Raw genomic sequence first — 53699 nt, forward strand, 5'->3', positions numbered from 1 at the left:
CGAGCTCTCGTTCTCTGCAGCCTCTCTCTTTGGCATGTTCAAGCTCCGCTTTTCCAAAAATACTCCAGGATGTTACATCAAAGGACATATTAAACCAGGGTTAAAGCCTAAACTGCTGGGTTTTTTCCAGCTTACAAGAAATTTGTTTAGTTGAAATCAGACTCCTGGAGACACATTCTTACGAGTCTGCAATGGAAATAAGAACATAAGAACGGCCAGACTGGGTCAGACCAAAGGCCCGTCCAGCCCACTGTCCTGTCTGCCCACAGTGGCCAAAGCCAGGTGCCCCAGAGGGAGGGAACACAACAGATAATCCTCACGTGATCCCTCCCCTGTTATCCATTTCCAGACAAACAGAGGCCAGGGACACCATTCCTACCCATCCTGGCTAACAGCCATTGATGGACCTAACCTCCATGAATCTATCTAGCTCTTTCTTGAACCCTGTTAAAATCCTGGTCTTCACAACATCCTCAGGCAAGGAGTTCCACAGGTTTACTGTGCTTTTTTAAGAAACTGATTTAACTTTACTACTGCTATACTTCTCCCGCCCCCCCACTATATCAGAGGCAGTAGCACAGGGGTGGGGGGACAGGTAGTTTTGCAGGAACCACCTCCCCCTCATGTGTAAATATGTACCCACTAAAAATTTCAGCAGGTCCACATTAAGCAAAATAAACGTATTTTAACAACCCTGTCTGTAACCAGTAATGGTCTTTCTGATTTCTTTAGGCTTTCAGCTCTGGCAAAGAAGCTGTATTGCTCTGCCTGGTCTTGGGAAATAGCTGCTTCCCAATTAAAACCCCAGCCATTGCTCTTCACTCCCTTGAGTTACATACCCCAGATATATCATCTCTCCCTTTGTTCCATTTCCTGTTGCTTTCTCCTGAACAGTTTCCTTTGATTTCCCTGTACCGGGGTGGATGAGATACGGCCTGCAGGCTGCATGCAGCCCACCAAGCCACTGGATCTGGTCCTTGAGCTTCCCTGCTGAGACCCTCAGGCATAGGGCTGCCAGTCGCTTCAGAGTGTCCCCATAGCATTTTAAGCAGCTGGCTGCTCCTTCTGGCTCTCTGCTCCAGGCCTCGGGGGTGAGGGGGCAGATAAGCATCTCCCGGCCACAGCCTGCCCCGGCACTCCAGCCTTTCCTTCCCCAGCTCCATGTCTCAGGCCACCACCCCCTCCTGCCCCAGGCCCACCATCCAAACCCTCTGCACCCTCTTCCCCCAGGTCACATCTCCAGACCTCAAATATGAGCTGAGAGATTTTGCTCCTATTGGCTGGTTTTTGCAAAGCCTCCCTCCAACCTCAGATATGGTGATCAGTTAGCCCCTGAGTGTGTTGGCAAGACCCTCCTGGGAACAAGTTCTCTGTAGTAACTCAGACCCCTTCCCATCTACTGTCCCATCGGCAGATGGCCCGTCTGCCAAGCTCATCATAACGTCCCCCTCAAACTTCTCAAGCTCAGCTAGAAGATCTCTGCTGCTACTTTCCACCAAATGATACGCCACCACAGGGCAGGAAAATGTAAAATACTAAATATCCCATGTTACATTGGAGGCAAACTGAGAACTAACCCTTCGTGATCAAAGTAAAAGAAGGATCCACATTTGCATATCCAAGTACTCCTTTCAGTACCAGGTCTCCAAAAATCCCATGAAAATAATAAATCACCTGTAATATAGGTCATTACAATGTACTGGTTTAATGAAGACCTTGGTGCAACACACTGGCTACGTCTAGACTGTCATGATTTTCCAGAAATGCTTTTAATGGAAAAGTTTTCCGTTAAAAGCATTTTTGGAAAAGCGCGTCCAGATTGGCACGGACACTTTTCCACAAAAGCACTTTTTGCGGAAAAGCGTCCGTGGCCAATCTAGACGCGCTTTTGCGCAAAAAAGCCCAATCGCCATTTTCGCGATCGGGGCTTTTTTGCACAAAACACATCGCAGCTGTCTACACTGGCCCTTTTGTGCAAAAGTTTTGCCCGAACGGGAGCAGCATAGTATTTCTGCAAAAAGCACTGATTTCTTACAGTAGGAAGTCAGTGCTTTTGCGGAAATTCAAGCGGCCAGTGTAGACAGCTGGCAAGTTTTCACATCTCCCAAAGCAAGCAGTGAGAATATACAAGGGAAAAGATCCATCTGATAAAGGAAAGCGACTTTCTGGACCTGGACTATATACACTGTAAACAGAGTTAGTGGTCCAAGAAAGATTAAGATTTCCAAAGAATTCTGTTCTGTCTTCCTTCATCCGAAGAAGTGGGCTGTGCCCATAAAAGCTCATGATACCATCTATATTTTTAGTTAGTCTCTAGGGTATGTCTCCACTGCACGCCAATTTCAGGATACCTGAGGTATCTCAAAATAGATACCCCACGCTCTACACAAGCCGCCCATTATTTCAAAATATTTTTTGAAATAATGGGCACGCTATTTCACCGTGCCGGTAAACCTCGTTGCACGAGGGATAAGGGACGGCTCGAAATAGCACGTTATTTCAAAATTTGTCGCTGTGTAAATGCGCCAAATTTCAAAATAAGCTATTTCGAAATAGTTTCGAAATAAGATACACAATAGCGCAAATTGCGTATGTTATTTCGAGTTTCGGGTGTTGTGCTAAATTGCTGCAAGACTATTCATTGCTCTTTAAGCTTTGAAAAAGTTCTGTGGACACTCAGTTCAAAATGAATTAAAGTCTGTTTGTCAGAAGAGATTGAAATCAAATGAAGAGCATCCAGGCAGAACTTTGCACCTGAGTGACGTAAGTTATGTGGTTTTTTTAAAGAGCTTTACATTTAAACGGGGCAACTCTTAGTTTAAAGGAAGTTAGTGTCCACTCCACATGTACAGTGCGCCACCTGGCGGTGAAATTAGTCCTCCACTTCTTGCTCTAATAAAACTATTTCCATCAATAACAAAGAATTGATTCTCCTATTTTGAGATCATATTACATGTTGCTTGGGACTAGCCACATGGCTCCCAGAAATTCATGAAAACGCAAGCGAGGAATTCAAACAATTCACACAGGGAATCCATTACTCGCTGCTCCTCTTTTATTATTATTTTTAAAGTTTCTCATCCTCAGATCAGAACTACCACCATGTGACTCAGGTGTGTACCTCAATAGCAAGTGGTCAGAGGTAGTAAGATTTGAGAATGACACAGCCTACCAACGAGAGGAAAGTCAGGCACATATGCCAGCCCTCTCTGGACATGTTGACACTAGGAAACAATTTCAGTTTCAAAATAATCACTCCTGAAATAACTATTTCATACTAGTGTGTCCGCACTACAAGGAAGCCTTGAAATGAGTCCAAGGCAGGCTCCCTTAATGTGGACCCGCTACCTCACCTGAGAGCCCCAGGAGGCACCGGGAGTCATTAGCTTGAATGATTCAGGGGAGTCGTTATTTCGAAATAGCAGCGGAGCATTCACACTATGGGCACGTCTAAACTACATTCCTCGTCCGAAAGAGGAATGTAAATGAGGCAAATCGAAAGTGCAAATGAAGCGCCGATTTAAATATCCCGTGCTTCATTTGCATATTCACATCCGAGCGCTTTTTCGAAAAAAGGTTTTTCGAAAGTGAAAGCGCAGTCTAGACGGGGTTCTTTCAGAAAAAAAACCCTTTTTCAAAAGAACCTGCAGTCCTCCTTTTTTCAGGAGTACGGGTTCTTTTGAAAAAGAGGGGTTTTTTTCTTAAAGAACCCCATCTAGACTGCGCTTTCACTTTCGAAAAACCCTTTTTTAAAAAAGTGCTCAGATATTTAAATCTGCACTTCATTTGCACTTCCAATTTGCCTCATTTACATTCCTCTTTCGGAATGTCATAGCCTATCGCTATGTCAAAATAAGTATTTCGAAAGAAGCGTTATTCCTCATAGGGTGTGTCTAGACTACAGGGTTTTTTCGAAAAAAGTGGCTTTTTTTTTAAAACTTCACCTGCGTCTAGACTGCTGCCGCATTCTTTTGAAATTAAATCAAAAGAACGTGGCAGTTTTTTCGACCGCGGAAAACCTAATTTTACGAGGAATAACGCCTTTTCTTTCAAAAAAAGGCACTATTGAACGCAAACAGGGCTTTCTCAAAAGAGAGCATCCAGGCTGCCTGGGTGCGCTCTTTCAAAAAAGCATCTCTCTTTTTCAGAAATACTGGTTGCTGTCTAGAGGCTCTCTTTCGAAAGAGGCTTATAGTCTAGACCTACCTATGGAAAGCAGGAGTTTTGATTTCGAAATAACCAGGCCCTTGTTTCAAACTAACGGGCTTGGTCATGTGGACGCTCCGCTTGTTATTTTGAAATAAGGGTAGACCAGGGCTCAGAGACGGAGCACTTTTGGGTTTGATTCATTTCTGTAAGAATTCGACCACTGCAGAGAAAGATGCCAACTAAGCAGTGTGGCCGTTCTAAGAGCCGGCAATACAGAGGCTGCCAAGAAAGTCTGTTTAAAGGAAAACGGTTGGCAACCATCGAGCGCTTTGTGTCTAGATGTACCAGCCTCGGGATTTATATTCAGAGATAAGCAGCAAAGCATCTAAACAGACTCTGGAGAGCTTAAGAGTTACTCAGTTGCATTTTTCTGGGAGTGGGGGGAGAGAAAAGGACACATCTTAACAGCTACACCAGCCGCTCTCTGGGCTTAGCTCAGAAGCTGTGGGAACAGCCTTTAATTTTTCCATCTGTGCACAACAAGACTGGGAGATACTGCAGGATGATCTAATTCAGGCCCAGTCCTACTGCCAGGGGAATCGCTACCTTCTTAGGGGAAGGAGCCAGGACCCCCCCGGCCCACTGCAAAGATACAGAAACAATTTCTTACCCCTTCTCTCCTGCTGCTGCGTGGGGAGCAACGTAGAGATGCCACCTGGCTCTGAGCGAGGCTCGTGCAAACAGGTCATGTGCAACATTCCTGCTAATCTTTTCCATCCATGGGTAAAATTTTTCCATCCATGTGCGGGATACATTTTACATGCACTGAGGCATGAGTGAATGTGCACCACCAGTAGACACCAAAACCAGCTGTGGGCACTCTGTTAATCAGCTGGGTGGCATATCAATTTCTCCTGAGCGGCTGCACAAGCGTATCTAGTACAGGGAACACTGTAGCACCAGCCTCTTTTGGTTTCCTTTAGCGACCGGTGGGCAGGTGACTGAATTTTGCTGTTTCACAGGAAGGACAAGGAAACTTAAGATGCAGCTTTATTTCATGAGAACCACGGCGGAGACAAACCTCAGACCTGGCCTTTAAATTTTAGGCATCATCCCCACAGACGTCTGCCTGCTCATCCCACCAACCTCCCAGGAGCTGATAAGAAACAGAGTCCTGGTCATTTTCCATTAAACAAAGGATTGCAGCGAAAGCCTTTGACACAGGGCTCTGATATGATAAGAACCTACGTGTGTGTCACCTCCCCGCTCATTTTCCTGCTGTTCAGGCACATCCTTCCTCCCCCTCAACCAGAGAGTGCTCAAGCGAGGGACACAAAAGGTTAACCAGTTACATGGTGAGTGTTAGCTTTACTGGAGTCTCTTGCCCGTACCCCAGTTCACTGGTTAAATGATTAAAATGACATTGTTTAACCGGTTAATTTTTTAAAGGAGGATTGACATCCCTAGTTCCGGCACCTGTCTCACCGTGAAAACAGACCCGCGCCTTCCCTTCAGCCTGGCTCCAACGGGACAACATCACCGGCACATTCGGGCAGCCTCTCTCCTGTCAGAGCAGCCCCACGGCAGAGCTCGCAGAGGCAGTGGGGAGAGCCGGTCTGCCCCAAGCAGGCCAGTCCCTAGGCTCTCTGGACCTGGCAGCCTCCTGGAGCCATTACCCATCTTCTAGAGGAGGGTAGAGAGACGAGGCTAGTTCCTTCACAGGGCCTGTCTAGCCCCTGCTCGGACTGAGGCTTTGGGAAAGAACCCTTGAACCCTTCTGTGGCGGCACGTCGGGGTCCCCCGCCTCCTGCACCCCCATAGTGGCACGAACAGACCCACCAGCCAGTAAAAGAGAGGGAGTTTATTGCTTCCCCAGGATACAGCACAGCACAGATGTAATCTGGTTACAGGGCAGGCCTAGGATGCATCAGCCCCCCTTGAGATGGGGGAGCCTGGGCCCCTAAATCCCAGCCCCTTGCTTAGGCTGCTTCCTCCATGATACCAGACGGAAAACTCCGAACGTTCCTTCTGGCCCTGCCCCCCAGCCAGGTGCTGGTCTCCCTCCCTGGGAGGCTGAGCCTGGGTGTCAGGTTAATCCACATTTGGGAGAGTCAGTGAGAATCTCCCATCCCAGCGCAGGGGAACCCCGGGTCACAGAGCAGACAGCCCCCCACTACACCGCAGCTTCCTCTTCAGATACTTGCTGCCGTGCGCTCAGCTGAAGGGTCTCCGTTTCCAGCCAGACGCTTCCTAGGCAGGGCAGGCGGCCGGCCTCCTTCCCTCAGAAGCCAAAAACCCTCGTCCCTTTCTTCCTTAGGTCCTGAGGCGTGAGCCCAGAGCCAGACCCCTAGGCCTGCATGGAGTTTCAATGAGGCTTCACAGAGACCTAGGGTCTGTGGAGCTCAAGGCAGGATCAGAACCTTGGCCTGGGATCTGTCGTCTCCATCAGAAGAGGCTTAAAACAGCGTTTGTACAGCACCTAGCACAAAGGAGTGACAGGGCCCCTCACTCTACGTAGGTCGCTCTCTCATTGACTGACTTGGGTGCCCACCTGTGAAAGTTTAGATCTTCCAGCACTGCCCAGAGAAAGTGAGAGGCGCTGAAAGGAAACATGAACCACCCGACAGCCGGGCCGGGCTGGCAGCAGGGACCCCAGCTCTCTTGGACAGACTTACCCCGTTGCCTGATGTTTTGCGAATTCCCCAGCTTGTGGGGCCCACCGGGCCCCCTCCTCCGGCCTGGCAGAGGCGAATGCTGCTGCGCTGAACCCAGCAGAGGGCACCGCAGAGCCAGCCTCATGTAGCGACCGCGTTGCACTAAGCCTCCAGACCCAGCGCCGCAGAACAGGACGGGCGCACGCGGCAGCTGGTAACTTGTTCCTGCCTCTTTATAAAGCACCAGGCGCCGCCTGCTTTTGAAGCCAGGGGACTGGATTTCATGAACCGACGGTCCCATCCAGTGGGGCCAATCCCAGGTTCCATGCTCATCCCACTCCAGGGAGGAAGCATTTCTAGCCATGCATGGAAAAAGTTATTGGAGTTTGAATTCATGGGCTGCTGCACTGAACGGGTCTTGGGAGGATCCCTGGTGAAAACGGAGTGTCCAAGATCTCTCTGTACAATGCAGCATTATTTACTTATCGGCTTATTTTCCGGGTGTTTTCTTAATTGGCGTCTTTAGGGCCAGAAATTATTTCCCACCTTCTGTAATGCTCATACGCACAGAAATGCAGACAGAGAATCCAGAGCCAGATTGGATAGGCAAGTTTTGGGGTGAACATTAATCTTTACAATAGACGTGGCCTTCTCTTCACTCGTGCGCACAAGTGCCACGGTGCCTGACGTTGGGAGATGCTGGATGTCACAGGCTGTTGTGAAAGTCGTGCAAAGGGTGTGCCCATTATAGTGAAGCAAGGCCCAGATGCAGGAATCTTTACCTAGCAGGTATCTCAGTCTTGGTTATCACGGTGTGCTTCTTTACCGACTCTCCCATTGGGTTCTTAAGCGGATTTGAAGAGCAGGCCTTCTAGGCTAACACATGAGCCTCTACGACTTGAGAGAAGGATCCGCCAGCAGCAGTAGTAGGCTCTTTTCTTCTTCAGCGGAGCAGCCACCAGAGGTGAACACTGATTCACTCCCTGCCACCAGACGTTACTCATTCATAACCACACTGCTTACACCGCACAGCCTGACAAAGGGAGAGCAAGTGAGTGAAGCCCAAGTGAAGATCTGGTATCCCATAGCCAGGTGAGTCTGCACTAGCAAAGGTTTCTTGCTGTAGCTATACATCCTAGTGTAAATCTAGCTTAGGCCGGCCAGGAAGTGCTTTTGTTCGTAGGCCCTGGAGCCGGGGAGTCCATGCCCAGACCGAATCTGAGCGGCATTGTGACCCTGTGTGCCAGGTCCCTGTGCCACTCACTCAGATTTGGGGGGGTGAATGTAGGAGCCCATAGACTACAATGCCAGGGAAGGAGACAGGCTGCTCGAGGTGGCAAATCTAGCCCCTCTTTCAGGGGTGCTTTGCTGATAGCAGCTCCCCAAACGAAACGAGCCACCCCGAGTGACGGCTAGTACCCCACCCCCCTCGTCTGTCTGACATCCTGGGACTGACACTGGAACAACACTGCATACAGCCTGTAGGACTGTGCTGGGCCACCACATGCCTGAAGTGTCCGTCTAGCCTCACTCGGCACGGAGGGAAACGCCCTCGTAACAATGAGCAGAAATCAGCACCATGGAGAGTACGAGCGCCACAGACCACTGGGGGATGCCCCCGACACAGTGTGTTCGAATGGCGTATGGCAGTGTTCCCGACGTCTGGGAATAAAACTCTTCCCGGCCTCCCCTTACACCGCTCACTCTGTGTTCCTGTGATGGGGAAGGCGATCCCTGCACTGACAGCCGCAGCCCTACAGAGGCGTGCGGCGGGGAGGCAGCGGGGCGCCCCGGGGAAGCCGGCCGTTTGGCAGCCGGAGTGCAGAGCGGGCGTGCAGCCAAGCAACCCGGGGAAGCCGGGGAGGCAAGGCACACAGCCGAAGGTGGAACTGAGGCTGCAGACACGCCGCCCGCGGCGGGCAATAGGACCCCGAGGGACGCAGGCGGCAGCAGAGCGGCAGGGGAGGACGCACCCGGCGCGCCGGGTCAAAAGGGCGGTGGCAAGGGAAGAGAGGGGAGAGAGAGCCAGGAAGGGACGGGAACTGGCGGCGTTCTCTCCTCCCCCATAGACGGCTCCAGCGGAGCAGCAGCCGGAGGGCTCTGGCCGGAGCACCCGAGCATGCGGACCCGCCCAGGAACGGGAAGACCAGATCCAGCGACTGGGGGACTTTTACCGGGAGCGGGGTGCCACGGACACCCCACCCGAGGACCGGAGTGGGCCGAGCCCGTGTGAGGACATTCCGGCCCCAGCGACTCGTGAGTGCGAGTTGGGAACGAACTCCCAGGAGGACGACAAGCCGATGGTCCGGCGATTTGCCGGAGGTGAAAAGGACTGAGGGTGCGAGAGGCGAGGAGTGACGGTGAACCACCTCGCCACAGTTGCCAAAGGCCTAACCTTCTCAATGGGTGCATCTTCTGCCCTCTCCAGCCCCTCACTGTGAGGAACTCCAGTGTAGACCTTCCGAATGAACGGCCCCCTTCTTTCCTACCTCTGTTGTCACAGCAGTGGGATCGCTTAGGGATCGCTTACCCATCATCGCTGGCATCCGTTGAAATAAAAGGGGAAGCTGACACCTCAGAACTGTTGGTTCAGGCTCTCTGCAAACCCAGGGATGTCTCTCAAATGGGTAACACTCAGGTCACAGTTTCAAGGTGTTTCTTTCCGGCCAGGGCTGACATTGGCTTGAGTTTTTGAATAATTGAGGCCGGGGGTAAGTGAGGTGCTGCTCGGGTAATCTGCCACCGCCCACGATGGGACACGTTCCACACTCGGCGAAAGATGAAGAAGTCGCAGCTGCACGTTACGGCCCAATGCCGGTTTTGGCCGCATCACATGTCCTTTCTGGAGCGAGGAGAGCTGGGTCTGGAAAGGAATATCAATGGCATCCTCTGCGAGTCATCCAACTCCCGAACAACAGGTTTGGGATCCGCCGCTGTGATCAGTTGAGTGTTAGCACCGATTTCCCTAAAGTCAGTGGGATTACGCTGGGTGAGCCTCAGCTGAGAAGTAGGTCTGATAGCATGAGACAGCCACCATTCCATGTACGGCAGTTCATTAATCTGATGTATCTGTGAGGTAAATAGAGCGCAGGTGCTTGGGGGTGGAGGGCTGGGTATCAGCCATTGTGGATTACTAGCCAATTACCCAGTCATAAAACGGGATTTTCAGGTCTCTCCTCCACGTCGGTCTTCTCTCCTGAGCCTCCGGTCTCTCGCTCTCTCTCTCAGCTCTCCTCCGCCTCCTGCCTCTCTCTCTCTCAGCTCTCCTCCGCCTCCTGCCTCTCTCTCTCTCAGCTCTCCTCCGCCTCCTGCCTCTCTCTCTCTCAGCTCTCCTCCGCCTCCTGCCTCTCTCTCTCTCAGCTCTCCTCCGCCCCCTTCCTCTCTCTCTCTCAGCTCTCCTCTGCCTCCTGCCTCTCTCTCTCTCTCGCTCTCCTCCGCCTCCTGCCTCTCTCTCTCTCAGCTCTCCTCCGCCTCCTGCCTCTCTCTCTCTCAGCTCTCCTCCGCCCCCTTCCTCTCTCTCTCTCAGCTCTCCTCTGCCTCCTGCCTCTCTCTCTCTCAGCTCTCCTCTGCCTCCTGCCTCTCTCTCTCTCGCTCTCCTCTGCCTCCTGCCTCTCTCTCTCTCAGCTCTCCTCCGCCTCCTGCCTCTCTCTCTCTCAGCTCTCCTCCGCCTCCTGCCTCTCTCTCTCTCAGCTCTCCTCCGCCTCCTGCCTCTCTCTCTCTCAGCTCTCCTCCGCCCCCTTCCTCTCTCTCTCTCAGCTCTCCTCTGCCTCCTGCCTCTCTCTCTCTCTCGCTCTCCTCCGCCTCCTGCCTCTCTCTCTCTCAGCTCTCCTCCGCCTCCTGCCTCTCTCTCTCTCAGCTCTCCTCCGCCCCCTTCCTCTCTCTCTCTCAGCTCTCCTCTGCCTCCTGCCTCTCTCTCTCTCAGCTCTCCTCTGCCTCCTGCCTCTCTCTCTCTCGCTCTCCTCTGCCTCCTGCCTCTCTCTCTCTCAGCTCTCCTCCGCCTCCTGCCTCTCTCTCTCTCAGCTCTCCTCCGCCTCCTGCCTCTCTCTCTCTCGCTCTCCTCTGCCTCCTGCCTCTCTCTCTCTCAGCTCTCCTCCGCCTCCTGCCTCTCTCTCTCTCAGCTCTCCTCCGCCTCCTGCCTCTCTCTCTCTCGCTCTCCTCTGCCTCCTGCCTCTCTCTCTCTCAGCTCTCCTCCGCCTCCTGCCTCTCACTCGGGGGACCGTGGAGACCAAGCAGCCGTTTTGGCTCCACGCTCCCTGTGCTGCATGGGGAGCATGGAGCCCAAACGGTCGCTTGCACCACTTGCTCCCACGCGGCGGCCCGGCTGAGTGGTGCAAAGTCAGCCGAGCGCCACGGCAGGAGGCGAAGGGGGGCGGGCCGGTGACGTGCGGTGTAACAGCGGCTCCAGGCCCCGCCCCCTAGCAGTGAACAGCACCGCCCCTCCCCCCTTCGCCTCCCGCGGTGGCGCTCGGCTGACTTCTGCGCCGCTCAGCCGGGCCGCCACAGGGGAGCAAGCGGCACAAGCGCGGGGGTGCTGCATGGGGAGCATGGAGCCCAAACGGCCGCTTGCACCGCTTGCTCCCCCGCAGCAGCCTGGCTTAGCGGCACAGAAGTCAGCCGAGCGCCACGGCGGGAGGCAGCAGCGCCGCGCAGAGGGAACAGCCAGCATTTCAGCATTACAGAGACACAGACATTGGGCTGCTATAGATATGATAATGTATCGAGACGGTCACACAACTGATCATAAATACCAGTACAGGGGGACGCTAAGAGTCCAGTAATGGCCACGTTGGCCAATAGAGGCGACTCCGCCCCCTGCCAGCACTGCCAAGCCAGGGCTGGATGCTACGCCAGTGGCTGAGCCGGACCCAGGCCAGCAGCAGAGCCCCCCGGCAACAGTGGGCCCAGCAGCAGGGGCACGAGGTCAGGGTGCCCAAAGCCACAGGGTGACAGAGCACCCCCACTTCCCACCCCTCCGGCAGCCCCCCCCCCCCCCGGCTTCTAGCCGGCTCCCTGCCCTGGGGAGCCCCTCGGTGATTAGCCACAAGCGTGTTTGCATCCTAATCAGCTGATTGGGCCACAGTCCAGTTCTTCTCTTGTAGGGCCAGTGTCGTGATCTCAGCCCATCCCCACCTCTCTCCGGACACCCGATCCCCAGGAACAATTTCCCAGCCTGGGTCCTGCGAGCAGCCATGTTCCTGTGGCAGGTCTCTGCTCTGCTTCCTGGCCAGACCCGGCTCTGTAGGCTCTGCTTGTAACCACCCTCTCCACACCTGACACGGCGGGTGTGTCGGGGTTGACTGGGCCCACCATCCCTCAATCTTCTCCTGGCCAGTCTGGGGTTTGTACGGCCCATCGTGGCTGCTTATGCCAGGACAGCTCGTCTCCCCTTTCAACCAGCCCTGCTGTGGCTGCCCTGGGGTTGTAACTATGTAGCTTTAAAAAAACCCACCAAATAAACCGGACCTCTCGGCAAGCGACTGACACCACGCAGACACCATGCGCCGATCAGCCCTTGGTCACAGAGATTTGAGTTGTGGCCAAGATGTTTATCTCCTGCCATGGCTTTCTGGAAAGGAGTGACTCATGCTTTGGGGTATGTCCACAGCCCACGCTCAGAGAAGCGGGGTAAAATGCAGCCCACTGGGTTCCCAGACGATTTCCCCTAAGCCCCACCTGTGCTGTGCCCTAAGGACGGTAGCCCACTATTCACACTTGGTGAGGAAAAGGATTATTGTAATTCTTATCGCTTCTAGGGCCATTCCCCCCCAATGGCAGTGCACCCCATTCAGGCCCAGCACCCCTTCTTCTGACCGTCACCCCCAAACCAAGCCTAAGCTCCATGCCCCCCCTTCTAGGCACACTCCCTCAGTCTCTGCCCCCCCCAAGTGCTAGCACTGGGGTGCCTGAGGTATCCTGGTGTTGCCTGTTACCAATGGCAGATGCGCCACATTCTGCCTGGTCCTGGGGTAGCCACAGAACCGGCCCAGTCCACCGGGCCCAGTTCCCCTGAAGCGGGCAGCAAAAAGCCCCCTCCAGCAGAAGCGGGGCAGAGAAAGGCTGCATTGGACCGTGACGTTAGTTCTTAGAAACAGGATACCACAGCAGAACCAAAACCAAAGAGAGGGGAAACGGGCGGCTCCTCAGACGGGCCCAGCCCACCCCTCTCACTCGAGGCTGGCTGCACGCTGAACCCCCCTTTGCCCTCCCCCCCTTGTATGCTTCCCTGCACAGCCATCAGCCAGAAAGCAGAATCAAAAAAACCCTGGAGGAGCTGACGTGTCCATTCGGCATTTTACTTCATCCGCGCGTCTCTTTCTGGCTAGGTGGATGAAAGCCCAGATGGATTTGCCAGCCCACGCTGCAGGTAAAACATGCCCCCTGTTCTCTGCATTCTTTGCACCGACGGACGGCGCTGTTCATTCGTCGCTGTGGGGGCTTTTGGTTTCTCTTGCATCACACCTCGTTCTGAGAGACACCTCCAGAGGCAGGAAACAGTCTTGTCATTTCCCCTCTGGCCACATATACACCCCCTTTACCGCTCTCCTCCAGCACCCAGCACCAGACCGCACACACCCGAGCAGCAGGAAGGAAGGTGAGCGCTGGAAAGTTTATTACTTCTTCCCGCCGAGAAACATGGGCAGAATCAAAAAAGTTGGGCTGCTGTGACCGTCCTCCCAGCACACGGCACCCGAATCCCCTGGGCAGTTCGGCTACTGCACAGTGATTGGAGAACAACCCTTAGGGGCTTGTTTCTTTCTGGAGCAGAGATTTGGTTGGACTTTAAACTCGGGTGGAGCTAGGTAGCTCTCGTTAGTTTCTGTAGGGGTTTTGCTTGCAGACTAATACGCAGGGCAGGCTCTGCAGGGTACTTAGTTTTTGTTGCTCTCAATTTTTGCCAGGCACTCGGCTTCATTTTAGTATTTTCACTCTCCCCTTTTGTTTCCCTTATTCCTGCTCTCTGCTTCACACCCTGTTACCCTCTTCCTCTTCTGCCTGGCTTGAGCGCCGCACTTACTACGTGAGTTTCAAAGCACCTTCGAAATACATGTGCTCATCGGTCTGACATTGCACTTGGCTTCCGAGGCCGACTGGCCGTCTTCCATCTGCTTCAGGGTTGCCAACCGTCAGTAAATTTACAGACAGTCCGTAAAAAATTAACCGCAATTGGACATGTCCGTAAAGTCCGTAAAAAAATTGAGGTGTCCGTAAATTCCGTAAAAGTGCAATAACATTTCAAAACAGCAACTATTCTATAGCAATTACATTTCTTCTGTGCTGCTCCAGCTATTTTACTGCGGAGCAGTGGAAATTGCACGTTTTAGTTGTTTAGTTGTCAGTGTTCGGATGTACGATCACAAAATGGAAAACTTCCAGGACCGTGACTAAATGAAAGTGAGTTAAATAGCTTATTGTTGTTCTTGTGGTGTATGAATGACAATGATTACTTTTCACTTTTGGACATTTGTGTCTTCTTACTATAGTATAAAAATTATGTCCGTTAAAAAATGTGTCCATAAATTTTTCCCATTTTGTCCGTAAATGAAATTTCTGCGGGTTGGCAACGCTGATCTGCTTTTTGCGTGCAGATCATTTCCAGCTAAGGCTGCGATCCCCTGTGTGGATCCTCGCACCTGTTGCTTCCCATGGATGTAAACTGGACTCGGTCCTGTTCACACTACTAATACAGCACAGTGCAGGGCCAAAAGCAGAGCTCTGTTCTGCGAGACAGATTATGAATTCCGAAGTGAATTCAGCTGAACACAATGAAGGTCACTTCGGTTCTATACCAGAGCAATCCCACGGGGGGGGGGGGGTGGAGGGGGGAGGGGTCATTACCTACGCTGAATTCGTGCTTTTAGTTAATTCGGGTTAAGTTTCCTGAATCTCCCTGCCTACACAAGACAGCGGGTGCAGGGAAAGATTACTCCTGGGGGTAAAGATTTTAGCTCCAGTCTTTAGAGAGGAATTTCTCTGGCTGAATTATTATCTTCCATGCTATCGAGTGTTTATGAGTTAAGATGTCTTTCCACCCACGGACAGGCCCAACCAGATCTATAAAGAAAGAGGAAGAGCTCTTTGCACTTCTGTGTTTAATCTGTCGTCTCCCCTCTCCCACCGCTGCTTTTATAAATCCCTTACAGGCTCAGTCCTACCTGAATATGGGCGGTGGGCGACCTCATGGCTTGAGGAGGCAAGCCCCCCCCAACCCCGCCCACCAGAGTCCATGCATTCCCCCCCCCCACACTGAGGCCTGATGGCCCCACCCAGCCTCCTCCTCCCCACCAATGCCAGGTGTCCCAGAGGAAGGGAACACAACAGGGAATTCTCACATGATCCCTCCCCATTACTCACCTCCAGACCAACAGAGGCTATCCTGGCTAATAGCCAATGGTGGACCTAACCTCTATGAATCTATCTAGCTCTTTTCTGAACCCTGTTAAAGTCCTAGCTTTCACCACATCCTCTGGCAAGGAGTTCCACAGGTTGACTGTGTGCTGGGTGAAGAAAAAACTTCTGTTTGTTTGTTTGTTTTGAACCTACAGCCTATTAATTTCATTTGGTGACCCCTAGGGTATGTCTACACTTGCACCCTCTTTCGAGAGAGGGATGCAAATGAAGACATTCGAAATTGTAAATGAAGCTAGGATTTAAATATCCCATGCTTCATTTGCATAATCGTGTTATGGTGCTATTTCAAAATAACAGACGCTGTTAAGATGAGGTTATTTCGAGAGAAAACCCTTCTCTCGAAATAACTTGTAAATCTCATTGTTTGAGGAAATAGCGCCATAACGTGATTATGCAAATCCTGGCTTCAATTGCAATTTCGAATGTCTTCATTTGCATCCCTCTCTCGAAGAAGGGTGCAAGTGTAGACATACCCCATGCTGTAGAGGTCTCTTGATCTTAACTGTTACAGTGGTCTAGGTGCCACTTGCATTACTCAGTAACCCCACTAGGTATGTGGGGTACACTTACATTGTGGGAATAAGTAAATAACTTTTCATTAGTCACTTTCTCCACACCAGGCATGATTTTATAGACCTCTATCATATCCCCCCTTAGTCTCCTCTTTTCTAAGGTGAAAAGTCCAAGTCAATTTAATCTCTCTTCACATGGGACCCGTTCCAAACCCCTCGTCATTTTTGTTGCCCTTTTCTGAATCTTTTCCAATGCCAATATATCTTTTGGAGATGAGGCAACCACATCTATATGCAATATTCAAGATGTGGACGTACCACGGTTTTATATAGAGGCAATACGGTATTTTTGGTCTTATTCTCTCTCTCTTTTTAAATGATTCCTAACATTGTTTGTTTTTTTGACTGCTGCTGCACACGGAGTGGATGTTTTCAGAGAACTATCCATAATGACTCCAAGATCTCTCTTGAGCAGTTGTAGCTAAATTAGTCCCCATCGTATTGCACGTATAGTTGGGATGATTACTTCCAACATGCATTACTTTACATTTATCAACATGAAATTCCATTTGCCATTTTGTTGCCCAGTCACTTAGTTTGGTGAGATCTTTTTGAAGCTCTTCACAGACAACTTCAGTCTTAACGATCTTGAGCAGTTTGGTAGCATCTGCAAATTTTGCCACCTCACTGTTAACCCCTTTCCCTAGATCATTTATAAATAAGTTGAATATTGCCGTCTCTTGCCTAGGATACCCGTCGCCCATGAGAGGGTAGGATAAGGCCATGAAATCATTCAGGGTGTTGCTTTGATTGTTAGTATCTGCAGTAGCCACAAAGCTGGAATCAGATTTGGGGAAGCTGTTTCCTGGCACTTGTGGCCTGGATCTTTTGTGTTCCAAAATGAAGAACTGAAAGGCAGAAATGGCACAGCCCAAACTCTTTGCAAGCCCAGCTTCCCCTGCACTTCAAAGAATTTCTGCCGATCAAATCATAACGAGAGCTGACACATCCTGTCAGGCGGCTTTGGGAGGCTGATCCCCCCAGAGTGCCAACCTCCAGGCAGGCTGGGAAGAAGCAGGACACAAAACCCAAATGGGCTGTGAGCTCTAGAATTGCATTTTGCTGGGAATGTAGTCGGAGAAGCATTTCCACGGTTACCCGAGAAGCCTGAGCATATTGGTTACTGTGAATGGTTACATGCAGGCTCCGGCCCTGCCCCCAGGGAGCTGGCTGCCACCCCTCGCTGCTGCCTCTGTATCAGAGGCAGCAGCCCCCTGGTATGGGCTGGCAGGTAGGAGCCGGGACACGCTTTAAAGGACCCGACTCCCAGGAAACTGGCTGCCTCCCCATGCTGCTGCCTGTGTGTGAACTCCTAAAGCACCACAACAGCCTCACCAAAGAGTCACAGACCGTCCCCTATCCGGCCACAAGCCTGCCCGTGTGACTTGTGGCCCCTTCAACAAACACTAGTCTGGTAACTCTGAATAACTTACCCAAAGATAAGATGTTCAGGGGGAGCCGAGTTAGTCTGTACCGGATACACTTAACACAACAAATAGTCGGGTAGCACTTTAAAGACTCACAAAACATGTAAATGGGATCATGAGCTTTCGTGGGCACAGCCCACTTCCGAAGAGTTGCTCAGCTGAAGAAGTGGGCTGCGCCCACGAAAACTCATGATCCCATCAACATGTTTTGTGAATCTTTAAAGTGCTACCAGACCATTTGTTGGTTTTAAGTGTATTCGATAAGAGAGTTAGAGTAGAACTGACAACACTTGCAGACAATTCTGTGATGAACTCAAGACTTATTCAGCAGGATAAAGCAATACGAGCTATTGTCAAGGTTAAAGCCGGTAAACACACATACACACACACACGAGTTACAACCTTGCGTTTCACAAGGCAGCAGAAGCTGACACAACCTGCAAGCATTCCATGTCCATTAGGGCTAATACGGGGTAAGCAACTCAGGGGCCGTTGCTTATGCTTAGTAAAGCTGCCCTCTCCAAATTCCAAGAAGCCCAAGGATAGCAGCTCTTCTCCGACAGGGGTTTGTGTGTCCTTCCCTTAGCATTCCAGTTGTGCTGGGACGGGCTGGTGCGTGGCCCCTCTTCACGGGCCTGGAAGCCATCGCAAAGTCTTTTCACCACTGATGTTCCCCGGTGGTTTGTCAGGTATCCGTCCTGTGTTTATGCAGGAGGGGACAGCGAGCATTGGGGTAAACCGGCATGTCACACTTGCTACTATTTCTCTCCTGCCTGTGCGATTTCACACTTTCAGCAAACCCTTTTATAGTCACAGCACAAACCCAGCTGGGCCCTCGCCAGTGTTCAGTGAGGCCTAGAGGCCCTGACAGGACCACGCACTCAGTCTGCCAACATCACACGTACTAGAGGCAAAAGCCTTTCTCCTGCTTCTGTTTGGTTGCTAGGAGGAGAAAGCCAGCAAGGAAAGTCAACCCTGTGCCCCATGACAAACTGGGGTAGCAGGTTTAAAACAAACAAAAGGAATTTTTTCTTCATGCAGCCCACAGTCAACCTGTGGAACTCCTTGCCAGAGGATATTGTGAAGGCCAAGACTTGAACAGGGTTCAAAAAAGAACTAGATACATTCATGGAGGAAAGGTCCATCAATACTTATTAGCCAGGATGGGCAGGGAGGGTGTCGCTAGCCTCTGTTTGTCAGAAGCTGGGAATGGGTGATGGGGAGGGATCACTTGACGATTCCCTGTTCTGTTCTCTCCCTCTGGGGCACCTGGCATTGGCCACTGTCAGAATACAGGATGCTGAGCTAGACGGATCTTTGGTCGGGCCATTCTTATATAAGCTCCCACTGATCCCAGTGTGAGCAGGGCCAGACTTAAGAGCAGCATTACAGGACCGGGAGGCAGAGTGGCATAGAGGACTGGACTGGGATTCTGAAGCCAGGAGGGTCTCTCCTCTACTTTTTCTATGCCACGACTGGTTCCCAGGCAGCAAGGAGGAGTCAGAGAAAGCATCCAGGCTAGAATCATAGAATCATAGAATAATAGGACTGGAAGGGACCTCAAGAGGTCATCGAGTCCAGCCCCCCGCCCTCAAGGCAGGACCAAGCTCCACCTACACCATCCCTGACAGATGTCTATCTAACCTGTTCTTAAATATCTCCAGAGAGGGAGATTCCACCACCTCCCTTGGCAATTTATTCCAATATTTGACCACCCTGACAGTTAGGAATTTTTTCCTAATGTCCAATCTAAACCTCCCCTGCTGCACTTTAAGCCCATTACTCCTTGTCCTGTCCTCAGAAACCAAGAGGAACAAATTTTCTCCTTCCTCCTTGTGACACCCTTTTAGATATTTGAAGACCGCTATCATGTCCCCCCTTAATCTTCTTTTTTCCAAACTAAACAAGCCCGGTTCATGAAGCCTGGCTTCATAGGTCATGTTCTCTAGACCTTTAATCATTCTTGTCGCTCTTCTCTGTACCCTTTCCAATTTCTCCACATCTTTCTTGAAATGTGGCGCCCAGAACTGGACACAGTACTCCAGCTGAGGCCTAACTAGTGCAGAGTAGAGCGGCAGAATGACTTCACGAGTTTTGCTTACAACACACCTGTTGATACAACCTAGAATCATAATGTGGAGGAGAAAGACATGCAGGGCTGGGGGAGGGGCAGGACAGGATGGAAGACAGATGGAAGGTAGGGACAAGAGGTGCTGAGAATGGCAGGCGCTGGAGACAGGAGGAAAGGCGCAGAGAGCTGGGGGCACAGCGAGACGCAGAAGGAATGCAGCAGGTGACGAACTGGCTGAGGGGGAGGCTTGGGAGTAGAAGGCAACACATAGGTGAGGGCGCGAGTATAGAAGATTTGTCACCACTAAAACATTCCCCTCCAGAGCCTGGAACCCATGTTACCTCAATCGCCACATTCCTCTGCTGTCCACAGCTATAGCTGTGAGACCCACTGGCAAAATCCATGGCTCATCACCCGGCAGCAGCAGGTGTATATAGAAGATAACAACCTCTTACTGCTGCCAGTTACTCCGTTACCTTGCATGGTAAAGTACCGTGCGGTGGATCTAAAGACGCCTGCCCAGCTGATGAATCACATGGGCAGTCAATGGGAAAAAAAGAAGGTTTTGCTTTTTCCCCTTTTATGTTGTTTAAAATGTCAGTAATTCCATCCCACAACTACCAAGGAGAACACTCAGGCTGCAATGTCACGTAGCTGGAAGTTAGGACACGCCAGAGCTGAGGTTTTGCCCAGGCACCCTGGATTCACACGATCCCCCCTCTCCACCTGGTGCAAATGCACTCTGCTACAGTTGTTAATGACAGGAGCACATGGCAGATTAAGTGACTTGCCCAAGTCCACACAGGGAAGCAGTGGCAGAAACAGCCTTTTAATTTAAACCGCTCAGTTGGCACCCAAGAGATTGCCCTTCTATTTGATAGATGCAAAGATAGATTTGTACCAGCAAATTGTTTACTAAAGCCGCCCTCTTCACTCTTTTATCTCAATCTCTAGGTCTCCCACTTCTTTCCCACAAGAATATTCTCCGGGGAACTCCACCCAAAATGCTGTTTGCTCTTCTGCTCTGTTTCACTTGCTTTCGACCCGGTAAGTGACGTGATGCTAGTGGCTGATGTTAAAGCAGTGTTGGTGACAAGAGCCTGTGCTTTTTTTTACGTAGTACCAGCACCTCCAGTCAGAGCTTACCTGGAAAGAACAGAATGTACCAGCACCTCTGTACACAAATATCCAACAGTCGGCTGGACCGTGTGTCTTAAAAGGGCTGCGTCTCTTAAAAGGGCAATGCCGGTCCCACCCCAGCTTTTGTTTGTTTGGTTTTGCTTTTGATCAACAACTTTTCCCCTGGAGTACTGGCACTTTTTTTTTTTTTTAACAAAAAAAAAAACACTGACAAGAGCCATCCAGCAAGAATCCCTTTATCAAACAGGCTCAGTTTAGTTTAGTGAGGCTGCTTCCCCTGTGCCCACAGCTCTAGGCAGCTGCGGGCATCAAAAACTGCCCATCGAGCCTTCTCCGTGAGCTTGCTGACGTGCCCATGCCCAGCAGTAATGTCTGGCTTGGTAAGGCTGGATCTACCGTGAGCTGGCATCACACCAATCCCCACATCAACTGCTTTAAAGACATTTTTTAAGGTTAAAAAGAAAAAAATCAGTGGTTTCCCAAGGAAACTCACCGCCCGCTGATGGAGGAGATACCAAGAGACATACCCCCCTACCCACCAGAAATCACTCAGCCGCTCTCAGCCTGTCAGACCACACGGGGCTGGAGTGTAACCTTCCTTGCCGCCCTGTGGTAAGACAGCAATGCCAAGTTAGGAAAAGCCCTGCCCGGGATGCTGTGTGACTCAGAGTCCCCCCGCGAGACACAGTTCTCCCCATGCTTCCTCCTGGCTTCTGGGGACGGGTTCTTCCTCCTGCAGGGCCTTGTTGTTAAAGTTACAATTTAGCTGATAATTAGCATCAATGTTTCTGCTCTTAACCTCAAGAGTCATGTCCAGCACACCCTGCCTGCACCCTCTCTCACACTAGGGAATAAGGATTCTTGAATCATAGAACACTAGGGCTGGAAGGAACCTCGAAAGGTCAAATCCAGTCCCCTGCCCTCCCAGCAGGACCAAGCATCGTCTAGATCAGGGGTTCCCAACCTTTTCAGTCCCCGTATCCCCTTGGCTTTTAGTAAACCTTCCCGTATCCCCTATTCAATATGAAAGGAAATAAATTCTAGACTTTAGAATCCACAACTTTTTTCACTAACACTACTACTTTGGGAATATTTTAATTAGGATAATCTAGTTATTTACCAAATATTCCCCATACTCCCTTGACAAGCTTCTCGTACTCCCTTGGGGTACACGTACCCCAGGTTGGGAACCCCTGATCTAGATCATCCCTGACAGGTGTCTGTCCAATCTGTTCTTAAGTATCCCCAGGGATGGAGATTCCACAACCTCTGTAGGCAACTTATTCCAGTGTTTAACCACCCTGACAGGCAGGAAGTTTTTCCTAATGTGCAACCTAACCCGCCCACGCTGCAATTTAAGCCCATTGCTTCTTGACCTGTCCTCAGAGAACAATTTTTCTCCCTCCTCCTTGTGACACCCTTTTAGATACTTGAAAACCGCTCTCATGTCCCCTCTCCGTCTTCTCCTTTCCAAACTAAACAAGCCCAATTCTTTCAGTCTTCCCTCATAGTTCATGTTCTCTCGACCTTTCATCATTCTTGTTGCTCTTCCCAGGACCTTCCCCAATTTCCCCACATCATTCTTGAAATGTGGTGCCCAGAACTGGACACAATATTCCAGTTGAGGTCTAATCAGCGCAGAGTAGAGCGGAAGAATGACTTCTCATGTCTTGCTCACCGCGCTCCTGTTAAGGCAGCTCAGAATCATGTCTGCTTTTTTTGCAACAACGTCACACTGTTGACTCATATTTAGCTTGTGGTCCTCTATGATCCCTAGATCCCTTTCTGCAGGACTCCTTCCTAGACAGTCACTTCCCATTCTGTGTGTGTGAAACCGATTGTCCCTTCCTACGTGAAGCACGTTGCATTTGTCAGTTAAACTTCATCCTATTTACCTCAGACCATTTCTCTAGTTTCATTTTGAACTATGACCCCACCCTCCAAAGCAGTTGCAACCCCTCCCACTTTGGTATCATCTGCAAACTTAATAAGCGAACTCGCAATGCCAATATCTAAATCGTTGATGAAGAATTCACAGAATAAAGAATTTTAGTGAATTTAGTCCCTGTGAACTAGAGGGACAGCCAGGAGCAGAAGCTCTCAGAAAGGGTGGGCCATGGAGAGCCCAGAGGGCCAGTGGCAGCCCAAAGCCCACGGGGCCAGCAGAGCCAGGAGCCCATAGGGCTGGTGGCAGTCGTGAGCCTGTGAGGCCCGTTTATCCATGTCACCGACGGAGCAGCGCCCAGCTATCATTGGCACGTTTGGTGCAGTCTCAGAGGCCTTAGGAACATCATGGGCCTGACGCGCCCTTCGTCTCCCATCCCTTGGCATATTGCTCTAGCCCCAGCACTTGGAAACTCCGCTCCTTGGTGCCCTAGGTTACCAGGTGTGACTACTGCTCGCCCTCCATTTGCCTGTTGCAGAGGCTGGCACTTCCTGTCAGTTCTGAGAAACCCAGGCCGCAAACCGGCCATGGCTCTGGGCAGGCCGAGGGGGGAAGGCGAGAGGTGTTGAAGCCAGAGGAGGAAACAGAGGTGTCAAACCACAGGTCCCTGAAAACGAGGGGGGGGGGGTGATGTGCTTCTCAAAATGGCTGCCACAGGAACCAAGCTAGAGACCGTAGCGCCTGTGGGCATACCCCATACAGGCCACGAGCCACAATGGCTGGACTGTGTCTAATTTTGTGACAGCTGAAAACCTGTTGGGCCTCTCCTTTCACTGCCCCTCCTCTATCAGCAGCAGCAGACTCCCTGGGGTGGGGAGTCCCAGCACTGCCACCCGTGGTACCACAACACCCTGTGGGTCTCAAAACCAAACTACTACCAGGGGCAAATGCTGGGGTCTACAGCAACACCGAGTGTCTCCATTGCATTTACATTCAGGGTAATTAGGTGGAGTTATGGCAGCCAATTACCTCGAGTTACAGCCCGATTAAAAGCGCCAGTGTAGACCGGGCTACACACACGCTGAAAACGGAGCGCACTCGCCTCCTTCCGAAGGAGGCCAGGCAAGGGGGCCCTTCCTTGCCAATGCGCCCCTGAGCGCCTCCTTCCAGCACTGCTTCCAACCTCCCTGAGCAAAATGGGAGTTAGACTCCAGTCACCTGTCCAGCACCACTAATGCTCTTCTGATTGACTTCTCCTCAGAGATCGCGCTGGCGGAAAAGACTGAGGAAATCCCTCAGAGATTCAACTCCACACTGCTGCTGCCAGGGACCAATCACAGTATTTCTTTGGTCTTTAATGTGGAGTGGTGCGCACGGCTAAATGGGAGAGAAAACAACACTGTCTCCATCGTAACATACTCGCCCGGCTCCAACAGCAAACACATTGATCAAAGATACAAACAGAGAGTTGACTTTTCTCTTACAAACTTCTCCTTGAGGATTCATCATGTGACTTTGAGCGACGAAGGAGTCTATACTCTCACCATTCAGCTTAACAACTCAGAGAAGCCGCCACAGATGAGCACAAGAGTCACCGTGATCAGTAAGCGGCCTTTTGTACAATCCAACTTGCACACTTCTGAGTAGTCAGTGACAAAATGCAGTGCACCCCCCTGCTCTCGTCTGGTTAGAAAAGGCTAGACAGACATTCATGGAGGTTAAGTCATTGATGGCTATTAGCCAGGATAGGCAGGGAGGGTGTCCCTGGCCTCTGATTGTCAGGGGCTGGGAATGGGTGACAAGGGAGGGATCATTTGATGATTCCCTGTTCTGTTTACTCCCTCTGGGGCACCTGGCGCTGGCCACTGTAAGCAGACAGGACACTGGGCTGATGGATCTTTGGTCTGGCCGTTCTGATGTTCTTAAGGCTGAAATGAACAAGGGGGCTGGGCTATTCAAGAGAACGTACAGAGAGCTGATAAAAGAGTTCTCTTGAAAGCCAGTTTCTTGAACATGAAAACTAATGTCAAGATAAAGGCTGGGTCTTAAGCGATCTCCATTCGACTCCTGCCTCACCGGCCGGTAAAATAGATTTAATATATTTGCTCTTTCCTGCCCTTTGCTTATTCATAGAATCATAGAATCATAGAATAATAGGACTGGAAGGGACCTCAAGAGGTCATCGAGTCCAGCCCCCCGCCCTCAAGGCAGGACCAAGCTCCACCTACACCATCCCTGACAGATGTCTATCTAACCTGTTCTTAAATATCTCCAGAGAGGGAGATTCCACCACCTCCCTTGGCAATTTATTCCAATATTTGACCACCCTGACAGTTAGGAATTTTTTCCTAATGTCCAATCTAAACCTCCCCTGCTGCACTTTAATCCCATTACTCCTTGTCCTGTCCTCAGAAACCAAGAGGAACAAATTTTCTCCTTCTTCCTTGTGACACCCTTTTAGATATTTGAAAACCGCTATCATGTCCCCCCTTAATCTTCTTTTTTCCAAACTAAACAAGCCCAGTTCATGAAGCCTGGCTTCATAGGTCATGTTCTCTAGACCTTTAATCATTCTTGTCGCTCTTCTCTGTACCCTTTCCAATTTCTCCACATCTTTCTTGAAATGTGGCGCCCAGAACTGGACACAGTACTCCAACTGAGGCCTAACTAGTGCAGAGTAGAGCGGCAGAATGACTTCACGAGTTTTGCTTACAACACACCTGTTGATACAACCTAGAATCATATTTGCTTTTTTTGCAACAGCATCACACTGTTGACTCATATTCAACTTGTGGTCCACTATGACCCCTAGATCCCTTTCCGCCATGCTCCTTCCTAGACAGTCGCTTCCCATCTTGTATGTATGGAACTGATTGTTCCTTCCTAAGTGGAGCACTTTGCATTTCTCTTTATTAAACCTCATCCTGTTTACCTCTGACCATTTCTCTAACTTGCTAAGGTCATTTTGAATTATGTCCCTATCCTCCAAAGAAGTCGCAACCCCACCCAGTTTGGTATCATCTGCAAACTTAATAAACGTACTCTCTATCCCAATATCTACATCATTGATGAAGATATTGAACAGTACGGGTCCCAAAACAGACCCTTGAGGAACTCCACCTGTTATCCCTTTCCAGCAGGATTTAGAACCGTTAACAACAACTCTCTGACTACGGTTATCCAGCCAATTATGCACCCACCTTATCGTGGCCCTATCTAAGTTATATTTGCCTAGTTTATCAATAAGAATATCATGCGAGACCGTATCAAATGCCTTACTAAAGTCTAGGTATATGACATCCACCGCTTCTCCCTTATCCACAAGGCTCGTTATCTTATCAAAGAAAGCTATCAGATTAGTTTGGCATGACTTGTTCTTCACAAACCCATGCTGGCTATTCCCTATCACTTTATTACCTTCCAAGTGTTTGCATAGGATTTCCTTAATTACCTGCTCCATTATCTTCCCTGGGACAGACGTTAAACTGACCGGTCTATAGTTTCCTGGGTTGTTCTTATTCCCCTTTTTATAGATGGGCACAATATTTGCCCTTTTCCAGTCTTCTGGAATCTCTCCTGTCTGCCATGATTTTTCAAAGATCATAGCTAAAGGCTCAGATACCTCCTCTATCAGCTCCTTGAGTATCCTGGGATGCATTTCATCGGGACCTGGTGACTTGCTGACATCTAACTTTCCTAAGTGACTTTTAACTTGTTCTTTGTGTATCCTATCTTCTAAACTTACCCTCTCTCTGCTTGTATTCACTACGTTAGGCACACTTCCAGACTTCTCGGTGAAGACCGAAACAAAGAAGTCATTGAGCATCTCCGCCATTTCCAAGTTTCCTGTTACTGCTTCTCCCTCCTCACTAAGCAGTGGGCCTACCCTGTCCTTGGTCTTCCTCTTGCTTTTAATGTATTTTTAATGTATTTATTGATTCTCTTTGGACTGTAATTCATCTTTACAGTCCAAATATGAATCAAAGGAGCATCTTTACTATGTGTTTGCCTAATGACCAGCCACATCTGGTACACACCAGCTGGGAAAGCCTGCTCGAAGGAGATTGATCAGCGCTGCTTCTGGATAAAAAGTCCAACATAGAATAATAGAATCCTAGAGCTGGAAGAGACCTCAGGAGTCGTCAAGTCCAGCCCCCTGCCCAAAGCAGGACCAACCCCAACTCAATCATCCCAGCCAGGGCTTTGTCACGCCAAGACTTAAACACCTCCAGGGATGGAGATTCCACCTCCTCCCTAGGGAATCCATCTCAGTGCTTCCCCATCCTCCTAGGGAAATAGTTTGTCCTACTATCCAGCCTTCTCCACTGCAACGTGAGCCCATTGCTCCTCGTTCTGCCATCTGCCACCACTGAGAACAGCCTCTCTCCATCCTATTCGGGAAGTTGCAGGCTGCTCTCAAATCCCCCCTCACTCTTCTCTTCTGCAGACTAAATAAACCCAAATCCCTCAGTCTCTCCTCGTAGGTTACGTGCTCCAGCCCCCAATCATTTTGGTTTCCCTCTGCTGGACCCTCTCCAATGCGCCCACATCCTTTCTATAGTGGGGAGCCCAGAACTGAATGCAATCCTCCAGATGTGGCCTCCCCAGTGCCAAACATGTGTTGGAGGATTGGGATTAGTGCCGTGTGGACACAGCAAACCCCATCCACACGTTTGCGTCAATTGTTAATTGAATTTGCTCTGGCTCCCTTCATGCCCCTTTCTGGGTTCTCCTTCTGGCAACATTCTACCAAATGAGTTTCTTAAAAGAAACAGCCTTAGATCGCAAGTGCATTAGAAACCCCAGAAGCAGACAGACAAGAACGTTCAGCGATTTTCAGGTGCAGAATGCTCGCAGTGAGCTGCCTATAAAAGAGCTACAGCCCAAGAGTTATCCCTGAAACATACAGAAATTCAGTACCGAGGTCGCCCAACCCCCTCAGCCCTGCTCCATAGCAACACCATGAGCCAATCAGAAACCTATCCAAAAGTACCCAGCCCTGGCCAATGTGGTCAGAACATCAGTGGCCACAAAAAAACGAGAATGCCTCCATTTGAATCATCGCGTGGGCGGGTCACTCTCCAGCTTCTGTCACAGGCAAACCCAGTGCCTGTCAAATCACGGCTCAGTTTCTTGGCCAGCAAATGGCCAAATGAAAGCAATGACACACCACTTCTCATCAAAGCGCCCAGAGCACACAGCACTGCTGTGCCCAGGCTCCCGGAAGAAGGTCCAAACGCAGGCAAGTGAAACAAACCGAAGCAGGCCCTTTGCTCACCCTTTGCCTTTGGGTTTCAGGGATCCCTCTCCTAGGAGTCTCTGGTGATCCTGCCCTTCGCAGCTTCCCACTTCCAGACAGCTCTGCTCCCTTCCTGGGTCTCCTGCTCCAGAGACTCATCACAGGGGATAGCCCCACTGCCACGTGGCTTCTTTTCCCCAGGCAATGCCTGTCCTAAGCACTCCTTCCTGTCCCGTGATGTGGCAGGCTTCCATAGCCCCAGGTATCGCCCTGTTCCCTTTTAGCTAGCCACAGTTGTCCCCATCTGGGGCGCTGAGACTGCTCTACTCAAAGGGACCAGCTACCCTGTCATGTGCCCATTTTTGGCACTTTACCTGCAAAGAAGGGACTGTAGAGAAGGCCGGTGTCTCTTTCTGGCAGGGTTAAGATCACTTGGGTTCCTTAACTGGGGATTTCCAGGTAGTCAAAGGGTTGCATTTCTTGGCAAGTTAAACTTAATGGATAATAGACACTCACACCATTGCTGTGTACCACCGACCAGAGCCGGGTGGAAAACCTTGTCCCCATCTTGTGAATATTTTCAAAAATTCTCCTTTTCCCCATCTCGAATTGGGATGAAAAGTATATATATATATATACACACACACACACACACACACACACACACACACACACAGAGGACTCGACAATTTAGGTAATCTACTCGCCCCACACACACACACACACACACACACACACACACACACACAGAGAACTCGACAATTTAGGTAATCTACTCGCCAGAGGCAAGTAGATTATAGCCCGGCACGGAGCTGCAGAGCGGTCTGCGCGCGCGCAGGGTGCTGAACTGCGCGACTGGCGAGCAGGGCTTGCCGCAGCTTGGTGAGCCCTGTATATGTGTATATGAACCCAAAGGATTTTTATCACCATTTTGGGCCAGTTCCAATGTTTTGTTTTGCATTTGACTTCAAACTCCACCACCACCACTTTCCAATCTAATTGTCTTCTATTTCTAAATAAAAAGTAAATAAAAATGGAACATTCTTGCTTTGAAAACATCACCAAAAGCATTTATGAACCATTTTTAATGACACATTTTCGGAACAGCTCTCCGGTAGCGACTAGAATGCAGATTTGCAAAGTAAAGCAGTGATAATGTGCATAATGTTACCCACAATCCTTTGCATTCCCCCCTTCCTCTGTGTTTGGAGGTCGCCATAACTTGACAGCCCCTCTTGTGGTTTTTCAGTACCTGTGTCGAGCGTGTTCATCACCAGCAGTTTACCTGCTCCGTATCCAGGGAACAACATCACTTTGAGTTGCTCAGTGGGAACAGGAAACGCCCTGTCGTACTCCTGGGAGAAATGCAACCAGAGTTTGCCAACTGGAGACCGCACCATCCTGTCTAAGAACAACACGTCGCTCACTCTCCTTAACCTCCAGCAATCTGACGTTGGGAAGTACACATGTGTGGTGAACAATGCACTCAGCTACGGGCATAAAGATTTCTTCCTGCAGCTCTGTGCCGGTAAGGGGGGGGAAGTCCTTATTAACTGTTGTCATAACCCGAGCCTATGCCACGGCATGTAGACAGAAAGCAGCACACAAAGCCCTACTCTGTCACATCTTGAAGCCTCGCTGTGTTTCTGAGCTCAATGCGGGCACTGACTTTCTTTTTCCCAGGGGGTGCCCCACCGCCACTGGGCCCCAAATCCCCCCACATGCTGCCCTTCCCGACAAGGCCCTGCCTTGGCTCTGCATCTTACACACTTGAGCATTCACACTGCATTGTAACCCCGGGTATATAATTGCTGGACCTGGGTCTCTAAGGCACAACACAGCCCTCCTGACTCAGGTCTGCTGCTTGGATGGCATCCACCCCGCCAAATGACAGGGCATGGGGATGGGGGCTCTGATGCACCCCGCTTAGCAGGGTTGTAGGACCCGAGCCCTGAGTGCTTGCTGAGCAGGGCCACACTCATTTGTATGTAGAAAGTGCAGCTCGCGCTCAAACCGGAGTCAAACCAGGGTTCAGGAGGCAGTGTAGACAAACCCTTTGGGGTCCTGATGAGGGAAAATAGGGGGAGGGTGCTGCAAAGGGAACTTGGGCTATGAGGGACCATTCGTGAAGTAGCAGCCCTGTTATAGTCTCTCCCTCACACCCACACCACAGGGGTAAATGCAACCACAATGCTCAAGCCTGCAGATGTTTCTGGGTAGCATTTTGGATCGTTTGCCCTGAACAGGTTTTGTTTCTGTTCTGTGTTTCCATTCACCCTACCCAGGTGCCTCACCCTGGCTGAGCTATGGCCTCTACAGGTACCCCTGCTATCTGGGCTGTGCTATTCTCCTCTTCTATGTTGTCCGATGGCTGAGAAGGACCAGGAAATGCAGCCCCAAGGGCCAGTCAGGTACCAGTACCTCCGCCTTCCCTCTCTGCTGCACGCTTCCCTCCTAGGGTCACCAGGTGTCCGGTATTGACCCGGATTGTTCGGTATTTTCACCTCCTGCCCGGTAAAAAAATGCAGAAAATACCAGACACCTAAAATGTCCAGTATTTTCTGGTTTTTTCCCTGACAGGAGGTGAAGATACCAAACTACCTGGCAACCCTACGACACATTCAGCAACTGGCCCAGACTCCGGAGCCCCTGCTTACCTGGTTCTGCAGGGAAGCTTCCTTCTGGCTTGACCAAGAAAAGAAGATGGCCGCCGGGAAGGGGAAGCAGTGCCTTCCCTGGGTCTTAGTGCTCAACCTCTCCTCTTCCTACCCCTAATCTGACTCTGAATGCACTGAAAGGGGCCATGGTGTTCATTTATTTATTTATTTGTTTGTTTAACTCTTGGGGTCCCTTTTTGTGTTTTGCTCAACAATCTTGGTCTCCCCCCCAACAGAATTTTTTCCCCGGTGGCATTTTTTTCGGGTGGAGGGAGTGTTCAGAATTTTTGTTGAAACCATCTGGCAACCCTATTCCCTCCCCTGGGCCTGCCTCCTGCCTTTGCAGCCATACAAGGAAAGTCTCACTCGGTGTTCCTCAGAGGGGGAGCCATGTGAGTCTGTAATTTAAAAAAAAAAAAAAAAAAAAAAAAAAAAGAGTGGCCTTGTAGCACCTTGGAGACTAACAAAAATACATATCTAGTATCATCAGCTTTTGTGCACACAGTCCACTTCCTAGATGAGCAGAGTGGAGAAAAAAGAGGCCCATGTTGAGTATACAGGCAGTCCCCGGGTTACGTACAAGATAGGGACTGTAGGTTTGTTTTTAAGTTGAATCTGTATGTAAGTCGGAACTGGCGTCCAGATTCAGCCGCTGCTGAAACTGATCAGTTTCAACAGCGGCTGAATCTGGAGGCCAGTTCTGACTTGCATACAGATTCAACTTAAGAACCCCAGGCATCCCCAAGTCAGCTGCTGCTGAAACTGATCAGCGGCTGATTCCAGGAAGCCCCGGGGCAGGGGCTTCCTGTAGTCAGCCACTGGTCAGTTTCAGCAGCGGCTGACTTGGGGACGCCTGGGGCAGAGCAGCTGGGGTGCTGCTGGGTTGGTCCAGTAGCGCCGCCGCTCCTCGGCACTACTGGACCAACCCAGAAGCACCCCAGCTGCTCTGCCCCAGGTGTCCTGATTCAGCTGCTGCTGAAACTGATCAGCAGCGGCTGAATCAGGACTCCTGGGGCAGAGCAGCTGGGGTGCTGCCGGGTTGGTCCAGTAGCGCCAAGGAACGGTGCTGCGGGACCAACCGGCAGCGCCCCACCTGCTCTACCACAGGCCTGGGGCTTTGCTCCACATCTCCCTGGTCTGCTGGGGGGGGGGGCCCACTAGCTGCGCCCCCCCTCCCCAGCAGACCAGGGACACGGGGAGCAAAGCCTCAGAGGTGCGGGACCCCGCCGCCTCCCGGCTTTGCTCCAGGTGTCCCTGGTCTGCTGGAGACGGTCCCCAGCAGACCAGAGGCACCAGGAGCAAAGCGGCAGCGGCGGCGGGGTGCCACGGGACTCCACCACCGCTGCCGCTTTGCTCCCGGTGCCTCTGGTCTGCTGGGGACTGTCTCCAGCAGACCAGGGACACTGGGAGCAAAGCCGTAGCGGCGGCGGAGTCCCACGCCTCTGAGGCTTTGCCAGAGCAAAGCCTCAGAGGCGTGGGACCCCTCCACCTCCCCGGCTTTGCTCCAGGTGTCCCTGGTCTGCTGGAGACGGTCCCCAGCAGACCAGGGGCACCCGGAGCAGCTTTTCTCACCCCGGAGGTCAAGGTGGCGGGACCGCTGCGCTCTGGGCAGTCCTGCTGCCTGCGAGCTCCAGGGCGAGAAAGTCCCGTTCGTAAGTGCGGATCCGACTTTCGTCGGATCCGCGTAACTCGGGGACTGCCTGTAATGGCCCGTGAACTGCATGGGGCATTTTATTCAACACCCAACTGACATTAAAAGCTAAGTACGGGACACGTCCAGCCCATTCATTTAGCCCCATCAGCAGGTACTTTTGCCCCCTTCTCCCTTCTTTTTCTGTTATATATGGGAGGCTCCTCCCCTTTTTCCTCCACGGTGCCCATCTGAGGAAGTGAGTTGTACACACAAAAGCTCATGATACTATCTCTCTCTCTTTGTTAGAGTCTAAGGTGCTACAGGGAGCAGCGCTCTCAGAAACGCCACCCGGGCCTGCCCACGTTACCCTCCTGAGCAAAGCGGGGCATTCCGAATCGAAATCGCTGCGTGTTTCAGACGCAGAACCAGCCACGCTTCTAAGGGGAGCAGGGTTTTCTTGGGGCCTCTGGAGACATGGTGGATTTCCAACCCCCCCAACTTGCTGCAGTTTGCCCCTCCTTACTCCCCACAATGCTGCGGGCTCCCCCTTCATATTACTGGAGATGTCGGGGAGGGGCAGAGCAGTTCTCACACAGTAATACACTTGTATGCTCTGCTGCATCCCAGCATATTCCTTCCCCCCCCGGTCCTGCTCCGGCGCCCTCTGGCACAAACAAGAACCAGATGGCTGGGTTCACGCTGGTATTTGTAAGCCCCCTTTCCTCAGGTTTTGCCCATCTCTGGTTATCAAATGAGACCGCAGCACGTTATTCATAATCTGTCCCTGGAGCTCTCTGGCCACACCCTGCACGGAAGCCGCTGGATCCAGGCAGGGTCATGTTTCGCTTTCTTCTTTTTAAACAGATGTCATTTACGAGAACGCGACTTTTGAAACAGACCCAAAACCAACTGTGCAACCGTGCCCCCCACCTACATCAGACACTTCAAGAAGTAATCGGCAAAGGAAGGCGACAGACTGATTTTGTTCAGAGGGGCTTTGTGTAATCAGCTGTACAAAGCCCCCAGCCTGTCCTGCTCGCATGCACGTCCCAGGGATGAGGGGGAGAGGCAGCTCCAGGAGGAAGGATATTCGCTGCACGCGCCTATCTACCTCTCGGCGGTACTTACGGATGCTTCCAAAGCAGCTGAGAAGACCCCAGTCTTGAAGTATTTACTGAGCCTCCCGACGCCCATTTGTGTCCCCATTTTACAGAGGAGGAAATGAGAGGGTAGTGACTTGCCTAAGGTCAGACATAAGGAATCAGGTAGTGAAATGGCAGTGGGGATTTCACTGTGATGTGCTCTCTGCTCAGGCAGCTGTTAGTGTTCGTACAGGCCGAACCTCTCTAGTCTGGCACCCTGGGGACCAGGCCAGTACCAAACCAGAGAATTTGCCAGACTACGGGAGGTCACTATTGTCTAGCAGCATCACTAACACTGCCACTGCTTAATGGGCTCTTAGAGGACAGTTGGGGTCAATTAGAGCTAACTAACAGCACACAGCACTGAGCCAGGACGGGGGGCTGTAAACAAACTTTATGGGACCGTGAGAAACTTGGCCACACCCCTGATAAGTGGACACCCAGTTAACTAACATCATGCCGGACCACGGATGTCGCCTGACCAGAGAGTGCCAGACTAGAGAGGTTCCACCCGTACACATACCTTCACGAGTGCCCTTTCCACGGCTGTGCCATCAGCTGGGGAAAGTCGCAGCAGCCTGTTAGCAAAAAAGCAAAGAGCATTATGCGCCCTCCCTTAAAGGGGAGGGCTACTGAACGGCCCATTGTTCACGTTATCCTTAACGTGAGCCTGAGACAGGTGGGAGGTGGAGTCCGATCTAAGGAATGGTTCGGCAGGGCGTGCGCCTCTGATAAATAGACAGCAGGGTTCTCAGACTGTGCGTGGCTAGACAAGGTTGTGCCGCGGGTCCTGCCAAATCAGCTCTCCCAGGGACTGCCTCTGAGACACAGGACCCAAATCTTTCTGTTTGGGGCCTTGGCTGGAGGGGCTGCTGGGCTGTGACATCTTCCCCGTGTACTTTCAAACGTCATTGGAAACTACCACCCACGGTCTGCGGATTAGATGCAGCAGGGCAGAGCGCAGAGAGACTAGTCACATTCGGGGCCGGGTGTCTCACCTCCCACACGCTGCTGTCTGAGAAATGTGTTGGCTGGATGGGTCTGGAGATGAAAGTTCTCGCTGCCTGGCAGGTGCAGGGCAAGCAGCAATGACCAGAGCGCACCGGCTGCCTTGTTATCCCCTCTGCGAGAGAAAGCTGATGAGGTTCAACAAGGACAAGTGTAGAGTCCTGCCCTTGGGACCGAAGAATCCCAAGTATTGTTACGGGCTGGGGACCGACTGGCTAAGTAGCAGTTCTGCAGAAAAGGACCTGGGGGTTACAGTGGATGAGAAGCTGGATATGAGTCAACAGGGGGCACTTGTAGCCAAGAAGGCTAATGGCATATTAGGGTGCATTAGGAGAAGCATTGCCAGCAGATCTAGAGATGTCATTATTCCCCTTTATTCGGCTCTGGTGAGGCACATCTGGAGTACGTGTCCAGTTCTGGGCCCCCCAGCTTAGAAAGGATGTGGATGCATTGGAGAGGGTCCGGCGGAGGGCAACCAAAATGATTAGGGATCTGAAGCACATGACCTAGGAGGAGAGGCTGAGGGATTTGGGTCTGTTTAGGCTGCAGAAGAGAAGAGCGAGGGGGGATTTGAGAGCAGCCTGCAACTTCCTGAAAGGGGGTTCCAAAGAGGCTGGAGCGAGGCTGTTCACAGTGGTGACTGATGGCAGAACAAGGAGCAATGGGCTCCAGTTACAGTGGGAGAGGTCTAGGTTGGATATTAGGACAAATTATTTCCCTAGGCGGGTGGGGAAGCACTGGGATGGGTTACCTAGGAAAATAGTGGAATCTCCATCCCTAGAGGTTTTTAAGTCCCGGCTTGACAAAGCCCTGGCTGGGTTGATTGAGTTGGGTTGGTCCTGCCTTGGGCAGGGGGCTGGACTCGTTGATTCCTGAGTTCTCTTCCAGCTCTAGGATTCTAAGATTCTATTCCATAATCCTTCCTAGATGTCGGATCCCCGTGGGCAAGTCGGCTCTCGGCCTTTCTGCTGCTACCCCTGCATGGCACCCTGTAGTGCTGTGAGGGGGTGGGCTCGGGGGTGAGGTCAGAGAGAGAGCCCTGGGGAAAGGGCCCTGGCTGGCAAATGCATGGGAAGAGAAATGAATGGTTGTATTACAAGAGCCCCTGGAGGCCAGAGGAGACCAGACCCCACTGTGCTCCCTGCTGGGCGTACACCTAGGAAGACAGTCGCAGCCCCAAAGAGCTGTCAGTGCCGGAAGCCCGAAACCTAAACCAAGCCACGAGACCGAAGAGCTGTTTCTCTCTCTCTCTCTCTGTCTGTCTCTGTCTAGTAATAGAGAGGTAGCCATGTTCGTCTGATCTTGCTAAAACAAAAGGAAAAACAGCTACACACACACACACACACACACACACACACACACACACACACACGTTCAGCAACAGCACAGGTCCGGGAGCTGCACTTTCATTTTAGACCTGCGTGTGAAGTTTATGCCTCTCCCGGCGCTCCCTTTCACTTCAAAGCGCTTCTGCGGGCTGCACTTTAATTTTAGAAGTGTAGACAAAGCCTAAGGAACCTCGCAGGGCTAGCTGGGAGAGCGGGGGAAGCCTGTAGATCAGCCACATCCTCTGTGACGAACCTGCACATGCAACGGTCCATCAGTTAGTCCGTCCTCGCCAGCCAGGCCTCTGCACTTCTCAGCATCCGCCAAAAGCACACAGGCTGCTCAGGAAAGGGCAGAAAGAGTCCAAAGTTAAACATCAAATCCTCGCTTTGCCACCACACTTCACAACTGCGCCAGGGAGGGGAGATATGTCCTCAGATTCCCCCCAGATCCGCCGGCCACAGAAACAAGATCTGGGATCTTTGCCACTGAAACACTGAAGCCTTATGCCAGACTGGGGGCTAGTCCTAAGGACAGTGCTGTTATAGGGGAGCCCAGAGTTTGATTTCCACTCCCACTCTCGCTGCTTCTTCCCGAGATGGCAGCGCTGACCGCATCTTCCACGGCACAGTGCCCTGGCCTGGCGTACCGTCTGTTGTCCTAGCCCCATGCAAAATTCCCAAGCTCTCTGGTAGTTTAGTGTATCAGAATACTTTAGCGGGAATGGGAAATTCTACTGGCTGGCGAGCATTCCACACTGGGCGGTAATAAAGTATTTTCCAATCCCGTACCAGGAAAACAGACAGAGGCTACGTAGATTCTTAGCTATTTGGGTACCACTCCGTCAAGATGCAGAATGAGGAGTGGAATGAGGAGTAACGGTAGTTCGAACTAGGAAGCCTAGTTCGAACTACCTAGTTCGTGCCCCGTGTAGCCGCGCTGCACGGGGTTCGAACGAGCGGGGTTTTAAAAATGGCGGCGCCCCGCTTATGCAAATGAAGCCCGGGAAATTCAAATCCCAGGCTTCATTTGCAAGTGCGGTATGCATACATTACCCTCCTAGTTCGAACTAGGAGGGTAGTGTAGACATACCCTCCCTTAGCCAACTGCTCCAAAGTCCCTCCCTGAGGGAAGGGAGGGCCAGCCCCACAGGCAGCCGGAGAGGGAAGCATCCTCTGCTCCCCCTCAGATGCACTGTGTTTGCACTGCCCCAGCAGGGAAACCAGGCCTGGGCTGGCCCAGAGGGTGGGCCGTACCCTGGGAGTTGGCAGTTGACACCACAGACAGAGAGAGCTACCACACCACCCTGAGCCTTGTGGTGAGCAGACATCCTCTGCACAGCCTCATCCTGACTGGATGGGTGTGAGGGGGGAGGGGGTACCAGCATGTGGTCTGAGCCAGGGCGGTGGGGGGGGGAGGCAGCCTCCAAGCAGCCCTGGCTGTCAGACCACTGATAGCCCTCTCAGAGGCCTGGGTCAGTGCCGGGTGAAGTGGGAAGGCCTAGCTCCCCTACCAACAACCCCCTGCAAATCACGGACCTGAGCCCTGACCACTAGGCAACGCTCCCTGACCAGCCAACTCTTGAGCAAGGACCAGTCTAGGAGCATGTCCGGGCAGCAGAGGCAATGTGAGTAGAAGGCATCAAAGGAATCAACCAACAGCCACAGTAACAGCCAGTCTTGTATTTATTTACAAAGCAGCAGCAAAGGCTAATCTCTAGTCTAGAGATCTGGCAAGCCTGAAAACTCCTTTGATGAGACAGGAGGGGGCAGATACTGCAGCACTAAGTCGAGGCCAAGGAGTCCTGTAACAGAACTAACCACTACACCATTTGGGGGGGGGGGAGGGAAATGTATGTTGTGGTTAGGCACAATAACCCTTCCAGACCAGAGGGTCTCAAACTGGGGATGTGCTGAATGTATTGTGGGCAGAGGGATGTGAAAAGCTTTAGGGAAAAAATTTACTGCGCACATTTAACCCACAAACAACCCACAAACAACATCTGACTTAAAAAGTCCATTGCTATCAGCTTGCTTGGCTCTTTTCAATTCACTGCCTTACCCGTTGGATTCTTCAGTGAAAGCTGCATGTTTGTAACTGGCATCGGAACCGGCATCGGGGGGGGGGGGGGGGCGTGTAAACGACTGGAAACACGAAGAAGGGGGGTGCGAGCCCGTATGTCTGAGAACCGCTGGTCTGATTTTTTTTCCCCGGACAGGAGGCGAAAATGCTGGGCACCTGGCAACCCTACAAACATTCAGCACCCGGCTTTCCCCACCCAGCCCCCAAAACCTCCAACCCCCATGCTTACCTGGTTCCGCAAGGCTGCCAGCACAAAATGGCTGCCGGCAAAAAGACCAAGGGATGCAATGATTCCCCTGGGTCTTAGTGCCCAACTTTTCCCCTGTTCCTATCACTGCACTTACTCTTAAAGGAGACATGCTGTTTTATTTTAATTTTTTTTTTTTTTGCTTAATAAGTCTTGGAGTCTTTTGTTTCTTTTTTTCTTTGCTCAACAACTTTGGTCTCTCCTCCTTTTCTTTCCTTCAACAGAATTTTTTCCCTGCGTTTTTTTTCTGGGGGGGGGGGAGTTATTTTTGTTTCAACCATCTGGCAACCCTATTCGTACCTGCTCACGTTATAAAGCACTGTGCCCCATTGCCAAGATGGCGTCTGGTCTGCCCAGGGGTATCTGACCGCCTTCGTTATTCCGCCCTTCACTGAGCTCAAAGCTAGCCCCTCTGAGGCTGCCTCCCCAGCAAAGCAAGCCATGTGGGGCCCAGTGGGAGCAAGGCCAGGGGCCGGTCCCACAGTCATGCGACTGGGTAGAGGGTCTCTCTAAAGCTCTCTTGCTGGGGAAAATATTTCATGCAGAAGGAGGAAGCGGAGAAGGCGAATGCTGCAGCCCCTGGCAGACCGGAGGCACTGGAATTATCCACCGGTCACTTTGCTTCCTTTGTTATTCAGTGCGTTAGGAGCAGGAACAGGGAAAATCAGTCCAACCACATGAGTCAGATTCTAGTAGCCCTCAGGTCCAGTGGGAGAAGTGAGGTAGATTCTCCTGCAACTCCCCCGCTGGCTACTACATGGTACTTAGCTACAATCTTCCACTGCAGGCTCGGAGGGCACTTTCCCTTAGCTCAGTGCGCTCACTGCCCCTTAGCTCAGTGCGCTCACTGCCCCTTAGCTCAGTGCGCTCACTGCCCCTTAGCTCAGTGCGCTCACTGCCCCTCCTTTGCAGGCAGGGAAACGGATTAAAAATCCATCAAGTGCTTTGAACCCACAAACAGGGGTGGACATTTGAAACCAACCTCAGGGCACCCTAAGCTCTTTTCCCCAAAGAGCTTGAAAAAGAAAAGAGAAAATATAAACTGCAGTCTGTGGCTGCTATCCCCTAGTCAGAGGCCTGCAGATCCAACAGACGGATTTTCCAGGACACAGAACTGAACCAACACCAGGTTAATAATTTTTTAAAAAAGAAAGAATTTTTATTATCAAAACAATACTCCTGTTACAAGCCTGGCTAGATTGATCTTGGATAAATGTCTTCTGTCTCCCTCAGTATCTAGAACAAACTGGCCCAGACACAAAGGAGGGAAAACCCCAAAATTCCTTTGTCTCCATTTGAAATCCCTATCTGCATTTCTATTGGCTGACTGCTACCTGGCTAGTGTTACCCGGAGAGCTGGGGTAAACAATTGCTGTGCTATGGGCTATGCAATTTAATTAAAGCCTAAGGTGCCCTCCCACAGAAGCCAGATTCGGCCTGGTATCCTGTATCTAATCACCAGGGAAACAGCTTAGAAATCACCAAACAACCAGAATTTAGGGCCAAACCATGTATTTTAAATGTAAGACTAAACATTAGCAAACAGCATACAACTCAGCAACAGTCCCACCCTAACCCTGGAAAAGAAGAAGATAGAAGAGTCCCACACACACAAGGGTATACATTACATTCAACGCGGTGATTGATGTTCGATGTCCGTGACCTTCAACCTCGCAGCTAGTGAAAAGCCTTAAGGGAGGACAAACGGAGCGATCCCTCGATGGATGCTTCTCGCCTCCTGCGAGCTGACGCTTGGTGGGCACCGGATCCTGTCCGAGTATCCGTAAGCGAGACAGTGTTATAAGTCCCAAAGTCTTAGTGGGAGCGGAAAAGGCTTCCCTAATTCCAGTTAAAGTCACTAGCAGTGGGGAGTCTTGTCAGACTGCAGGCTGGAACCTTGGCCTCCTCCGGGTAGACGATGACACAGGGCAATGATGATTACAGACGCACACACAGGACATGAAGGGGCCAAAGAACACGAATGCTCCTTGACAAGGGTATATAAACATCTCATGGCGGGAAAACCATAAAGAGAGCGGGGTGCAGAGAACTAGAGCTGGGTGCATAAAACTTGGGTGCCGTGTGCAGAGAATGGGTGCACACGCAGGCAATTGGGCGGTGTGCACAGCCTTTGGTGCTGAGTGCACAGGTTTAGTGCTGGGTGCACAGCCTTCCTTTACCTGTTTTGGCGGGAAAACTGCTCTGAGGGAAAAAGAACCCCTCAGACTCCATTTTGTATTCTACCCAGGCAACACTAGGTACAATTAACCCTTTAGTCCCCAGGCTGCTGGCCATCCCTCGTGACCATGACATGCCCTCCAAATCTGGCCACGCTGGCTGTGATTTCTTCTTGGAGCTATGAGGTAAAACATAGTAAATATGTACATGCACACTTGACTAGACTATTGAATACATGAAAAGTAAACAAAACCCTACTGCATCTGTGGAGTACCATGACTGATATACGCTTTTGTTAACGAGAACACGCGTCACATCAATCACCGAGTGCTTGATGCCAGCTTCTAGCAAAGACAGTACAAACTGCTAGCTTAACAGTCTTTAGGGTCAGCCACAAGGCCCTTTGATGTTCCTTTGTCTTCCATTTGGAGCTGATCACTTGCAAGCAGTCCTATGCAAGCTGGTTTGCAGACTCACATATGCATTCCTCAGGTGTGTATGGGCCACTCTGGGTACGTCTACACTTGCTCTCTAGTTCGAGCTAGGGATGCAAATGTAGGCGACCGAAATTGCTAATGAAGCAGGGATGTAAATATCCCGTACTTCATTAGCATGATCTCGCTGGCGCGTTACTCCACTCAATAGCTGTTTCAAAAGTAAAAGTGCGTGCTGGGACGCGTTAGTTCGAACCCAACCCCTTGGTTCGAACTAACATTACTCCTCAAAAAATGGAGCAACGTTATTTCAAACTAAGGGCTTTGGTTCGAACTAACGCGTCCCAGCGCACACTTTCACTTTCGAAACAGCTGTTGAGCGAAGTAACGCACCGGCGAGATCATGCTAAAAAAGCACGGGATATTTAAATCCCTGCTTCATTAGCAATTTTGGTCTCCTACATTTGCATCCCTAGCTCGAACTAGGGAGCAAGTGTAGATGCACCTGGATCTGAGAGTCATTGTCCATGAGGCAGTGCTACTTAGCACAGCCATTCACTGAATAATTATCCCTTACAGGAGGCAGTCCAGGCGCATTTCTTCCTTCCAGACAGAAAACATTTAAAATACAAGAACAGAGTCCATTCCATATAGGGTTGCCAGATGGTGTCAACAAAAATACCAGACACACTTGACATTCCATCACAATCGACATTCCATCTTATTTAGAAAATACCAGACAGTTCTATTGTCTCATTTCTATTTTCTCCATTTGTTTCCCAGACAGAAAGCTCAAAAACCAGACTCGAATTCCATAACTTCATATACAAAAATCATTGAAGTACACAAGTATCATACATAGAATCAGCAGAGTACAAGCTTCCATTTGACACCTTACATGGCCCCCTTTGCACAAATATGGACCCAACACCCATTAGTGAGTACAGCAATGACCTTGCTCGGAGCTAAAGAAAATATCAACTGTATCCATGCCAGCTTTGGCAATGGTCTGAAATCCAATTAACACAGGGATAATGTATGTATCCTTATTCCCCATAGTGTAGGCATCTTGGCTTTTAGCCACAAAAACAAAATGTAGTCGTGCCTCAGTTTCCCCTTTCACAGCACACCAATTCTGAAATGCCCCTTCTCAGGTGAGAAGCTCTAAAACTAAGTGCAGGGACCAATTGTGAAATATCAGTATCACGAGGCTTTTTAACATACAGTGTGTCCCTGGGTACATTTCTTAACCGTTTCCAGGGCACTTTGGACATTGTTACAATTCCTAGTAACAGCAGTACAGTGGTTACAGAAGTTGACATCAGCGATGGGATCAAACCCATAGTAAGTGTACTCTGACAATTTTGGGCTTATAGATTTAAAAGACTGCAGCCTTCCTTGGCACACATAAGTCTTGCCCTTCCCCCTTGCCCTGTAGGTTCAAATTGTGAACCCCCTATCCCAGAGACAAAGGGCTGGCAGGGTGGGCCTTCCCTGGCAGCAATGGTTATGGCATTTCCCTTCTCTCCACAGGTAATCAGGAAGCAAGCAGTCCAGACGCTAACCTGGCACCCTGCTTTCAATCTAGTTTTCCAAGTGGGCCATTGCCTCATAGAGACAGAGCCAAGGTGTACTGGGTTAATAGACTTACAGACTTTCTGTCCTTTCACCACCAACCTTTGCTTCCTCCTGGAAATAGATGCATTCCGCTCCTTTCAGAGGAAGGGTTCCTCATGCAAACTGTGGTACCTGGAGGCAACGGCGAAGTCTGACTTGATTTTGCACGCGTGCACACACACACACACACACACACACACACACACATGAGATGTTTAAGTTTGCTCTGTTGGCAAGATGTTCACAAGCGACTCGCAACCGTCTCAGGTGTAGTTAAAAGTTAAATTTATTCAGGGCAGAATTTCAATGACTAATTCCCCATCTGTGATGAGGTGACCGTATCCAAGCCACTATCAATCCCTGGAGTGGTTTCTGTTCCTCAAATGCATGAGTTCTTCTCCAGGCCAGATTTCTGCGCAAACACTCTGATTATGGCTCAAAAACTCCTTTCTGGACGTGTGGGTGGCCGTCCCCTTTGCTCTGTCTCTGAGGGAGGCCATGCCTCCTTGCTATCCTGCCCCTAACATGGCAATCAATTAGAGGGGAATTGGGGGGGAGGATGGAGCAGCAACACAGGCTCCCCAATTCTGGGGGTTCCCTGGGGCTGGATGACCCCTGGTTTACACACTACTTAAACCTTCCAACTCGAGCTTGAGAAGAACACACTTGGTGCACAGGACCTATGCAGGCCCACACTGGTAATTGGGAGATAAGACGCTCTTCCCAATTAGCCAGGGCCTGAGTAGAGGGAGTCCTGGCTTGGCCAACATAGCAAAACTACGGAGAGGCTTGGAAGGAGTCTATCATTATTGGCTAACGTCAGTTTCACAGTACGAGAGGCAGGAGGGACAAGACATCTTTCACTGACAGAAGTTAGTCCACCTCATCCATCTTGTCTATCCAATATCCTGTGACCCAGACAGCCACAGCACTGGGAGGTACCCAATTTTGCCTTCTGAAATGGTAATTTCACTGGATACACAGAAACTGAAAACAAAACTAAATGTATCACTAATAACTGGAATTCACTGGCAGGCAAACTCGGAAACATGCTGCTTGAGAACACAAAGCCTGATGGAAGGATGTTTACTTTATATATTTTCTTGTGTGATGTTGGCAGTTTAGGTCTGAATGGTTCAACACTTTGACCCTCGCGCTCTCTCTCATTCAACTGTCTGATACATACACATCCATCATTTCCCACAACCCCGGGAGAAGTAGGACTCCACAATGGGGAATAACACGAGAGACAAGGCCCAGGGGGCTAGCTTCTCAGAGGGCTGTGCTTATGGAGGCTTCCTTCCTCTAAGACAAAAGGAAGAAACCCGAAATTTTCTCTTTGTGGCCACAGATTGGGGGAAGACACATAGGGGCATGGTCTCTGCCCCCCCCTGAAAACTATATCCTGGAGGTTTCCAGCCTTGGGGCATGACCCCAGAGGGGGAGCAGAGGAGAGTTTGTGGCAGGGCGCAGGGAGGGTCACAACCTGATTCTGCTTACAGGTCAGTGCCAACTTCTGCAGTGGCCAATTTCACTCCCAGAAGCCTTCCCCCCAGTGCTACCTGGGCCCCCTGAGACCATCACACCCTAAAAGGGGGCCAGGTATTGGAGGGTGCAACCCCCAGTATAGAAGTCAAAGTACACACACACACACACACACACACACACACACAGAAGTCAAATTGTTTTTTTTTTTCTCCCAGACATGCCTGCTGAAATACTCAGAATCCAAAACAACTAAACGGGAGCCTGACATACAAGTGAAAAAACTTGCGGCCCCCCCTGCTGACAGATCTCTTGCGGGTTTCTTGCTGGGGTTCCAGCCTGACTCCAGAGATCTGGCCATCAGTGTTCAAAATACAGAACCCGAATTGCCCCGCCTCGGAGGAACCTGCCACCAGCACAGCCCCCCAGTTGTGAAGGGGAGGAGACTGCTTGCTTCCAGGCTTGCTGTGGAGGCCTCTGACAGCCCTGTGGCTCCACTGTCCAAGGGTTCCCTCTGGCTGTACAAAAAAGGGAACCTTCACCCACCCAGTCTTCAAGCCTTTGGTGCCTAGACAGTCATCAGCCTGGATTTCTTCCCAAGTCGTAATTACAGTAAACTTCTGATAATTCGGCACCTTTAGGACCCAGGGGTGCCGGATTATCAGATATGCCGGACTATCAACTAATGTTGAGCTGCTCCTTTAAACGGCCCCGCGCTCCTCACTCCCCCGCCCCGCCAGACAAGTCAGGGGAAACAGGAAATACCGGGATTTTCTAAGTTTTTTACCAGACGGGAGACCTGGCAACCCTACTCTGTGTATTCAGGCAGGGTAATACAGAAGAGGTAAACTGAGGATCACAAGCCAGATTGTGGCTTGTTGATTCCGAGCCTCGGCAATGCCCGGGCCAGGCAGCCCAGCACCCCTGGGGGGAGACAGGGGAGACTTGGCAAGCCACAGCCTCCCCCCTTAATACGATTAGCCGCCCCCTCTTGGGGAGCAGGATGTGCACCCTGAGCTGGGAGGAGAACCAGGCTGCCTGGCCTACTCCAGCTCTGGAGGGGTTCACCCTGCCATGCAAAGGCCTGAGCAGAGAGCCTAGGCATCTTCCTAGCTAGGTGGGATGTGCCCTCGACCATCACCACCTCTTACAGCCCTGCCCATTCCTGTTCTCCTTACAGGGCTCCCAACGGCTTGGAAAGGGCAGGAAGTTCACCTAAAAACAGGCACCGGAGGAAAAGCTACAGCGCACCGAGCACCCGGAAAGGTGCCAGCACTAGTCATCGTTAGGAACAGCAATCTGCTCAGGGTAAATAGGAGGGGCTGTTTTACAGGACACACGGTTGATTCAATGCAGCATTTAAACCCTTTGATCTGAATTTTTGTGCGCCATGGCAGCCTCATGCGGTTTTGGTGTCACTACCCTCGATAGAAAATTGAAGGCCACAAAATCCGTTGGTTCAGTCAATTCATCTCTGGAGCCCTGGGGATCTGGTCGCTCACTCTGTGCCCTGCGGAAAGCATTGCAAATTCTAGTGGCAAGCTCTAATTCTCTGCAGCCTCTCTTTTTGGCCAGTTCAAGCTCTGCCATACAAAACAAAAACAAACAAACAAAAACTCCAGGAAGTTACGTCACGGCACATATTAAACCAGGATTAAAACCTAAAATGCTGGGGGGCTTTTTCCTCAGAGGAAAATAAATTTGTTTAGTTACAATCAGATTCCTGGAGACACATTTTTACACGAGTCTGCAATGGAAATAGTTAGGTTTTTTTTTTTTAAGAAACGAAAGTTATCTTCACTCCTCCAGCACTCTCTTCCTCACCCCTGCGCTTTATCAGAGGTGCGCCAAATACTGCGTGTGAACAAGTACTTGCTGAACATTTCAGCAGGCACACGCTTACCAAAATAAGTGTAACTCCCTTTCTCCTCCCCGGGTTACTCGGGAGCAGGTCACGCTCCTAGGTGTGCCTGGGCACATGATGGTTTTAACATAAAAGGAAATCCTGAGCACCCCAGTGGGGATTCCCTATCCTCCCTGTTACTGCAGTCTCTTGCTCCTAAAGAATATACAATGGCGGTGCCTTCACCTGGCTGGTCCTGTACACACTTAATGGTGTGCCTTGGGAGCCTCCAGAACACAATTATCCCAGCAATAATCTGGATCTCACTCGAGGACAACAATTAGAAATTAGAAATAACATACGTCTAATGGAGTCCATTAGAATGAACACACCTTTACTTATCAACTTAAAGAAACAGGGTGTAACAGATTAGCAGTGAATAACATTAACAAAGTCCACAGAAGTAATAGGAACTCGTCTATCTGGCATTTGCGCTGCCACCATTTATCCCACCCCAGAGCGTGCACTTCTCTGGCCTCAGAGTCCCAGACACTTGCTCGCGTGGGTGCGCTGGAAGATCTGCAGCCGGAGTGGAGGTTCTGTGTGTGTGAGTCCAAGCTGAGCAGCCAGCTGCAAACTCCCTCTGCCATGACATCAAGGAACGTCACCTCTGTGCAGCAGGGACATCAAGGTTTACACGAGGGCTGGGAACCGTTTTTAGGTGGGGGGGCACTGACCCACTGAAAAATCAGTCAGGGGCCGCACTCAAGTGAGAAGCAAAAAACAAAGCCTCACTGACGTGGCCCTTGACGGAGAAGGAGAAAGACCCTCTCCACATTCCCCTTGCACCCCACTGCCTAGGGGGGCCAGGCTAATAGATTTTGGGTACTCCAGCCCCATGGGAGGATGGCGGGGGGGTTGGAGCACCAGCACTTGCTCCCCAATGCTGGAGGGGGCACCTGAGGCTCAGGGGTGAGATCCAGGCAAGCCGAGGGCTCTGTCTGGCAGGGAGAGGGGGCGATGGCTTGGTGCACTTCCCAGCTGGGGAAACAGCAGCATAGCAAAGCACAAGCTGGAGGTTTTTCTCTTGCCTCTCTGATTGGCCGTAATCATGGCCAAAAGGAGCAGCAGGAGGCGGTGCTTGGGCGAGGCAGTGAACACGGATCCATGTGCATTCCCGGGGAGCTGTGCTGCCCCATTGCCTAGACCCTACACTCCCAGCCCACTCCTGCACCCTCCCTCCTGCCCAGACCCCACTCCCTAAGCCCACTTCCTGGCAACCCCCCCCCCCCACACACACACTGAACCCCTCATTTTGGTCCCATCCCAGAGCCTGAGGGGGGCGCAAAATCTACTACAGAACTGGGCTCTGATGTGCAAGGGGAAAGTGGCGAGTGTCTTTCTGCTTCTCAGTTGGGGGCCACATCAAAAAAGGGTTTTTTCTCTTGGGGGGGCTCCTAACCCAAAAAATGTTCCCCACTCTTGCATGAGACTAACACGTCAGTGGAGGTCTGGGGCATTCTCAGTGAGGCCCCAACGGAGACCAGCCACTGGGGGTGCAACCCCTAGTACAGAAGTCAAAGTACATCCCCCCACACACACCCTGCCAACACAGAAGTGAAACTGGGGTTTTTTTCCTCCCAGACTTTCCTGCTGGTTACTCAGAGTCCAAAGCAAATAGACTAGAGGCTGACATACGAGTGAAAAAACCTGCCCCCGCCCTCCTCCCACTCCAGATCCCTTGCGGTGTTCCTGCTGGGGTTCCAGCCTGACTCCAGAGATCTGGCCGTCAGTGTCCAAAATACAGACCCCGAATTGCCCCGCCTCGGAGAAACCTGCCACCAGCCCAGCCCCCCAGTTGAGAAAGGGAGCAGACTGCTTACAGCAGGGCAGGCACCTTTTTTGGGTCGGGGGCTGCTGACCCACAGTGGGGCCCAGGGGGGTAGAATTTGTGGGCTCCAGCTCTGCAGGTGGGTGGCTGGAGCGCCAGTGCGGGCTCTTTGTCCGACAGATCCATAGAACCCCTGGAATTGGGGCGCATGGCCCAAGAGGCGTCCCTTCTCGGGCTGACGCAGGCCGGCCAGTGTGTTACAGGCTGCAGTAACACGCACTGGAGTTCCCCCCAGGTTCCTGAAGGAAAGGGCGTGTTGAGCTCCTGCTATTTCCTGTCCATGTCTTGCCTCGCCTTGTCAGACCCTCAGTGCGCGTGTGTGTGTGTGTGTGTGTGTGTGTGTGTGTGTGTGTGTGTGTGTGTGTGCAATCAGAGTTCCTATAGAACATTCAGCCTCCTTTGATTTAACTCTGGGCATTCAGGCAGAGCAATACTGAAAAGGTAAACTGAGGACCACAAACTGCCTGCGGCATGTTCACTCCCAGCCTTGGCAGTGCCCGGGCCTGGCAGCTGAGACTTGGCAAGCCACACACACACACCCATGAATAGAGCTACTTCTGCCCTGGCTGTGATTAGCCACCCCCTCTTGGGGAGCAGGCTGTGTACCCTGTACTGCGAGGAGAGCCAGGCTGCTGGGCATACTCCAGTTTGGGAGGGGTTCACCCTGCCATGCGAACGGCTCAGAGAGAGCTCCAGGCAGCTCCCCTAGCAGGCAGGGTCTGTCCTCCATCATCACCTCCTCTTACAGCCCTGCCCATTCCTGTTCTCCTTACAGGGCTCCCAACTTTTTGGAAGGGGCAGGGCGTCCATCTAAAAATAGGCACCAGAGAAAAAGCTACAGCTCACTTAGCCCTAGAAAAGGCCCCAGCGCTAGTCATCTTTATAAATATAAATCTGCTCCCAGGATAAATAGGAGGAGCTATTGTTACGGGACACACAGTTGATTAAATGCAGCCTTTAAACCCTTGGATCTGAATTTACATGTGCAGCGGTCAGTTCTGCGCAGGTCTGGCATCGCTACACTCGCTAGAGAACCGAAGGCAAGAAAAGGCGCCGGTGCAATCCACACCTAGACCCTCCCCCGATCTCGTAAGTTACTCTGTGCCCTGCCAAAAGCACTGTCAGTTCTAGTGGCGAGCTCTCGTTCTCTGCAGCCTCTCTCTTTGGCATGTTCAAGCTCCGCTTTTCCAAAAATACTCCAGGATGTTACATCAAAGGACATATTAAACCAGGGTTAAAGCCTAAACTGCTGGGTTTTTTCCAGCTTACAAGAAATTTGTTTAGTTGAAATCAGACTCCTGGAGACACATTCTTACGAGTCTGCAATGGAAATAAGAACATAAGAACGGCCAGACTGGGTCAGACCAAAGGCCCGTCCAGCCCACTGTCCTGTCTGCCCACAGTGGCCAAAGCCAGGTGCCCCAGAGGGAGGGAACACAACAGATAATCCTCACGTGATCCCTCCCCTGTTATCCATTTCCAGACAAACAGAGGCCAGGGACACCATTCCTACCCATCCTGGCTAAGAGCCAGTGATGGACCTAACCTCCATGAATCTATCTAGCTCTTTCTTGAACCCTGTTAAAATCCTGGTCTTCACAACATCCTCAGGCAAGGAGTTCCACAGGTTTACTGTGCTTTTTTAAGAAACTGATTTAACTTTACTACTGCTATACTTCTCCCGCCCCCCCACTATATCAGAGGCAGTAGCACAGGGGTGGGGGGACAGGTAGTTTTGCAGGAACCACCTCCCCCTCATGTGTAAATATGTACCCACTAAAAATTTCAGCAGGTCCACATTAAGCAAAATAAACGTATTTTAACATCCCTGTCTGTAACCAGTAATGGTCTTTCTGATTTCTTTAGGCTTTCAGCTCTGGCAAAGAAGCTGTATTGCTCTGCCTGGTCCTGGGAAATAGCTGCTTCCCAATTAAAACCCCAGCCATTGCTCTTCACTCCCTTGAGTTACATACCCCAGATATATCATCTCTCCCTTTGTTCCATTTCCTGTTGCTTTCTCCTGAACAGTTTCCTTTGATTTCCCTGTACCGGGGTGGATGAGATACAGCCTGCAGGCTGCATGCAGCCCACCAAGCTACTGGATCTGGCCCTTGAGCTTCCCTGCTGAGACCCTCAGGCATAGGGCTGCCAGTCGCTTCAGAGTGTCCCCATAGCATTTTAAGCAGCTGGCTGCTCCTTCTGGCTCTCTGCTCCAGGCCTCGGGAGTGAGGGGGCAGATAAGCATCCCCCGGCCACAGCCTGCCCCGGCACTCCAGCCTTTCCTTCCCCAGCTCCATGTCTCAGGCCACCACCCCCTCCTGCCCCAGGCCCACCATCCAAAACCTCTGCACCCTCTTCCCCCAGGTCACATCTCCAGACCTCAAATATGAGCTGAGAGATTTTGCTCCTATTGGCTGGTTTTTGCAAAGCCTCCCTCCAACCTCAGATATGGTGATCATTTAGCCCCTGAGTGTGTTGGCAAGACCCTCCTGGGAACAAGTTCTCTGTAGTAACTCAGACCCCTTCCCATCTACTGTCCCATCGGCAGATGGCCCGTCTGCCAAGCTCATCATAACGTCCCCCTCAAACTTCTCAAGCTCAGCTAGAAGATCTCTGCTGCTACTTTCCACCAAATGATATGCCACCACAGGGCAGGAAAATGTAAAATACTAAATATCCCATGTTACATTGGAGGCAAACTGAGAACTAACCCTTCGTGATCAAAGTAAAACAAGGATCCACATTTGCATATCCAAGTACTCCTTTCAGTACCAGGTCTCCAAAAATCCCATGAAAATAATAAATCACCTGTAATATAGGTCATTACAATGTACTGGTTTAATGAAGACCTTGGTGCAACACACTGGCTACGTCTAGACTGGCATGATGTTCCAGAAATGCTTTTAATGGAAAAGTTTTCAGTTAAAAGTATTTTTGGAAAAGCGCATCTAGATTGGCACGGACACTTTTCCACAAAAGCACTTTTTGCGGAAAAGCGTCCGTGGCCAATCTAGACGCGCTTTTGCGCAAAAAAGTCCAATCGCCATTTTCGCGATCAGGGCTTTTTTGCACAAAACAATTCTCAGCTGTCTACACTGGCCCTTTTGCGCAAAAGTTTTGCCTGAACGGGAGCAGCATAGTATTTCTGCAAAAAGCACTGATTTCTTACGGTAGGAAGTCAGTGCTTTTGCGGAAATTCAAGCGGCCAGTGTAGACAGCTGGCAAGTTTTCACATCTCCCAAAGCAAGCAGTGAGAATATACAAGGGAAAAGATCCATCTGATAAAGGAAAGCGACTTTCTGGACCTGGACTATATACACTGTAAACAGAGTTAGTGGTCCGAGAAAGATTAAGATTTCCAAAGAATTCTGTTCTGTCTTCCTTCATCCGAAGAAGTGGGCTGTGCCCATAAAAGCTCATGATACCATCTATATTTTTAGTTAGTCTCTAGGGTATGTCTCCACTGCACGCCAATTTCAGGATACCTGAGGTATCTCAAAATAGATACCCCACGCTCTACACAAGCCGCCCATTATTTCAAAATATTTTTTGAAATAATGGGCACGCTATTTCACCGTGCCGGTAAACCTCGTTGCACGAGGGATAAGGGATGGCTCGAAATAGCACGTTATTTCAAAATTTGTCGCTGTGTAAATGCGCCAAATTTCAAAATAAGCTATTTCGAAATAGTTTCGAAATAAGATACGCAATAGCGCAAATTGCGTATGTTATTTCGAGTTTCGGGTGTTGTGCTAAATTGCTGCAAGACTATTCATTGCTCTTTAAGCTTTGAAAAAGTACTGTGGACACTCAGTTCAAAATGAATTAAAGTCTGTTTGTCAGAAGAGATTGAAATCAAATGAAGAGCATCCAGGCAGAACTTTGCACCTGAGTGACTTAAGTTATGTGGTTTTTTTAAAGAGCTTTACATTTAAACGGGGCAACTCTTAGTTTAAAGGAAGTTAGTGTCCACTCCACATGTAGAGTGTGCCACCTGGCGGTGAAATTAGTCCTCCACTTCTTGCTCTAATAAAACTATTTCCATCAATAACAAAGAATTGGTTCTCCTATTTTGAGATCATATTACATGTTGCTTGGGACTAGCCAAATGACTCCCAGAAATTCATGAAAACGCAAGCAAGGAATTCAAACAATTCACACAGGGAATCCATTACTCGCGGCTCCTCTTTTATTATTATTTTAAAAGTTTCTCATCCTCAGATCAGAACTACCACCATGTGACTCCGGTGTGTACCTCAATAGCAAGTGGTCAGAGGTAGTAAGATTTGAGAATGACACAGCCTACCAACGAGAGGAAAGTCAGGCACATATGCCAGCCCTCTCTGGACATGTCGACACTAGGAAACAATTTCAGTTTCAAAATAATCACTCCTGAAATAACTATTTCATACTAGTGTGTCCGCACTACAGGGAAGCCTTGAAATGAGTCCAAGGCAGGCTCCCTTAATGTGGACCCGCTACCTCACCTGAGAGCCCCAGGAGGCACCGGGAGTCATTAGCTTGAATGATTCAGGGGAGTCGTTATTTCGAAATAGCAGCGGAGCATTCACAGTATGGGAACGTCTAAACTACATTCCTCGTCCGAAAGAGGAATGTAAATGAGGCAAATCGAAAGTGCAAATGAAGCGCCGATTTAAATATCCCGTGCTTCATTTGCATATTCACATCCGAGCGCTTTTTCGAAAAAAGGTTTTTAGAAAGTGAAAGCGCAGTCTAGATGGGGTTCTTTCAGAAAAAAAACCCTTTTTCAAAAGAACCCGCAGTCCTCATTTTTTCAGGAGTACGGGTTCTTTTGAAAAAGAGGGGGTTTTTTTCTAAAGAACCCCATCTAGACTGCGCTTTCACTTTCGAAAAACCCTTTTTTAAAAAAGTGCTCAGATATTTAAATCTGCACTTCATTTGCACTTCCAATTTGCCTCATTTACATTCCTCTTTTGGAATGTCATAGCCTATCGCTATGTCAAAATAAGTATTTCGAAAGAAGCGTTATTCCTCGTAGAGTGTGTCTAGACTACAGGGTTTTTTCGAAAAAAGTGGCTTTTTTTTTTAAACTTCACCTGCGTCTAGACTGCTGCCGCATTCTTTTGAAATTAAATCAAAAGAACGTGGCAGTTTTTTCGACCGCGGAAAACCTAATTTTACGAGGAATAACGCCTTTTCTTTCAAAAAAAGGCACTATTGAACGCAAACAGGGCTTTCTCAAAAGAGAGCATCCAGGCTGCCTGGGTGCGCTCTTTCAAAAAAGCATCTCTCTTTTTCAGAAATACTGGTTGCTGTCTAGAGGCTCTCTTTCGAAAGAGGCTTGTAGTCTAGACCTACCTATGGAAAGCAGGAGTTTTGATTTCGAAATAACCAGGCCCTTGTTTCAAACTAACGGGCTTGGTCATGTGGACGCTCCGCTTGTTATTTTGAAATAAGGGTAGACCAGGGCTCAGAGACGGAGCACTTTTGGGTTTGATTCATTTCTGTAAGAATTCGACCACTGCAGAGAAAGATGCCAACTAAGCAGTGTGGCCGTTCTAAGAGCCGGCAATACAGGGGCTGCCAAGAAAGTCTGTTTAAAGGAAAACGGTTGGCAACCATCGAGCGCTTTGTGTCTAGATGTACCAGCCTCGGGATTTATATTCAGAGATAAGCAGCAAAGCATCTAAACAGCCTCTGGAGAGCTTAAGAGTTACTCAGTTGCATTTTTCTGGGAGTGGGGGGAGAGAAAAGGACACATCTTACAGCTACACCAGCCGCTCTCTGGGCTTAGCTCAGAAGCTGTGGGAACAGCCTTTAATTTTTCCATCTGTGCATAACAAGACTGGGAGATGCTGCAGGATGATCTAATTCAGGCCCAGTCCTACTGCCAGGGGAATCGCTACCTTCTTAGGGGAAGGAGCCAGGACCCCCCCGGCCCACTGCAAAGATACAGAAACAATTTCTTACCCCTTCTCTCCTGCTGCTGCGTGGGGAGCAACGTAGAGACGCCACCTGGCTCTGAGCGAGGCTCGTGCAAACGGGTCACGTGCAACGTTCCTGCTAATCTTTTCCATCCATGGGTAGAGTTTTTCCATCCATGTGCAGGATACATTTTATATGCACTGAGGAATGTGTGAATGTGCACCACCAGTAGACACCAAAACCAGCTGTGGGCACTCTGTTAACCAGCTGGGTGGCATATGAATTTCTCCTGAGCGGCTGCACAAGCGTATCTAGTACAGGGAACGCTGTAGCACCAGCCTCTTTTGGTTTCCTTTAGCGACTGGTGGGCAGGTGACTGAATTTTGCTGTTTCACAGGAAGGACAAGGAAACTTAAGATGCAGCTTTATTTCATGAGAACCACGGCGGAGACAAACCTCAGACCTGGCCTTTAAATTTTAGGCATCATCCCCACAGACGTCTGCCTGCTCATCCCGCCAACCTCCCAGGAGCTGATAAGAAACAGAGTCCTGGTCATTTTCCATTAAACAAAGGATTGCAGCGAAAGCCTTTGACACAGGGCTCTGATATGATAAGAACCTACGTGTGTGTCACCTCCCCACTCATTTTCCTGCTGTTCAGGCACATCCTTCCTCCCCCTCAACCAGAGAGTGCTCAAGCGAG

At 50.6% G+C, this 53699-nt stretch overlaps 1 protein-coding gene across 1 annotated transcript; it reads left to right on the top strand.

The window, feature by feature from the left end:
• Positions 1–7686: 7686 nt before the first annotated feature.
• Positions 7687–34954, top strand: LOC149523670 (uncharacterized). Its single transcript, XM_089781722.1, is given in 7 exon segments — positions 7687–7767; positions 8873–9125; positions 23569–23910; positions 28796–29074; positions 29832–29957; positions 32701–32730; positions 32733–34954. Coding segments are annotated over 7 exon segments (1170 nt in total). The 3' UTR covers positions 32792–34954.
• The last annotated feature ends 18745 nt before the right edge of the window (positions 34955–53699 follow it).

Source organism: Pelodiscus sinensis, chromosome 13 (genome assembly GCF_052426305.1).
Source record: "Pelodiscus sinensis isolate ZL-2025 chromosome 13, ASM5242630v1, whole genome shotgun sequence".
Taxonomy (NCBI): domain Eukaryota; kingdom Metazoa; phylum Chordata; order Testudines; family Trionychidae; genus Pelodiscus; species Pelodiscus sinensis.